The sequence below is a fragment of the Pleurodeles waltl genome, chromosome 4_1, assembly GCF_031143425.1.
Source record: "Pleurodeles waltl isolate 20211129_DDA chromosome 4_1, aPleWal1.hap1.20221129, whole genome shotgun sequence".
Lineage (NCBI taxonomy): Eukaryota > Metazoa > Chordata > Amphibia > Caudata > Salamandridae > Pleurodeles > Pleurodeles waltl.
The window spans coordinates 928,653,729-928,725,817 of record NC_090442.1 but is presented as its reverse complement, the minus strand read 5'-3'; positions in this window follow the sequence as shown (position 1 = coordinate 928,725,817).

Genomic DNA, 72,089 nt, shown 5'->3' with positions numbered 1-72,089 from the left:
CAGCAAAGCTGTAAGAGGCCAGGGACCATGCAATTGGAAAATAAAATACATATTGAACATGGCCCTAGAGTCGTCCCTAAATGTTTTGCCTTCACCCTCTTGTTTTCTGAACCCTTATTTGTTGGAATTTAGGACTTTGCACACTTTACCATTGCAAACCATTGCTAATGTGCTTCTGATCTCGCTGTAAGACATGGTGAAATAGGCTTATATTCAATTGTCACATTTTATTGACTTTTAAGTCCCTAGTAAAGTGGTTGTACATGTATCCAGGGCCGGTAAGTTAAAAGTTACTAGTGGGCCTGCAGCACTCTAAGTGACACCCACTTCAGTAGCCCTTTGAACCTGTCTCAGGCCTACCTTTGCAGCCTGTATGTGCAATTTTAAACTGCCATTTCAACCTTTCAAAGTAAACCTTATTGCAGGCCTAAACCATCCTTTTTAATACATATGTCACCTCTAGGGTATGCCCTGAAAAGCCCATAGTGTAAGATATAGTGTATTCAAAATGTAGGACAGGCATGTTTAAGTTTTACATGTCCTGGAAGTGAAAAACCTCCTCTCCTACAGGATAGCATTGGGTTACCTGATTTTATTTAAGAAGGGGTATCTTCCAAATGGGAGCAGGTAGACAGTTGAATCTGGTGTCTAAAGAATTGTAATTAAAAATCCCTCTTTAATGGTAAAGTCAGATCTTAACCACAATTCTGAAAATGCCTTTTTTAGAGAGGTGGCATTTTCTTGTCCAACCATTTGGTGCGTGCAGCCTGATCCGAGGTCACATGAATGGGTGTCACTGGCAGTTGGACTTATTCTATTGCTCCCAGTCAGTGAGGCAAATGGAAGATAGGTGTTGGCAGGATGGGCCACTCTGAGTTAACAAGTGGGAGGAGCTGTCACCTACCACACATGCACATCACAAAGGCTCTGCTTGAACACTATCACAAAGGGTTTCATACTGATCTTTTGTGACCTCAGATAAGTTGGGGCCAGGACAGGGAGGAACTGGATACCTGACACCACAGTAGGGTGTAAACCTCTAGAAGTTTCTTTTACATTAAAGTGGACAGCAGGTATAAATATTGGACATTTAAACCAAACTCTTCAGCACACTTCTGGACCTGTAGACTCTGCCAGGAAGAAGGGATGCTGTGCTGCTGAAAGGACTACCACTGTGCTGGACTACAGCCTAGAAGGACTGCTGCCCTTTCACATGAGTGAAAAGGACTGGACCAGTATCTCTAAACCCAGGACCTCAGAGTGACTCCAAAAACTAGTTTCATGGTCTCCTGATCAGAAGCCTCTTGGACAGAACAAGCTTCCTAACAACTGGACTCTGCCATCTGTGAGTCCTGCCCTCCCAAAAAGTGACAACCAAGTTCTCGACCCTTGGAAGTGGGCCTGAAGATGCTCCGCCTGAACTTGTGTAGATTTAGTTGAACCAATGCATCTCCTCCATGGTGCTGCCAACTCCAGCAGAACCAGCACATCGCCCTTGAAACCAATGCATTGCCTCTGCCTAGTGGACTTCCTCATTGTAAGGATTTTGCCTCACTCATCGCAGCCCATGGGTACTGCTGTGGCATGATTCATCTCAATGCAAGGACTTCATCTCGCCGAATGCAGCCCATCGGAATCACCATGGAGTGACACATCTCCACGTAAGAACATTGCATTGCCCAAAACAGCCAATCAAAACCACTGTGGCACATCTCAGCTCCACACAAGGACATTGCATCACATTTCATAGCTCCACAGATCCGCCTCTACACAACACATTTTGATGCATCCACAGCACGGGAGTCCACATCTCTTCACAATCAGGATTACCGTACTGTGCTGTGTGGTTATAAGTGGGTCCCTGTAGCCACCACCCCTCCATCACTCCCAGTCTCAACTTGCGACTTTCTCCCAGCAACCGTAAAACCACATTAGTGCATTGTGATTTTTGGTGCTATTTTCACTTGCTTATCTTCGGTTCTACTGATTAAATGTTTATCATTTTGGTCTCGTTTTATTTATTGAAATGTGCTCTATTTTTCTAAATTGTTTTGGGGTTTTCACTTAATTACTGTTTGAAGTGCTGCAAAAATACTTTACACATTGCCTATAAATTAAGCCTGCGTGCTCTGTGTCAAGCTATCAGAGGGTTGAGCACAGCTTAACTCGGGGTTTGCTTATAAATAACTTCACCATGGAAAGGTTTGTGGTTGTTGCTTTAGTAGGGTTAAACCCACTTCAAACAGAATCCCAATTTCTTACACTACATAAGATTAATAAAACCAAGTCCTAGAACCTTATGGAAGACCCTACACAGATGACCCCATTCTGTTATTATTAAAAATAACCCTCAAAAGAACGAAAACTATTTGCTGCTTTAGTGTGGGGGGGGGGGGAGATCAGTTTATAAATGAGTGACAAAACACAATCGAATGAATATAAATAAAAAAGAAAATAAATAGAGAATTAAATACAGGATTACACCTTTTAATTCCTGATATCTGCTCCAACCCAGACTCTTCCTTTCATTTCTCGCCACCTTCCCTTTCTCTCTAATCCCTCTTCATTTGATAAGACTCAATTCTTTTGCGTTTATGTCAGACTATCATTATCAAAAATGTTGTCTTGGACAAATACCTTCTCCTAACATCGTTTACAAAAGTATCGTTCTATTGGGTGTAGAGTGTCTCTTAATTCCAATTGGGCGATCGTTTTGGTAAACGGTATTAAGGACACAAGTCCCTGATTCCGATTTTGTTGGAATCAATGTGCTTTTTATTGCACCAGAAAAACAAAAATACTCGGGGGTACGAAATTCATGTGATGCAATAAGTAGCATCTATCACGACGTTGTGGAGAATGTTATGTTGATTTGGGTGCTTTACTGCACCAATATGCTCATAGCATAGTAAATACGACAAAAAAAATTCCCTGTTAAATCCTGTCAGGTATGACCTGCCAAAATGTAATGAAAGATGAGATATTGAATGCACCGAGTAATTAGCTGATAAAGGACACACCGCCAAACTCCTAATCCGACCCCTTCACAAGCACAGGTTTAATCTGGGATGGAAAAAAACTGACAAACTCATTACCTGGTATAAATACATATAAGTAAATAAAAAATAACTTTCATTTCTACATATATTTGGTAAATGTAGTATTGTTAAAAAATATTGTATGTTTAGACCTTATCTTCCTATTATAAGGCAAAGTTAGCTAGAGAGTAATGGAGTGGTACGTCTCGTATTAGGGGGTGGCAGGAATTTACTCCCAGAAATGTACGTTTGGAGTGGGAAAAGTCTCATGTTGTTTGGCATTGAGGTACGGATGTCAAAACTTGAAGGGGGTCCTCAGAAAGTGTGTCAGGGGAATGCATACCACTTGAAAAGAGGAGAGGTAAGCTTCCTTTTTTCATTAGACGAGTCACAGCAAATATGTCCTAAACATGGCGTGCTGGTTAAGCTGATAATTATTTCTCATCACAGACAACCTGTTAAGTAAATACGCCTGTTCTATTAACACTGTAGAGAACTATAAAGGGTCAATCAATAAAGGCCCTGTTAGTGGTCACTCAACCCCTCTTGCAATATTCAGCCTTTAATTCCAGCACCAACCACCCTGTAGACAGTGAAGGTACCTCCAGTCTACCAGCTCCACCCAGACTGCTCAGAGAAGACCATAATTAGGTTCAGTAAATACATAATCCTACCTTCTATATGCCTCCCTCTCTGCTGATTTGACCAAACCGTGAATGTATGTATTCTGACAGAGGATGCACTGGTTAGTGAGAGATGATGGGTTGAGTCAGTAGTGATCACTCCCGCTTTATAGGGGAAGTTCTTTCTTCCATGAATGGTGATGACAACATGGTGGGCAGAATGCTGGTAATGGGTACCTTTCTGATCTATGCCATATATGTGTTTGCAGCCCTAGGATGAGAGTCAGTTTCCTCTTACCCTTAACACACTTCGTGTTGCAGAAGCCGTTGATGGAGAAAGGACCAGATTTGAGACAGCAAGCACATGGGCCTTTTTTCCTCTTGGTGATGGAGTTTGTTTGGTAGCTAATGTATGTTTGTGTGGGAACCTCGTAATGTACAGAGTAGGGTGGCTTGAGTTCTTTATCCGGTTGTCAACCCATAGAGCCCTGTACATGATTCTTTGTACATTCCCACAAAACAGCCATGATTATGGATCAGCTGAGGAAGAGAGGAGCAGCACAAACAAATCTACACTTCCCAGAATAGACCCTGCATGGTAAACCACAAAAACAGAATTGGGTTGTAAAGCATGAGCAGAGTATCCAGTGTTTGGTAGTTTGTGTTGCACCACCCAGGTACGAGGAGCATGCTTGGGTTGGGTTGGGTAGCAAAGTGGGGTTCCAGGAGATAATAGCATAGGGACTCTGGATCCAAGCAGTTTTTTTCAAACAAGGTATGGAGAATCTCAGAATCAGTTTCCGACTCACATATAAAATTTGTTGAAGGCATTCAAGACATTCCTAAGATGGAACAGCATCAAAGCAGGTTGTAGAGGCATTGATCTGCATAATAAATGAGAGTGTGTAGTCTGTGCAGTGGACAACTGGCTGAGTTCTCAGAATCTTGTTCAAATCGCAAAAGCCTCTTTTCTGTTCTAGACCCCAAGGAACTTATTAGGAACTTCCTTCCTATCAATGTATCATCATTGTTATCCTCCCAATATGGTACATGGAACTGGACTAGTAATTTGTTCTTGTTTCAATTATGCAGGATAAAAAGACTGGACAGTGTGGTTGAGCAGGTAGCTAAAAAGGATGTTCATTGATTTCCCTCGTAACTTTCTGTACAAGGTGGGTGGGATACCAATACTGATTCCCCTTAGTCATTGGAAACTATTAGAATTGGGCGAACCCATAGAATCTATGCTTATGACAGAAACTAATAGGAACAACCAGTAACTCTGATTAAAACACTTTATTGGAAGACACTTAATATTTGCCATGATATAATGTCCAGGGTTATTAGAAGTCTCAAAAAGACAATAAGGGATTTTAATGCATTCCGTCATCTAGAGGTATCCTTTCTAACAGATACAAAAATGTCCACTTTTGGTATCAGAAGTGTGTGGACCTTCTCATGTCATGTAACACATTATCCATAAACTGGCTTAGGGGTAACAGCATTTATAACAGGAGTTAAAACTTTCTCAGCAACAGCCCCAGGATTACAGGCTATACAGTCACAAGAGGCAAGACAAACAGTGGTCAAACTGAAACACCTAGATGCCTTGGTACAACTCAAGGATGGCATAGCTGCTGCCAGAGTACATCTGAATATACTTTGATTTGATTTGCAAAAAGTACTTAATGGGTCATGCCCTAGAGTTTTTTAGTTTGTTTAAAAGAGTGTCTCACAATGCAGTCTGGTCTTCTAAACAATTGGACTACTACATTGCTCCACTTCTCACTGGAGGTGTGCAAAAAGAATATCAAAGAGTAAACCAATTATGAATTGATGTTAAATATTAATGTTTTACGACCTAATTTCAGTTGCAAAACTTTAATACATACCTCAGAGGAGATAAAGAAAGATATTTTAATGTGTAAAAGGGTTGACGGAGAACCGCACTGGCGGCAGTTCAGGTGAGTTAAATAACAAACAGATGAAACACCAAGACAATTGTATTACTAAATTAAGGATCAGGCTGAGAAATGGTTGCTAGCAGCCTTTAGTGCTAAAGAAGAAATATTGGACAACATATTATCACAGTATCTGCAGAGGAAGGCCTATTGAAGAGATGCATGGAAATGGAAGATATATAAACATGATTTAGTGTATATGTTACAACATTGCAGCCAGAATCCTTCTGGACGATGACTCAGGGATCTCTGCCCTGTTTCCTTTCATGACCGGTGACTGAGAGCTTACTCCCTGTCCCCCTATCACCGGCACATTCACCCTCATACAAGTTAGTAACAGAGATAGGTCCTCACTGTAGACAGTAAGCATTTGTCCCTTTCTTCCTTTTGTAGAAAATGTTTGTTTGGTAGGCACTTCACATATCAGTGGGATACTTACATTATAAAGAGAAGGATGACTTAGGTTCATTACTTTTGTGTGTTGCCCCGATAGAGCCCTGACAGAGATAAAGCATGGTAGAACTTCACAATGCTTCCCATCGCCCCCAAAATGCAATGTCCACTGAGTAGAACCACAAAGAAAATCAGCCTCTAGAAACAAGGAGCAGAGATGAGTGATGGGCTAGTGAGGGCAAGGAAACAAAAAAAACTCCTACCAGAGATCTTCTAGGAACTTTAATCGAGTATCTAGGGCCTCTTCAACAAGAGCAGAAAGGAGATAAGAGAATCAGGAACCTTATGAGTGTGGACTCAATTACATTAGTGCCAACACAAACTCTTATCTGTTCAGCACAATCTTTTATTATGAGTGCAGATCTCAGATCAGCATGCTCCCATGCACATTGCTTTCAAGACGTCCAGTATTGGAACTTAATCTACCAGAGGATTATTTTGAAATCCACACAACTGAATTTTAGAAAAAGCTTGGGAGAGGAGAAAAAAAATAACCCTTTATACCAGCAGCGACCCATCCTTAAAGGCAGAGGAGCCACACCCCGCACTTTTTCGACATAAAAAGTGTCTGTCAAGCCGAGAAAAAGTAAGCTTGACAGACATTCTTTGTTTTCAGGTCAGGCAGCCAGGAGGGAGACATCAGTTAAATGCGCAGGCTCCTGTCTGACTGAGCTGAACTTTGCTGGGCTGAGGAGGTCACAGCTCATGTGGGTGTCACCTTTTCAGCTCAGCAAAGTTCCTTGAGGCCTTACCCCTCCTGACAAGGGAGAGCGTCTGTAACAGCCCTGTACCCGAGCACTTCAGGGTACAAGGCTGAGTGACTATCACTGACAACTCGTCACAGAGTCGGTGGGGTCAGCAGTCTTTTTGAGCCCGTCCTACTCTCTGACAAGGTAGGGGCTGATTCCTCTCCTCATCGGCTGACCTCAGGTTAGCCAATGAGGGTAGGTAGCAGTCCCAACCCTCCTTGCACCACCAAGACATCCCTTCCCAAGCTGCAGTGCAGGTAAGTGTTGTTTTTTTATTGACTGTTTGGTGCGTGTGTGTATCTATGAATGTATGTGTATTTGTGAGTGAGTGTTGTGAATGAGTGTGAATGCTTCTGTCTACATTTGAATGAATGGGTGTGAGTGTGCATGTGTGTGTGCGCCTCCCCACTCCTGCCTCCCTTTCACTTGGACTTACTGGCTGCCACTGCTTTCTACTAAGCGTGTCTCTTGCACTCCATACTATGAAGATCATAAAGCCATGGTGAAACTCCAAGAAAACGCAGTTGTGAGACTCGGAAACCAGGTATGAAACATTGAGATTTCAAAGGCAACTGCAAGTCAGGCAACTCAAACAATCCTATCCCACTTAGTGGCCAGCAACAGCAGCACGGCATACAAGCCTATAGAAAAATGTTGGTCCTGGTCCCTCATCCTAGTACCTCTTATGAATCCTTTAAGACATTATACAAATCCACACATTGATATACGCAATGCAACTAGCTGATCCAGTAGTCTAATGAATATGACTGCATCAGACCTCATTCTGAAGGTTAGCCCACATGTAATTCTGAGCTGGAAGAAAGATGCAGTAGTGATAAAATCGTTTCAGGCCAAGGGAAGCAGGATCTTTACCATAATGCGTAAACTAAATTTTTCCATTTGCAGATCCTGCGAAGATCTTTGCATTAATACTCTGGCATAGATGAGAGAAAATATATTCTGGAATAATATTTTATCCTGGAAATGGTCATATTGACTAACCTGAAGAGTGTAATGAGAATAAACATATTAGAGTGGGGCAATAAAAACGATGATTTCATTGTTGTATGTATGTAGTAAAGGCAATCACCCCAACACATTGTTAAAAATAGGAAACTCAGGTAGGATACTGCATGATTGATTTTGAAACCATTGATGGTGGAGATCGTGGAGGGTTTCCAAGGGTTACTCAAAAGATCTGAAGTAGCTTTTGCCATCACGATTACTATTAAGCACCCTTTCTACTCATCACTCCATATACGCTGGTTAGACACTGTGAAATGATTCAATTTCCCATCACCTGTTCTAGAGTGTCAGAATGTGGTTCACTTTACACATAATAGAAGGCTATGGCTATGCACACCATATCCACTTTACATCAAGGCCATTGACAGAGATAGTCCTCTAGGTATGTTTTACTTATATATTAAACATGATTTGGGTCCATTCCTATGAGTAGTTTATGGTTGGAAACTGCCATTCTTAATGTTTTCCTGTTTATTCTCTAAAGCTTGAGATAGGCAGCTTCTCCCATGTGGGAGTTGTTCCCTCAATTATAGTTTAGGCAGGTCTCACAGTCTTCTATAGAGACAGGGGCCACCTTCTTTCTTCCTTCCATCTCCCAGCTGACCAAAAAAGATCTAGAGTTGGTCCCCTTGTCATTGCCCACCCATTTTGACTTGTAGGGAGAAAGAGAGCCTGCAGTCAGGGAGCTACTGGAATCTTCTGTCTTCCTCCCTGATCACTCTCTGAATTCTGTCTTATATAATTGCACGCCATGTAAAACACTGCCTTTTAATAGGCTGACTCTATTGTCATTTGCCGTGGGGTGGAGGAAAGTCTGTCCTAATAAACATATCTCATTCTGATTGGTTGTGAAGATAGAATAGTTCTGTCTGACTTGGCCTCCTGAAAGTGATGATCCCACCTTCTTTCTCTTCAGATATTTAGTCATGGCTATTGGTGAATTCGGGTGCTGAGGACTTAAGGAACACCAGCTATCATTTACTACCATGGTTGGTGGTTAGGGTGAACTCTTTCCCAACCTTTAACTATTGTTGTAATATCCATGGCAGCCTCCCAAGAATAAGCCACATTCACCATTCCCTCATAAAGGGAGTGTTCTGGTAATTGACTTAGACTGTGTCAAATTGCCTCTCTTCCTTTCTACATAGATCCTATAGGGAGGAAGCCACACAGGTTCTGTCACCCACTGAGATTTTGGCTCTCTCTCACACACTGCCACACTGATGCAGACACAAAAATACACAGAAATGAAGGTCTTGGACATGGGAGTCAATGATATGGAGAGAGACCTATACACTCCCAAATTACCATAGTACCATGGGCCTGATGTACAAATTTTCCATTCACACAAAGTGGTCACTAATTGTGCACCAACTTTTTTTCAAATGGAAAGGAACTTAGCAAACCATCCTATGCCCTAATAGGTTGGTTCACAAAACTCAGAATCATAGTGGCCCGCGTGGTCCAGCAGACTACCATCCCTGTGATTTATTTTAAATAAAGCAATCTTTTTTCATAAAGCCCATTTTCCTAACTAGGGCACTTTTACAAAAAATGAAAGTTAAACAAACCTTTTTAGGAGTTGGCAGTGATCTCATTAACCACTACCTACTCCTAAAAACATTTTGGGCAACATTGTCATTTGTGAATGGCTTACTATCAATTTTGAATTTGTATTAAAATGATATTTGTGAATGGGTTACCATCATCTTTGAATTTGTAGTAAAATTATATTTTGCAACCTGATTTCAGTCTCAAAACATTAATAAATACCTTAAGAAATCAGTATTTGGAAGAGATGCCCCTAACATGTCCCTTGCAAATAGTGATTGTTTAAGGTTTACCTAACCCACTTCACAATTCTGAAAACCTTTTCCAAAACCTTAACTGGGGTTAGAACTTTCAAAAAAAGTGTTTACGCTGTTGCAAGCCCTCAGTTTTACTGAATCTGAGGGTTTATGACTGTTAAAACTCTTTGTACATCAGGACCCACAACCCCTTACCCACTGCAAAATGCACTTTGCAAATACAAGGTTTCATGCCATAATCTGGCCTGGTCTTCTTGGGTGGCAGGACAATGAAACAGCTGAAAGGATAAGGTATATACATTCCCATCCATATTTTAGCCCAGTCCTCTGCCATGGTAACAGAAAATGTTGTTCAAACAAGCCTTTATAAACTTTATTCAGACCAAAAAGCTGGCTCCAATGAGCTACTGTTACCTAAAAAGACAGATGGCGATCACATGTAGCATACTGTATGTGCTTGGGTTCACCATCATGTTGCAGATGCTGAGTTGACAACCATTCACCCACTGTTTCAGATGTGTAGATGCACAATCTCACATTTCTGTCTGAAAGGCTAGGACAGAGTTGACAAGACTCTAAAAGCACCTATTAGTGTCTGTTCCGGCTAGCTCCTTCATGAACCCTGAGACCAGGGACTGAAAGGGCAGGACGAGGCTCACAAATGGGCAAGTCGGAAGAAGCAGCTTCTATAGAAGCCTACCCCCCCCCGAATTGGCACCCATCAACTCTGCCTTAGGTCTATATTTATTGGTGCCTTTAATCATTGTTTTTATTTGGTAATAAACAAGACATGCAATCTATTTGAAACAGCGTAAAAAAGTCTTAGCCGGCTAATGGTTGGCATTCTGTCAGCTAGTAATTAGCCATTTTATGTGAGACAAGATAATGTCACCATGATTTATAATTGTAGACATCTCCCTACATTGCAAGAAGAATCTAAGGAATGGTCATATTATGTTAATCATAAATTTAGGTCTCTCCCAACAACCAAAAATATATTTCAGTAAAACTTAATATTTAAAGACTAGCACTAATTAGCAGCAACCAACTCCTGTAAGTCATATCAACATTGTATTTTATAAATTCCCTGCAGTCATAGGCTTTGATTCACCAGGGAGTAGCAGAAGTGATGTAATGCTCCAATTTGACACCTAACAACATCCACAGGATGACACTTTGTCAGCCTCTTGTCCGGAACCATAGCATCCTTCTACTTCATACTAAAACCTAGGAGAAGGGAAAAGGGGGGAAAATATAGAAAGTGAATGAATGGGTGTTTAGAGCTGTGTTCATTTCCTGTCAGTGGTGGCTTGTAACTTGCAGAAGTGATGGAGTGAGCACAAACGCATGCACTCATTTTCACCCTTCCACAAGCACACAAACTCATACCCATCACCTCAAAAGCACACAAGTGCGCACATACACCCATCCAATCACTAACAAGCATGCTCACATATACACACCCAGACTGAAATCTCCTGCATGACTGAAATCAACCAATGAATGAAGACCAACTGCCTAAAGATGAACACCAGCAAGAAAAAGTGTGATATTTGAGAAGAACACATCTCAATGGGACTCCACCTGGTGGCCAACAGATCAAGGACCGAAACGCATCCCTACCACCCACGGCAAAAGCCCTGGGTTAATTATCAACAGCAAGCTCAACATGACTGCTCAAGTCAATGCCATAACTGGGTCATGCTTCCATACCCTGAAGATACTGAGGAAGATTGTCAAATGGTTCCCACTCAGCATGCAGAAAACCGTCATGCATGCCCTGGTCACAAGCAAGAGGAACACAGGAAAACCCTTTCTGCCGGGATCAACAAAAAACTCACCAGAAGGTTGCAGATCATTCAGGAGTAACGAGATTCACTCTCAACCTCCCACCCGGCACTCACATCTCACCACACCTAAGGGAGCTCCATTGGCTCCCCATTCACAAAAGAGCACAATTCATCAAACTCCTCACCCACACTTTCAAGGCACCTCATAGCAGTGGCCCGTCATACCTCAACAATCCCATTTGCTTTCACAAACATTTGAGACATCTCTGCTCGTCCAGACTTCTACTTGCACAAATCCTATGTGTACGGAAAACCAGATTTGGTGGTCAAGCCTTCTCTTACAGCACTCCAAAAGGGTAGAATGACCTGCTGCTACAAATAAGAGTCTCGTCCTCATGTCTTGAATTCTGCAAAAAGCTGAAGACCTAGCTTTTTGAGTAGTCCCACTAGGCCTTAGATGTGCCTAGACTCACACCTGCTTAGCAGCAGGATATCCTCCTGAGTGACAGTGTGCTGTGCAAATCTACATAACATTACATAACATAACCCATCCTGTCACAAACACACAATCGTGCGCATGCTCTCACTCACCCATCCACAAGCAGGCACACTTCACTCACCCTTTCACAGCACGTAAATGCAAATACACATGTATTCATTTATGCCACATGCATCCAAATGTTTAATAGGGCACTTACCAGGCTGTGTTGGTGATGACAAGACCAGCCGGTGGCTGGAGGTAGAAGCATGACACTGCTGGGGAGCTGAAAGCTTCTTGGGGAAAGAAGGAAACTAAAAATTCTACCCCTTCTTCTCATTAACTAAGCTTGTCAGTGGTTGGTCAATGAGAGGAGGGGATTCCCTAACTCATTACGGAGTGGGGTGGGGACAGTGATACTTGCTGATCACACCTGTGATGAGTAATTGAAGGGTGATGTGAGGTGTCACTGATAGACAGTCCACCCTGGGCACTTCAGGACTTAAACCTGAAGCGCCCAGGGTTAGCTCAATCAGTGATGCTCCCCATCGTCATGAGGGGTGGATCATTGCAGTACTTGGCTGAGTTGATGTTATGACTACCCCTAGGGCTGTGAATTCTTGGGCCTGCAAAACTTGGCTCAGGCTGCCAGGCGCATGCTCATTAGTGCATGTAAAGTACCTGGCTGCCTGGCCCTGACACAGTTAGAGTCTCACAGGGTGATCTTTCCCTTAGTCTGACAGACACTCACCAAGCCCCCTCCATCCTTAATGACCGTCCTCCTCTGTTTCCTACTTCCATCACTGCCATTGATGCCTTTGACATTGGGCTGTGTGAAGTTTTTATGAAAATGGATTAGTCTTGCTTAGTTCATGAGTACTGGCCTACCTGTAGATTGCTGAGTTTTCTGCTTTACCTCTGCCTATGTTTTTTTGGCGAGTGTTGCTTGCTGGTAACTTGTCTTGTGAGCATTGTGTATGTGACTGTACACTTTAGCTTTCCCTTGCAAGTAAATTTACAATCATCTTGCAAAGTAACTCGCAAACATTTCATTCATGAGAGGCTGACTCAATTGTCCTTTCCAGGTGAGTCTAAAACCGTCTTGGTAACTCAACATTTTGCACTCAAGTGCACTGCATAGCTTGCGTGGCTATTCATTGCTTGTGTCTCAAAACAAATTGTTGCATATGAAATGTTTGCAAAAGTCCCGATTTTCACAGAGAAGTCTTGGGTACTTAGCGTGACATTCATCGTTTTAGGGAGAATCTTGTGTACTTCCGGTGGAAAAAAATACGCAACAAAACTTCAAAGCCCCCAAAACCAGGGGTAGTGATGACGCAGAAAAGAAGGACTAACAAATATTCATATATCAAGGAACCAAAATCATATAAGGTAGTGAGATTTTAGCAAAGAAAAATAACGTACTTGGGAAATTGTGCCCATGGGGTAGTTTGCCATTCTTATAAACGAGCTTATCTAATCATGAAGAATCGACAAATGTAGTAATCCGTCATAATTGCAAATGTATTTTATGATTTCTTGTTGAAACTGTTTTAAGCTTAGCTTAAATTTAGCAGAGGCTTTGGCCTAGTTGCCTGGTCTCAAATTTAACTGCGTGGTTTTCACTTGTATTTACAAAGACATATTATTTTACTTCAAAGGTTGTATTTTTCCAGTAGAAATGACTAATACACTTATCTCAAGGTTTCTGCCAGCCTAGCTTCATCCCCTTTGAAGCAAGGTCAGTTTCTGCAGGCGCAAACAATAAAGACACTGTGATAAAATTAATTGGCAAACTTTGTTGTAACTTGTGTTCCAAGGCTCCAAGGACACCTTATGCATAAATGAGTACTAGGAGAAAGACACTATTCATTGGTCAAATTGAAGCCACCCTATGAACCCTCCAATGGAAGACCCTGAAGAATTTGAAATGTTTCTTACTTGAACCCACCGGACAAAGAGAAGTCAGCCATTTTTCTTTGATGCCATTTTGAAGCCTGATTCAAGAAGCCATCTTGAACAACCCTCCGATGCCTTTTCTCCGTCGCAGAGAAAGAGACTTTAAAGAATTCTCACCCTAGAGACTTTAACTTTAACTTTGCCCCGTCTTGCCCATGCAGTAACCTTTGCCCCATTCCCCTTGCTGCCGCAAGGGAACTTGCTTTAACTTTGCCCCTTTGAAATCTGCCCCATGCTGATCGAACCGATACCTGAAGGACGAAGACTTTTCCTTGAATGCTGATTGTATTTGGTAAATGTGAAAGGATAATTGTATTATGCATTGTGTTTTCTTTCCTAGGTACCAACTGCTATTTTGATAAGGCCCAAGCTAGAAGTTTTCTAAATTTGTGTTGACTAAATTTGTTTTGCATGAAGCCCCACATGCCAATGTTAATTAGAGGTTAGTTGAGGTATCCATTTGATGCACCATGCTAAATTGAAATCTTGTTATGCTGACCAATGTATGAAATTAGTCAAATTCAATTGCTAACACTAGTGATTTGTATTGCCATAACCGAATGCATTATAATCCAGATTTTGCGTAGATTGCGTTTCTTCCGTCGCTATGGACAACTAGTAATGTTCGTATACGTATATCATTTGATTTTGAGACTCATCTATATTGTGCTAGCTTTGTTAATATAGGGAAATAAATTCATTAACTTTTAATAAACTGGTGTGGTTATTCATGGCTGAAAGGCCATGGTGTGTCAAAATACTGATTGTTATTGATTTCTAATGTGTCGCTTGGTCTATTGATTAAGTATTGGATATTGATTACAATGTTTATTGATTATTGATTTGAGTGATCCGACTATTCTTGGATGAGGAGAGCCCAACTCGGTTAAAAGGTTCACCGACCTCCAGCGTGTCCAAGTACAAGTAATTTATGAGGGCTGGACGCACTATCAGTAGCAAGGAGAGTGCCAAACGATCCGAAGGACAAGCTGGTCTGGCACCTGCTACCCCTGGTTACACTTAATTGACATCCCTGCCTTCCGCTCCTGATACAAATGTCTGCATTTCATAGGAGGTATCTGAGCCTCGCGCGAGCGCGCCATAGACGAGCGTGGAATCATCAGCGGTTATCGGAATCTTCAATGACTCAAAGCAGACGGTACATCGTGTCACGCTCCTCCTCTCCCCACAGTTCTCTTTCTGGAAGTGATTCTGTATATGTGTGCTTCAAAATGCCATCACGAGATAAGCCTGTCCCTCTGGGGCCTGCTGTGATTGATGCCGACGTCGTTGACTCGAACTGCCAGTAATACTAAGGAATTTCACCTCCGGAACAGATGCCTTTAGATGGGGCGGCGTGGAAAAGCCTTAGCACCTGCAAATTCTCGGTCTCTATGAAAGGGAATTCCTTTTTTTTAATGCTAGCGGTGCATTTATTACTGACTCTGTAACCATGGCAACGAGAGCTCCGTCTGATAGGAACATTCTTCTCGGAAAATACTACAGCTGATGAGTGCAGTAATTATCATAGCTTCCTATGGTGCACCTAAAATAGCAGACGAGAGCCACGTTTCTAGAACATGCAGTGCGTTCCTCACAGTCTGTTCTGTGAGCGTGAAAGTTCAGCTTGTTTTCGACAGTATAGCACATCCCATTGCTCACGTTAATCTAAAATTCCACTGAGGTGATAAACTTCTACTGCTCACAAAGCGCTGGCAATTTATGTATATATCTATATATGGAGAGAATGTGAGTGTATGCATATGAGTGATGACTCACGAATAGCGAAACAATAAATATAGAATATTATACTCAGTGAATCTTACATGATTGATACCTTTTAGAGTGTCTGACCTTATTTGGCTTCTCTTAATAAATTTATAAGGGGACGCGTCAGAGGTTAGATGGACGTTTTGACTCCGCTTAGAGTAGTTCCCACCATAAGACTCAAATTTCAGTACCAATCAATAACCATAACAATCAGTAGAATTAATAATCTTTGGAGTGAGTGATTTCCACGCACCATGACCCCTTTGGTCATGAATAACCACACCTTTATGTAAAAGTTAGAATATTAATTTCCCTATATTAACAATGCTACTATCACATAACTTAGTATCAACATCAAATGATACACAAATGGAAACAATACCGGTTGACCAAATCTTCTTAAGAATCTCAATTTAACTAATGTATGTATCACTAGACATTCCAGAGTTACCGCACAAATCAATAGCAAGAACAACTACGCAATATAAATAGCATACGTTTAGATTCAGCATAGAAAGGACATCAACTGTTGTTAATTATTAGCAAGCATCTTCTGTGAGTCTCCTGGCTAACATTCTGATTCAAATAGCATGTTTGGGCTTCATGCAAAACAATTTAGTCAACACAAATTTGGAAAAACGTCTAGCTATGGCTCTATCAAAATTAGCGGTTGGTACCTAAAACAAAAGCAAATGACATTGAGATCAGTAACATTCTAATAATACCTTTCCTGGATACAGCTCAGCAAGCTGCGATAGCCTTTGTCAATTGGACATCTGTTTGGTCAGCATGGACATCAGGACTTTGCAATAAAGTTCAAGTTAGAAATGTCTCAGGAATGGGAATAATCGGAATGGCACTTCTCAGGAAAGATCTAGGAAAAAGTGAGCTTTCTCCCCTCGGTGCAGTCGGCCTAAGTTAAAGTTCCCTAGAACATCTTCCCATTTTGCCATTGGACAAAGAATCGGACGTTTACATTTAGTCCAATGAAAGTAGAACCTCAGATCTAAGCTATAACTAAACTGTCTTTCACATGTCGATGATTGGCTCCTCTTCTCCTGTTCCCGTCGTTGGGCTCGTCAGGTAACAATTTTGTATCGTCTTATACTCCAGTCAATGCATCCATTGTTAGCTCTGGGGTACATTCCTTTCACACACACTAAACTCTATATTGTAACTATAATTAATACAGCATATTCTAACAAGCAATTCTCATGGGAAAGAAAGTCAGTTACTAGCATTCGGTCAACACAATAGAAAATTTCAAATCTATTTCTCTACGCAGCCATTTTGTGTGACTTGTTTAGGCAGTGCAACTTAACATGAGGCTGTGCAACTAGGCCCAAGACCTCACTAGCTTAAGGCTTACAATTAATAAAGCAAATATATAATACATGATCATCAATGTAACAAACTACTACATTAATCTGAACATGAGCACAACATTTCATATTAATAAGCAATTAACAAGGACACTTCGTGACTTTCTGTCAGCCACTGAAGTGGGCACATTTTCAAAATCCTGTATTATTTTTCTATACTAATTCATTTTCTATGCAGATTTAACATTCAGAATACATGCCTATTTACTAGTAAAATTCAGCGTTAACAATCCCTCCTTTGATGAGTAAATATGTCATCACACCTCCATCTTCCCACACAAATGTTCGCTCAGCTAAAATTTGTCAACCATATCTCTTCTAATTTTTCGTTCCCTCTTTGAATTTTCCCTAAACAATTTTTCCATTTTAATTTCTCCTCTCCTCTGATCAGTATTTATTATCTTTAATTTGATCGCATGATACTATTTACATATTACCCATGCTCCAATTATGCATATCACAATAATAAATATCCCTTGTAATATTTTCAATACTATCCCTTTCCCAAGGGTGCCAAGCCAATTTCCCATGGAAGCAAATCTTTTGCCAACGTTTTCCCACACTCCTAGTTCTTTCTACTCTTTCAAATCAGCACTATCATTAGTCAGGTTACTATGTAAGCTTCTAATTTCTGTGCTACTATCAGATATATATGAACAACAATGCTTCAAATTCGACATTTTGCAAATTCTGCCATCTTTTGCTAAAAGAATGTCTAATGCAAGACGGTTCTGAAGAGTCATAGATCTTACAGCAGCAATTTCTGTAACCATTAGGATCATGGCTCCTGAAAAATTTGTCAGCATGTTACCCACAATAGTAGATAACTTTTGAATCTTTTTTAGAATTTAGGATAATTCCTAGTGAAGGAATTATAGCTCCAAATATATCTCCGAGTATACTAGAAGAAGACTCTCTCTTTTGTCTAGCGTGATGTAACTCAGCCATTCTCGGTAATCTTTTCAAGTCCTCAAGTTGAAATATTTTTGGTAAAACTATCCCAAAGTAACATGTGCCATTGCACTTCTAAAGCTAACCTTCCTTGTGTTTTTATTTCACTAATTGCATAATTTCCCCTTTAATGCCTATCATCTATCTGGTCTATGAAGCTCTTTTCTGTTGGTGTAAGTATGCATGTCTGTTAGATCTGACAGCCTTAGGGTGGTAACCCCCAACTTTTTGCCTGCCTCCCTCCCTCCAATTTTTGACACTGTTTTTTGCTGGTTTTTAGGACTCTGCACATTTTACCACGGCTAACCAGTGCTAAGTGCATACGCTCTCCCCCTTAAAACATGGTAACATTGGCTCATACCCAATCGGAATGTTTAAATTGCTTGTAAGTCCCTGGTATAGTGCACTACATGTGCCAAGGGCCTGTAAATTAAATGCTACTAGTGGGCCTGTAGCACTGATTATGCCACCCACATAAGTAGCCCTTAGCCATGTCTGAGGCCTGCCATGGCAAGGGCTGGGTGTGCAGTTTCACTGCTACTTCGACTTGGTATTTAAAAATATTCGCCAAACCTTAAACTCCACTATTTCTACATATCGGTCACCCCTAAGGTAGGCGGTAGGAAGCTGGCTCTGTATATACTATATCAAATAGAGATATAGGTCCGCATTAGGACCTTGGCCACAAATGCCACCTACCGTCACGGCGACGGCCGTCAACATACCGTCACAGTGGCAACCGACCGTCCGTGGCATTATGACCGTAGACGGAATTCCGCCAGAAGGCTGGCAAAATTCTGTATAAGGTCATGGCAGCAGATGGCGGTAAGGTGGCACTGCTGCCAGCAGCAGCGCCACGCCAGAAAAGCACTGCCTACCGTATCATGTTCCATGATACGCCTGGCGGTGTTTTGCTGGTGGATGCTGCTGCTGGCAGCAGCGCCGCGTCCCATCTCTTGCCGGAGGACCCCCTGCAAGCAGGTAAGTCGGGTTCTCAGACAGGAGAGGGACAGGGGGGTGTTGTGTGTGCGGTGTGTGTGACTGTATGTGAATGCATGTATGCGTGTGTAATGAGTGTGTGCATGAGTGGGTGTGAGTGTACGTGCATGTTGTGTCGTGAGATTACGTGTGTGCCTGGATGTATGTTTGTGAGTGTTGCTGTGAGTGTGTATGAATGTATGAATGCCTGTGTGTATGGGTGTGTATGTATGTGCGTATATGTGTGTAAATTTTCGGGGGGTCGGGAGAGGGAGGGGGAGGGTGGGGAGGATCCTGGCGAGTGGGAGGAGAGCGGGGGAGACGCCTCTCAGTGCCAGGGAAGGAATTCCCTGGAACTGATAGTGTCCACCGCCATGGTTTCAGTGGCGGTATAGAAACCATGGGAACCATGGCGGTGGGTGGGGTCAAAATGCAATGGGCGGCCTAGTGACGACCTCCAGGCTGGAGACTCAAGTCTCCAGCGTGAAGGTCTTTACCGCCGTGGAGGTCGGTGTGTTGACTTGGCGGTTTAGCTTTGGCCAAACCGCCAATGTCATAATAGTCGAGGCAGGTACCACCAGCCTGTTGGCGATAATACCTCCACTATACCACCGACCGCCGGGTTCGCAATGACCCCCATAGTGTGCACAGAGTCCAGGGGCTCCCCAAGAGGCTTGACAGAGGCAACAATAGATAATTCTAATGCTCTATTTGTGGTAGTGTGGTCGAGCAGTTAGGCTTATCAGAGGGTAGTGTTAAGCATTTGTTGTACAACCTCAAGCAATAAATGGGAACACACACTCAATGACTTAAATCCAGGCCAATAGGTTTTATGTAGAAACATATTCTTTTCTTAATTCATTTTAGAACCACAAGATTGAAATTGCAGGTAAGTATATTAAATGTAAGGTACTTTGCATAGGTATAGTTAGAACTTTGAACCAAAACAGTAATGTACACAGTTTTTCATAAAATGGCAATAAGCTATTTTAAAAGTGGTCACAGTGCAAAATTCAACAGTTCCTTGGGGAGTTAAGTACAGTTTGGTTAATACGGTAAGTAAACCACTTACAAGTTCAGTCTCCGGGGCATAGGTAGCGCACCATTGGGAGTTTAAGTCAACCCCAAACACCCAGCACCAGCAACACAGGGCCGGTCAGGTGCAGAGGTCAAAGAGGAGCGAAAATAACATGGGCGCCTATGGAGACAGGGGGTGCTCCGGTTCCGGTCTACTGGCAGGTAAGTACCCGCGTCCTTAGGGAGCAGACCAGGGGGGGTTTAGTAGAGCACTGGAGGGGGGGTCCCAAGTAGGAACACAAAACACACCCTCAGTGGCACAGGGGCGGCCGGGTAAAGTGGGCAAACAAGGCATCAGTTTCCAATAGGATTCAATGGAGTGACCTCTGGGTCACTCAGACGTTGCAGGCAGGGCACAGGGGGGCTTCTCGGGCCAGCCACTGACTGGGCAACGGTGAGGGCCGTCTGCTGGTCACTGCTGCACCAGTGGTCGGTTTCTCAGGGGCATGGGGGCTGCGGGTGCAGTGCTTCTCCAGGCATCGGATATCTTTGTCCCGGGCACTCGCAGTCAGGGGGGTCCTCGGGATTCCCTCTGCAGGCATTGTCGCGGTGGTGCAGAGAGGTTAGCCCAGGGTGAACACATTGTCAGACTCGCCTGGGGATCCTCTTTGGGTCGTTGGTTTCCTTGGAACCGGGCCAGGGGCATCGGGTGCAGAGTGGTGGGGACTCACGCTTCTGGAGTGAGGTGAGAGTCCCTTTAAAGATGGTTTCTTCTTTCTTTGGTTGCACAAGTCTGCTGTTCATGGGAGTTCTTTATGCTTTGTAGTTGCAGAGCAGTCTTCTGAGCCGGCAGAAGTCGCTGGGGCCGCATGATGCGTCGCTGGTGCAGGTTCTCTGAAATTGGAGACAGGCCGGTAGGGCTGGGGCCAAAGCAGTTGCTGTCTTCCTCCTTCTCTGCAGGGTTTTTCAGCTAGGCAGTCCTTCTTCTTTGTAGGTCGTCAGGAATCTGATTTCCTGGGCTCACAACTGCCCCTAAATACTAAATTTAGGGGTGTGTTAGGGCTGAAGGGCAGTAGCCAAAGGCTACTGTCCCTGAGGGTGGCTACACCCTCCTTGTGCCTCCTCCCTTTGGGGAGGGGGGCACATCCCTATTCCTAATGGGCTAAATCCGCCAAAGCAAGACAGAGGATTTTCCAAAGAGGGGGTCACTGCAGCTCTGGTCACCTTAGGGGTGGACCTGGCTGAGGGGGGGACTCCTTCTTGTTTTTCTCATTATCTCCCCAGACTTGCCGCCAAAAGTGGGGGCTGTGTCCTGGGGGAGGCATCTCCACTAGCGGGAGTGTCCTGGGGTGCTGTAACACAAGGCTTGGGCCTTTGAGGCTCACCGCCAGGTGTTACAGTTCCTGCAGGGGAAAGTGTGAAGCACCTCCACCCAGGACATACTTTGTTTCTGACCACAGAGTGCACAAAGGCACTCACCTCATGTGGTCAGAAACTCATCTGGAAGTGGCAGGCTGGCACAGATCAGTCAGTCACACACTAATGCATTTTTCAATAAATCCCACACTGGCACCAGTGTGGGATTATTGTGCTGAGAGGTTTGATACCAAAGTTCTCAGTATTCAGTGTAGCCATTATGGAACTGTGGAGTTTGTGTTTGACCAACTCCCAGACCATACACTCATTACAGTTACCTTGCACTTACAATGTTTAAGAATTGACTTAGACACTGTAGAGGCATAGTGCTCATGCAGCTATGCCCTCACCTGTGGTATAGTGCACCCTGCCTCAGGGCTGTAAGGCCTGCTACAGGGGTGACTTACCTATGCCACAGGCAGTGGTTTGTGGGCATGGCACTCTGAGGGGAGTGCCATGTCGACTTAGTCTTTTTCTCCCCACCAGCACACACAAGCTGTGAGGCAGTGTGTATGTGCTGAGTGAGGGGGTCCCCAGGGTGGGACAATACATGCTGCAGCCCTTAGAGACCTTCCCTGGCTACAGGGCCCTTGGTACCAGGGGTACCTTTTACAAGGGACTTAACGGTGTGCCAGAGCTGTGCTAATTGTGGAAACAAGGGTACAGTTTAGGGAAAGGACACTGGTGCTGGGGCCTGGTTAGCAGGGTCCCAGCACACTGTCAATCAAAGCTGGCATCAACAAAAGGCAAAATGTTAGGGGGTAACCATGCCAACAGTGGCATTTTCCTACACAACACCCCCCACCCCCAACAAAAGAGGATGAGACTAACCTTTTCCCAAGAGAGTCTTTATTATCTAAGTGGAAGAACCTGGAAAGGCCATCTGCATTGGCATGGGCAGTCCCAGGTCTGTGTTCCACTACAAAGTCCATTCCATGTAGGGATATGAACTACCTCAACAGTTTAGGGCTCTTTCCTTTCATCTGCATGAGCCATCTGAGAGGTCTGTGGTCAGTTTGAACTATGAAGTGAGTACCAATCAAGTATGGTCTCAACTTTTTCAGTGACCAAACCACAGTAAAGGCCTCCCTCTCAATGGCACTCCTATGATGCCTCCTGGGGAGTAACCTCCTGCTAATGAAAGCAAGAGGCTGGTCAAGGCCATCATCATTGGTTTGGGACAGGACTGCTCCTATCCCATGTTCAGAGGCATCTGTCTGCACAATGAATTGCTTAGAAAAATCTGGAGTTTTCCGAACTGGTGCTGAGCAAAAGGCCTTTTGACAGTCTAAGGTCCAGTTAAATTTCTTGGGCATTTTCTTGGAGGTAAGTTCTGTGAGGGGAGTCACTATGGATCCATAAGCCTCTTGTAGTATCCAGTTAAGCCAAGGAATGCCCTGACTTGAGTCTGGGTTTTTGGAGCTTCCCAGTCCAGAATTGTTTGGATCTTGGGTTGTAAGGGTTGCAATTGGCCCCTCCACCTACAAGGTAGCCCAAGTATACAACTGTTCCCTGCCCTATCTGGCATTTGGATGCCTTGATAGAGAGGCCTGCTGCTTGCAGGGTCTGCAAAACCTTCTTCAGGTGGACCAGTTGAACCTGCCAGTTGGAGCTAAAGACAGCAAAATAATCTAGATATGCTGCACTAAAAGACTCCAAGCCAGAAAGGACTTGATTCACCAACCTTTGGAAGGTGACAGGGGAATTCTTTAAGCCAAAGGGCATAACAATAAACTGATAAGGCTTATCAGGTGTTGAGAATGCTGTTTTCTCTTTTGCTACAGGTGCCATCCTAATTTGCCGGTACCCTGCAGTTAAGTCAAAGGTACTCAGAAATATGTCTGCACCTAACTCGTCAATCAGCTCATCTGCTCTGGGTATGGGGTGAGCATCTGCCTTGGTGACAGAATTGAGCCCTCTGTAGTCCACACAAAACCTCATCTCTCTCTTTCCATCTTTGGTGTGAGGTTTGGGGACCAAGACCACTGGGCTAGCCCAGGGACAGTCAGAGTGCTCAATTACCCCTAACTCCAGCATCTTGTGGACTTCCACTTTGATGCTTTCTTTGACTTGGTCAGACTGTCTGAATATTTAGTTTTTGACAGGTAAACTGTCTCCTGTGTCCACATCATGAGTACACAGATGTGTCTGACCAGGGGTCAAAGAAAAGAGCTCAGCATACTGTTGTAGGACTTGCTTACAGTAAGCTTGCTGTTAGGCAGAGAGGGTGTCTGAATAGACAACTCCATCTACTGATCCATCCCTAGGGTCAGTTGAGAAGGGGTCAGGGAGAGGTTCATTCTATGCTTCCTGATCCTCATCAGTAACCATCAACATGGTTATGTCTGCCCTGTCATTATAGAGCTTAAAGCAGTTAACATGGATCACCCTTTTGGGGGTCCTGCTAGTGCCTGGGTCCACTAGATAAGTGACGTGGCTCTTCTTCTCAAGCACTGGGTAAGGGCCACTCCATCTGTCCTGGTGAGCCCTGGGAGCCACAGGTTCCAGAACCCAGACTTTCTGCCCTGGTTGGAATTTACCCACTGCAGGCTTTTGTTGGTCATACCACAACTTCTGGAGTTGTTGGCTGGCCTTAAGGTTTTTGGATACCTTTTCCATTTACTCAGCCATCCTTGAGCGGAAGCCAAGCACATAGTCCACCACATCTTGTTTAGGCTCATAGAGAGGTCTCTCCCAGCCTTCTTTTACAAGTGCCAGTGGTCCCCTTACAGAATGTCCAAACAGAAGCTCAAAGGGGGAAAGCCTTACTCCCTTCTGTGGCACCTCTCTGTAGCTGAAAAGCAGGCATGGCAGGATTACATCCCATCACCTTTTGAGTTTTTCAGGGAGCCTCATGATCATGCCCTTCAATGTCTTGTTAAATCTTTCCACAAGACCATTAGTTTCTGGATGATAAGGTGTGGTGAACTTATAAGTCACATGTGTTTGAGGTACGCTGACATGAAGTTGGTACCTCTGTCAGAAACCACCTCCTTAGGGAAACACACTCTGGTAAAGATACCAATTAGGGCCTTGGCTACTGCAGGGGCAGTAGTTGACCTAAGAGGAATTGCATCAGGGTACCTTGTATCATGATCCACTACTACTAGTTTGTATTGGTTCCCTGAGGCTGTGGGAGATTCAAGTGGACCCACAATGTCCACACCAACCCTTTCAAATGGGACCCACACCACTGGAAGTGGAATGAGTGGGGGCTTTGGATGGCCAGCTGTCTTGTTACTTGCTTGACAGGTGACACAGGAGCTGCAAAACTCCCTTACCTTCTGAGACATATTGGACCAATAGAAAGGGTTCACTAATCTGTCCCATGTCTTGGTTTGTCCCAAATGCCCAGCTAGGGGAATATCATGGGCTAAAGTGAGGATGAACTCTCTAAACTCCTGAGGCACTACCAGTCTCCTAGTGGCACCAGGTTTGGGATCTCTTGCCTCAGTGTAAAGGAGTCCATCCTCCCAATAGACCCTGTGGGATCCACTGACATTTCCTTTCTCCTGTTCAGCTGCTTGCTGTCTCAAACCTTCAGGAGTGGGACAAGTCTTTTGTCCCTGGCATAGCTGTTCCCTTGAGGATCCCCCTGGGTCTAAGAGCTCTATCTGGTAATGCTCCAACTCCATGGACTCAGTTCCCTCATGGGATAGGACCTCTTCCTGGGAAGAGAGGTCCTGCTTCTTTTGCTGTACAGAGGCTGATCCCCCAGATCCTCTTACCTTTTCTCTTAGAAGGTTGGGACATTATTCCAGGCTCCAACACTTCTTTTTCACCCTGTGCTCTGCTCTGTGCTCTTGTCTTTACACACACCGGTTCAAGGATGTCCAGCATGGATGCATGGGTCTTGAGCTCTCCCTCAGCCCATGCTAAGGACTCCAGATCATTCCCTAGCAAACACTCTACTGGAATTGCAGAAGAGACCACTACCTGTTTCATGCCAGTAACCCCTTCCCATTCTAAAGTCACCATTGTCATGGGATGGACTTTAGTTTCATTATCAGCATTGGTGACTGGATATGTCTTTCCAGCCAGATACTGTCCTGGCAAAACCAGTTTGTTTGCAACCATGGTGACACTGGCACCTGTATCCCTCAGGGCTTCTACCTTTGTCCTATGTATCAAGAGCTGCTGCCTGTATTGTTGCATGCTAGGCTGGCAGGCAGCTAGTGTGGCTATAAACACCCCACCCTCAGAGACTAAAGTAGCTTCAGTATGAACCCTAATTTGCTCTGGGCACACAGTTGATCCCACCTGGAGACTGGCCATTCCAGTGCTAACTGGAGTAGAAGTTGTGGGACTTTTCTTGGGACAGGCCTTGTCTCCAGTTTGGTGTTCATGCTGTCTACAGGTGTGACACCAGGCCTTCTTGGGATCAAAGTCTTTACCCTTGTACCCATGTGTGGACTGTAAAGAGGCTCAGGCCCACCCTCCTGAGCTGGTCTTTGGGGCCTTTGAGAAGACTCTTTAGTTTTGTCCTTGGATGTCTCACCACCCTTCCCCTGGGGAGGCTTTGTGACCCCTTTCTTTTGATCTCTACCTGTGGAAGTCTTGGTCACCTTTGTCTTGACCCAGTGGTCTGCCTTCTTTCCCAATTCCTGGTGAGAAATTGGACCTAGGTCTACCAGATGTTGATGCAACTTGTCATTGAAGCAGTTACTTAACAGATATTCTTTCATAAATAAACTATACGGCCCATCATAGTCATTCACTGCACTGCCAGTTATCCAACCATCTGGTGTTTTAACTGAGAAGTCAACAATATTAACCTAGGACAGGCTTGAGGTTTTGTGAGCCCCCCTGAATCTAATCCTATACTCCTCAGTTGAGAATCCAAAGCCCTCAATCAGGGTAGCTTTCATGAGGTCATAGGATTCTGCATCCTTACCAGAGAGTGTGAGGAGTCTATCCCTAGACTTACCAGTGAACATTTCCCACAGAAGAGCTCCCCAGTAAGATCTATTTACTTTTTTGGCTGCACAAGCTCGATCAAAAGCTGTGAACCATTTGGTGATATCATCCCCTTCTTCATATTTTGAAACAATCCCTTTGGGGATTTTTAGGATGTCAGTATTCTCTCTGACCCTATTTACATTGCTGCCACCATGTATGGGTGCGAAGCCCATTTCTTGCCTCTCCCTTTCTATAGCTAAGAGCTGTTTCTCCAAAGCTAATATTTTGTCCATCCTTGCTAAAATGATGTCCTCCTCACTGAGGCTGCCCTCAATGTTCACAGAGGATCTGGACTCGCCTGTGGAAGAACAAGAATCTCTGAGTCTGATGTATGGAGACAGGGGTCTTGGAACCCTGGTCTCCCTAGTTAGGGTTGGAGGGGGGAGTGCTTCCTCCAGATCCCCAACTTCTTCCCCATCTGAGGGGAGGTCTTCCCCTTCAGTAGGGTGGTCCCTAGTGTACTCTGCCAAGAGCTCCTGGAGATTGACCTTGGTAGTGTTGGGCCCAGTTTAAATTTTTCTTAACTTACAGAGGGACCTTAGCTCTGTCATCCCTAGATGCAGGTAAGGGGTGAGGTTGAATTCCATCACCATCTCCTCTGAGTTACTCATTATATCGCTAAAAGTTGTGATTACTTAATAAGATACTAAAAACTATTTCTAGTACTTAAATCCTAACTTTTACATAACTTTTAAACTTAAAACAAAAAGATACTAACAGGGACTTACACAAGGCCCTAGCAGGACTTTAAAAAATTTGGAAAAATAGTCAAAATAAAAAAAAATATTTTCTAATGATAGTTTTGAAATTTAGTCGTGTGATCAGGTATTGGCTGAATAGTCCAGCAAATGCAAAGTCTCCGACCTCACCGGTAATCCACCAATGTAGGAAGCTGGCTCTGTATATACTATATCAAAATGAGATATTGGCCCTCATTATGACTTTGGCGGTAAGTCCTGCTTACCGCCATGCCTACTGCCGCCAACATACCACGACCGCAGCATAATACCGCTACCCACATTATGAACCACACATAGCAATCCATTGCTACACGGACACAAACACAAGTCTACCAGCCCAAAGCACAGTGATAAAAAGGGGGTAGCAAAACCCACACCATCAGAACTATGCCCACAGCATCATGTAACACGAATCACCGCTGCGGACATTCAACCGCGGTAAACCATTGACGGTACATACCGCCGCGCTCAAAATACACACACACATACAAGACAACACCACATTGGACAATTCAAACTACACACACGACACTCATACACACACCACACCACTATAAAACACACACCCACACCACCCACATCCCTTTACGACTCAAAGAAATTCACATCTGAGAGAGAGAGAGAGATACACCAAGAGCACCCACAGAACCAGAGCCACAGAACACCATCACCCATACACCATCCACGCACCTCACAGCACACACCCTAAACTATCACCTCACACACCCTCACACATACCACACACACTACACCCATGGCACCACAAAGACACCCCAGGTTCTCTGAGGAGGAGCTAAGGGTCATGAAGGAGGAAATCATCCGGGTAGAGCCACGGCTATTCGGATCACAGGTGCAGCAGACATCCATTGCAAGGAAGATGGACCTATGCAGGAGGATCGTGGACAGGGTCAATGTTGTGGGACAGCACCCCAGAAAACGGGATGACATCAGGAAGAGGTGGAACGACCTACGGGGGAAGGTGCTTTCCGTGATTGCAAGACACCGGATAGCAATACAGAGGACTGGCGGTGGACCCCTACCTCCTTCCCCACAACTAACAACATGGGAGGAACAAGTCTTGGCAATACTGTATCCCGAGGGCCTGGCAGGAGTAGCAGGAGGACTGGACTCTGGTAAGTTAACTCACTATTTCTATCACCCCCCTCCTGCATGCCATCAGATACCCCCACCCTAATCCTCACTCCCATCACTCCACCACCTCCCACACCCCCCTCCATCACAACCCACCCAACCCACTACCCAGCACTGCATGCACCACCAATGCATGAACACCACTCACAGCCCTGCATGGACACCCATCACCACAGCATGCACATTAGAGAGAGTCACCTAGCCCACAAAACAACTACTCACACAAGGCAAAGCTCACAGGGCACTCACTACCATACAGGGCAATACACCCATGAACAAGATGTCACACTCAGAAACAATAACACTGCATTAACATCCCCACAGGTCCCACACCCAACGTCACCGGAGAGGAGGTGCCAGCAACATCCAGTCCCCCCCCCAGAAGAGGCCCACAGTGATGACAGCAGCTCTGCTCGCCTGGATCTGGATGACCAACCTGGCCCATCAGGGACCTCCAGGCAGTCGGTTACCCAGCCACAGACCTATACCACCGCAGAGCCTCCCCCCTCAGGAAACACCAGCACAGCACTCACCCGTCAGGCCCATACGTCTGTCCCCAGAAGACGTCAATCAGCAGTGTGTCCACCACTACAGGGAACCCAGGCAACCCCACAAACACTGGATGATCAGGGACCTGGGGTCATTGGCAGTGGGCACACGGTTTAAGGGACAGAGGCACAGGACAACAGGGAAGCTGGGAGGACTGCTGTGACAGGGGGAGGACAGGCCCAGGGAACTGACTCTCCACGAGGCACTCACCTACATCCTGGGAGCATACCACCATTCCCAGGAGACAATTGGCCAGATACTGGCCAAGCTGCAGGAGACCCAGAGCCTGCTGGAGGGACAGTACCTGGGGATCAGGGAGGACCTGAGGGACAGCCACACCACCGTGGTCACCATTGCAGGGGTGCTGGCAGACATGGCCAACACCATGAGGGAGGCAGTCGCACACCAACGGACCCCTGACCCTAGCCACACCGAAGAACAGCCCTCCACCTTCCCTGACGCTAGTGGAGAGGAGGCCCCACCACAGGACCAACAGGCCACCAGCACCCCTTACCCTGCAGAAGTGGAACCACCCTGCGATCCAGGCAGAAGCCAGAGAACATTGCCAAGACCCCCGCCAGGAAATAAGACTCTCCTGAATGTCACCCTTGTGTCCTGCTCTGTCACCCTGTCCACCTTGAACTGCCATTGCTCCACTTCCTCTGCCCCCTTGGACAATGCACCTGTGATCCACATAGAATGTACTCTAACCTGGACATTCCTCCACCATCACCCCAGCCCATTGCACATCCCCATTATATTTTCAGCAAGTAAATAAACACCACTTTAAAAAATACAAGTATGTAGTATGTCAAATTATTTAAATATGTATTCCTTTTACAATCTGTAGACATTGCAAGTAGACTGTACAGTAATGTATACATATGTATGACCTGTATTGTGCTGCAGTCAATACACCAGGGTTGGGCACAAATATTTGTGAATAGACATGTCAAAGGGTACAATAAGTGGCCATAGCAGTGGGAACAGTAGCCTTCCAGTGAAAATTTACAACACAAAACTGCAATGGAAGATTAAGTTACAGTGTCTTACCTGTGTGTCACTGGAAGTACTGTTGCATGATAGATGTTCTGTTATCCACATCCTCATCCTCTGCCTCCTCTTCGTCACTGTCCATAGGCTCCACCGCTGCCACACTACCATCTCCAGCTTCATCCTCCTGCAGAAAAGGCACCTGGCGTCTCAAGGCAAGGTTGTGCAACATGCAACATGCCATGATGATCTGGCACACCTTCTTGGGTGAGTTGCACAGGGATCCACCTGTTAGATGGGGGTACCGAAACCTGGCCTTCAGGAGGCCAAAGGTTCGCTCTATAATTCGTCTTGTTCGCCTATGTGCCTCATTGTAACGTTCCTCTGCCCTTGTCCAGGGATTCCTCACTGGGGTCAGTAGCCATGAGAGGTTGGGGTAACCAGAGTCGCCTGTAAATATCGAGGGATACCTGTTAGCCAGACACACTTAGGGCCAACCCCACACCCATATACCAACATCCACTGGGTGGGGACCATAGGCTCGCCTATTAGCCACACCCGGTGCCTCTGGAGTTGAGCCATCACATATGGGATGCCGCTATTCCTCAGGATATAGACATCATGCACAGACCCAGGATACTTTGCATTCACATGGGAGATGTACTGGTCCGCCAGGCACACTATCTGCACATTTATAGAGTGAGAGCTCTTTTGATGTTTGAACACCTGTTCACTTCTCCAGGGGGGGGACAAAGGCAATATGTGTACCATCAATTGCCCCAACAATGTTGGGGATATGTCCCATTGCATAGAAGTCAGCTTTCACTGTGGTCAAATCCTCCACCTGGGGGAAAACAATGTAGCTGCGCATGTGTTTCATCAGGGCAGACAACACTCTGGTCAGCACTATTGAGAAGATTGGCTGGAACATTCCTACTGCCATGGCCACAGTCACTTGGAAGGAGCCACTCGCCAATAAATGGAGCACAGATAGGACTTGCACAAAAGGGGGGATCCCAGTGGGCTGACGGATAGCTGAGATCAGGTCTGGCTTCAATTGGGCACACAGCTCTTGGATTGTGGCCCTATCAAGTCTGTAGGTGAGGATAATGTGCCTGTCCTCCATTGTTGCCAAGTCCACCGGGAGCCTGTACACGGGGGATGTCTCCATCTCCTATTCATCCTCCGCGGTTGTACTATAGGGGGCAAAACGATGACCGTCTGGTCAGTTCTTAACATTTCCTCAATGTACAATGCATTGCATGTTGTGACAGAAACAGTATCTTTATGTTGATTCCCAAAATGTGCTTATGTCAGCTGTGACGCAGATAGGTGCCATGGCCTGCACCCCTGAAATGGCGGACGCCTGTCCTGTGTGGAGGGACAGGTGGAAATGGGGTAATACCACTGACGTTGTGTGCCGTTGCGGGAGGCGGTCAAGTACCGCCGTGCAACTCCTCAATGGTTATTATTGGGCACTATGGGTTACAGTGGCCAATGGTGATATACGCCAGCGGTGACGGTACACACCGCCGCGGACGTGACCGCCATTTTCTATCTGTTCACTCACTTGCTACCTGACCTTCAACAGGAGAGGACCTACACTGCAAGTGCTGCTGTGACCTGTGTCTTGAACCGACCATGGCTCGAGTCACTGGGGAAAGGGCCCCTGCCTTCACCTCTGCGGAGTTGGAGAAACTGGTGGATGGGGTCTTACCCCAGTACCGATTGCTTTATGGGCCTACAGACGAACAGGTGAGTACACTGTAGGCATGATGCATGGGGCATGAATGCATGGTGTGATGTGTGTGAAGGCCTAGTGTAAGGGGGGGTGGAGGGGTCCTGGGCAGCATGCAGCATGTATGGTGGGTAATGTATGTGCATGAGGGGATGGGAGGGATAGGATGGGCCATGGGTGTAAAAGGCCAGACGGTATGACTGATCCCTTTTTCCATTTTCATTTTTGTGTAGGTCAGCACCCATTAGAAAAAGGGTATATGGCGTACCATCGCCAAGGACATGCGGACCCTGGGGGTCTACGGCAGGCAGAGCCCCCACTGTCGGAAACGGTGGGAGGACCTGAGACGCTGAGCAAGGAAGATGGTGGAGGCCCAGCTGGGGATGGCCTCCCAGCTAAGAAGGGGTGCCCGTCGAACCCTGACCCCCCTGATGTTCCGGATACTGGTGGTGGCCTATCAGGAGCTGGATGGGCGCTTGAGGGCATCACAGCAGCCACAAGGGGGAGAGCACAGTTTCAAGTTCTGTAAATTGCGCATGGTGGGGTGGTCTCTGGTCAAGGATGTGGGCCTGTGAGTGCCCCTAGGCCAGGCCGGACATTGTAGGGTAGGTTCCATGTTGGGCAGGGGCTGATGCACTCCACCCTAAACATGCTAGTGGGTATCTACTAGTGGGCAGGGATCTGTGGGTCTCAGGTATGCTGCTATTGGCATTAGCTATTACTGTCCATGGCCTGGTGACTAGCATTGTGAATGGTAGTGCATTGCATAGTGCGTAGGGCTGTCCCCTGTGTGTTGTGTATGCCAACGGTGGTGGTGTTGCTGGCATTGACCAAGTGTATCCTCTGTCTCTTCCCCTCCCCTTTTTGTTTTGTCACCCTGTCCTTCTGTGCAATCAGCATCATCTAGTGGAGGAGCAGAGGCACTGGCGATGGAGGGATCTGCATCCCACATGATCCTGGAGGACAAATCCACCTACCGCGAGGGCACCAGTGGGACAGACGGCGAGAGGAGCACCAGGGCGGAGAGAGGAGGGGACAGTTCTGACAGTGATACCTCCTCCAATGGAAGCTCCCTGCTGGTGGCGGACAGCTCTGTGGCCACCCCAGGTACAGGAGCCACCCCCGTACCAGCACCGCCCTCCCAGCAGCCCCTCAGCGAGTTTCCTGTGCCCGCTCACCCAGGAGGGTGGGCATCTCCTTCGCCCCAGGCACATCAGGCCCTGCCCCAGTTAGCCCTGCTGCCCTGAGTGAGGAGGCTATTGACCTCCTACGATCCATCTCTGTTGGGCAGTCAACCATAATGAATGACATCCAGGGGTTGGCAGGGTATTTGCAACATACAAATGCATTCCTGGAGGGCATTCACTCTGGCGTGATGGCCCAACATAGATAATTTCAGGCTCTGGCCTCCTCCCTGATGGCAGCCATTGTCCCTGTCTCTAGCCTCCCTCCTCCAACATCCTCTACCCAGTCCCATTCCCCTGAACCCCATCCTATCCCAAGCACACAATCAGACCAGCATACACCCAAGACAACACACAGGAGTGGCTCAGACAAACACAAGCACCACACATCATCTCACAGGCACTCACACAAACACCATCCAGGAGCAGACACATCAACATCCACTGCCTCCACTGTGTTCCCCTCCTCCTCCTCGTCGACCTCCCTCCCAGTAGCATCTCCACTCACACCTGCATGCAGTACATCCTCATCCACTACCTCCATCACCAGCACGCCTATCATTACACACCACTCACTGACAGTCTCCACCCCCACATCCATGCACATGTCCCCTGTGTCCTCTCCTACTGTGTCTGTGCCCCCTCCTCCCAAAGTACACAAACGCAAGCACTCAGACACCCAACAGCCATCCACCTCACAACAGTATCCAGCCCATGCACCTGCACCCAAACACAGCAGACAGAAACCTCCTACAACCACTCCCTCTTCCTCCACTCCTAAACCTTCACCCTCTTCCCATCCTGGTGTCCCTAAGAAGCATTTCCTCTCCATCCCTGAACTCTTCCCTATCCCTCCCCCCATTCCTTCACTTCGGGCCAGGGTGGGCAGAACCTAGGCCAGCACCTCAGCCACCCAGTCCACGGCAACTGTAGTTTCGGCAGCTACTGCAGGTGTGAGCGGCTCCAAGGAGACACCCATCAGCACTGGCAGTGTGCCTGCACCAGCTTCCAAGGGCAAGGCCAAGGAACCACCACCAGCTGCAGAGGGCAAGAAGGGACCACCAGCTGCCAAGGGCAAGAAGGCACCACCAGCTGCCAAGGCCAAGTATGCACCACCAGCTGCCAAGGCCAAGGATGCACCACCAGCTGCCAAGGGCAAGGAGGCACGCCCAGCTGTCAAGGCCACGGATGCACCACCAGCTGCCAAGGGTAAGGGCAAAGGGACTGCCCCTGCTGGCAGGAGGGACAGGAGGCCTGATGCTGTGACAGGATCTGAGCCCCCACAACCAACCATGCTGCTTCAGCCATCCACAGCTGTAGGGGAAGGGCTGGAGCCTTCCCCCACCACTGGCAGCACCGCCACCAGCACCGCCACCAGAACTGCCAGCAGCACCACCACTGGCACCGCCACCAGCACCACTGGCAGCAGCCCTAGTGGGGAGCCGTCCAAGGCTGCAGGGGAAAGGCTGGAGCCTCCCCCCACCACTGGCAGCACCGCCAGCAGCACCGCCAGCAGCACTGTCATCGGCACCGCCACCAGCACCACTGGCAGCAGCAGCAGCCCCAGTGGGCAGCCGTCCGAAGCTGCAGGGGAAGGGCTGGAGCCTCCCCCCACCACTGGCAGCACCGCCACCAGCACCGGCACTGCCACCACTGAACAGCCGTCACCACCGGCGGGTGGACTGTACTCCTGCCTCCTTGGAGTGTCATGCATCCTGCCCACAGCAAATCTCGTGGATCTGACACCCAGGTGAGAGACAGTGACCTTGTGCTCCCCATGTGCTGTATCACAGGGCACAAGGCCCCCTCCAGAACCAGTGGAAGAAGGCATCCACTCACCCTCTACTTGCCAGGATGAAGCACACTGGGCACAAGTCCCTCCAGAACCAGTGGAAGAAGGCATCCACTCACCCCCTCCTTGCCAGGATGAAGCACACTGGGCACAAAGCCCCCTCCAGAACCAGTGGAAGAAGCCGTCCACTCACCCCATCCTTGCCAGGATGAAGCACACTGGGCACAAAGCCCCCTCCAGAACCAGTGGAAGAAGGCATCCACTCACCCCCTCCTTGACAGGATGAAGCACACTGGGCACAAGGCCCCCTGCAGAACCAGTGGTGAAGCCATCCACTAGAAATACTGTGGCCTTGCACTCCGCAGGACCGAGCAGTGGGCAAACCACCCACTTGAGAGACTGTGGCTTTGCACTCCCCAGGACCAAGCAGTGGGCAAACCACCCACTAGAGAGAATATGGCTTTGCACTCCCCAGGACCAAGCCGTGGGCAAACCATCCACTTGAGAGACTGTGACTTTGCACTCCCCAGGACCAAGCAGTAGGTAAACCACCCACTTGAGAGACTGTGGCCTTGCACTCCCCAGGCCATCGCAAAGGGCATGTAGCTCCCTCCAGGAGGAGTGGCGTCGTACCATCTTCCGGCTGAGATGCCCCGACTTCCCCTTCCCCCCGAGGTGCCTGTGTATTTTCGACCTGATGCCCCAGCAGTGGTCTCTCCGTACTGAGGCAGAAGTCAAGTGGGGCCTTGGCCTATGTGATGTGGCCCTGTGGCCCACGGACATTATGGACTGGGCAGTGTCCCTTCATTTGTATATCTGTAAATACTTTTTTGATTTTTGAGGACATATTTCTAGTACTTTATATTATTACACTCACTGTCTTCAAATCATTTTGTCCTTGCATTATTCCTGAGGGGTGCGGGGTGAATATGTAATGTTATTGCATCTGCTTGTGTGTATGGCGTTGGGGGTAGGGGTGTTGCGTGTTGCATGTGTGTGTCACTCTCTTTTTCCTCCCCCTCCCCTGTGTGCTAGGTGGCAGTACTCACTGTGGTCATCGTCGCCGACGCCGGCATTCCTGTTGTACGAGGAGGTAGACCAGCATGGGGAATACCTGCAGTTCGGGCTCCATGGCGTCATGGTTCTTCCTTGAGTCTCCAGAGGTGAGTCCTTTGCCTTCTGTGTACTGTTTCCGCTGTGCTTTTGATGGGGTTGGTACCGCCCCCGAAAAGGTGGCGGATAGGCCTGTTGTAATACAGTGGGCGGAACCTTGTCTTCCGCTTGACTGTTGGTGGTTATCGCCGCGGTGCTTGTTGCTACCGCCGTGGCGGTTAGTCTGCTAAAGTGGCTGTCTGTGTTGGCGGTTTCCGCCATGGTCATAATTCAATTTTTTTTACTGTAGGCCTGTTGCCGGTATTACCGCCAGGGTTGTAATGATGGCCATAGTGTGCACAGAGTCCAGGGGTTCCCCACGAGGCTTGACAGAGGTAATAATAGATAATACTAATGCTCTATTTGTGGTAGTGTGGTCGAGCAGTTAGGCTTACCAGAGGGTAGTGTTAAGCATTTGTTGTACACACTCAGGTGGTCATTCTGACCCTGGCGGTCTATGACCGCCAGTGTCGCGGATGACTGAAGCACTGCCAACAGGCTGGCGGTGCTTCAAAATCCATTCCGACCGCGGCGGTAAAGCCGCGGTCGGAAAACCGGGTCCGGCGATTTCCCGCCGGATTTCCCCCCGCTGGGCTAATCCTCCATAGCGGCGCTTCAAGCAGCGCCGCCATGGGGATTCCGACCCCCTTCCCGCCAGCCTGTTTCTGGCGGTTTTCACCGCCAGGAAGAGGATGGCGGGAACGGGTGTCCTGGGGCCCCTGGGGGCCCCTGCACTGCCCATGCCACTGGCATGTGCAGCGCAGGGGCCCCTAACAGGGCCCCAGCATGCTTTTCACTGTCTGCTTAGCAACTGCACCCGTCGCACACCTGCAACACCGCCGGCTCCATTCGGAGCCGGCTTCAGTGTTGCAGGCCGCCTTCCCGCCGGCCCAGCGGGAAGGTCGGAATGGCCCCAGCGGTCTTTCGACCACGGAGCGGGTATATGGCGGTTCCCGCCTGGCGGGCGGCGACCGCCGCCCGCCAGAGTTGGAATGAGGGCGGCCGGGTGCAGTGGGCAAACAAGGTGTCGGGTTTGCAATAGGATTCAATAGAGGGACTATGGGGTCACTCAGACGTAGCAGTCAGGGCACAGGGGGGCTTCTTGGGCCAGGCACCGACTGGGCAAGGATGAGGGTTGCCTGTTGGTCAATGCTGCAACGGTGATCGGTTTCTCACGGAGCTGGGGGCTGCGGGAGCAGTGCTTCTCCAGACGCCAGAAATCTTTGTCCCGGGCAGTCGCGGTCAGGGGGGTCCTCGGGATTCCCTCTGCAGGTGTTGTCGTGGGGGTGCAGAGAGGTTAGCCCAGGGTGGACACGTCATCAGAGTCACCTGAGGATCCTCTCTGGGTCATTGGTTTCTCTGTACACGAGCCAGGGGCATCAGGTGCAGAGTGGTGGGGACTCACGCTTCTGGAGTGAGGTGAGTCCCTTTAAAGATGGTTTCTTCTTTCTTTGGTTAGACAGGTCCGCTGTCCATGGGAGTTCTTGATCCTTTGTAGTTGCAGGACAGTCCTCTGAGTTGGCAAAGGTCGCTGGGCCCGCATGATGCGTCGCTGGTGCAGGTTCTCTGAAGTTGGAGGCAGGCCGGTAGGGCTGAGGCCAAAGCAGTTGCCGTCTTCCTCCTTCTCTGTGGGGTTTTTCAGCTAGGCAGTCAAAATTTAGGGGTGTGCTAGGGCTGGAGGGCAGTAGCCAATGGCTACTGTTCCTGAGGGTGGCTACACCCTCCTTGTGCCTCCTCCCTTTGGGGAGGGAGACACATCCCTATTCCTACTGGGCTAAATCCTCCAAAGCAAGATGGAGGATTTTCCAAGGAAGGGGTCACTTCAACTCTGGTCACCTTAGGGGTGGACCTGGCTGAGGGGGTGACTCCTTCTTTTTTCTCTCATTATCTCCCTGGACTTGCCACAAAAAGTGGGGGCTGTGTCCGGGGGGGGGGGGGTTGGGCATCTCCACTAGCTGGAGTGCCAGGGGGAACTGTAACACCAGGCTTGAGCATTTGAGGCTCACCGCCAGGTGTTACAGTTCGGGTAGGGGCAGGTGTAAAGCACCTGCACCCAGGACAGGCTTTGTTTCTGACCACAGAGTTCAGAAAGGCACTCACCCCATGTGGTCAGAAACTCATCTGGAAGTGGCACGGAACGGTCAGTCATACATTAACAGTGGAGCTGGCATACAGGGGGCATCTCTACGATGCCCTCTGAGTGCATTTTTCAAAAAATCCCACACTGGCATCAGTGTGGGATTATTGTGCTGAGAAGTTTGATACCAAAGTTCTCAGTATTCAGTGTAGCCATTATGGAACTGTGGAGTTCGTGTTTGACCAACTCCCAGACCATACACTCATTACGGCTACCCTGCACTTACAATGTTTAAGAATTGACTTAGACACTGTAGGAGCATAGTGCTCATGCAGCTATGCCCTCACCTGTGGTATAGTGGACACTGCCTTAGGGCTGTAAGGCCTGCTACAGGGGTGACTTACCTATGCCACAGGCAGTGGTTTGAGGGCATGGCACTCTAAGGAGAGTGCCATGTTGACTTAGTATTTTTCTCCCCACCAGCACACACAAGCTGATTAAGGGGATCCTCAGGGTGGCACAATAAATGGTGCAGCCCTTAGAGACCTTCCCTGGCCCCAGGGCCCTTGGTACCAGGGGTACCTTTTACAAGGGACTTAAGTGTGTGCCAGGGCTGTGTTAATTGTGGAAACAAGGGTACAGTTTAGGAAAAGAACACTGGTGCTGGGGCCTGGTTAGCAGGGTCCCAGCACACTTTCAATCAAAGCTGGCATCAACAAAAGGCAAAACGTTAGGGGGTAACCATGCCAACAGTGGCATTTTCCTACATAGGCCCTAGGCAATCCCAAGGGCAGGGTGCTTTGTAGGTAAAAGGCAGGACATATCTCAGTGTGTTTTATATGTCCTGGTAATGGAAAACTCCTAAATTTGTTTTCCACTGCTGTGAGGCCTGCTGCTTTCATAGGCTAATATTAGGGCTACCCTCATAAACTGTTTGAGTGGTAGATTCTGATCAGGAAGGGGTAAACAGGTCATATTTAGCATGACCAGAATGTTAATACAAAATACTGGAGATGGATTTTTTATTACTGTTTTAGAAAGTGAGCATTTCTCTGCACTTAAACCCTTCTGTGCCTTACAGCCTGTCTCCAATCCACGTCTGGTCTGGGCTGGTTTTCAGCTCCCTTGTGCATTTCACCCAGACGACCACAAACACAGGATGCTCAGTCACACCTGCACACATCTGCATACTGAATGGGTCTTCCTGGACTGAAAGGGTTGGGGTCCTGACACTTACATTTCAAAGAACAGTGGCCTGCCCTCACACAATGGATTGCCAATCCCCCTACTGGGACCCCAACAGACAGGCTTGTACTGAAAGGGGACCTTGTGCACTTCAAAACCACTCTTTGAAGTCTCCCTCACTTCAAAGGCACTTTTGGGTATATAAACTGGGTCCCTGACGCTACCAACTCAGACTCTTCCTGGGACAGACACTCTGAACCAGATCCTGCAACCTGCCAAGAGGTGCTGCCTGGCTGCCCAAAGGACTCACCTGGACTGCTTTGCTGTGAAGGACTGATGCCTTGCTGTTGCCCTGTTGCCTTGCTGGCCCCTTGCTCTGCTGAGAAGTGCTCTCCAAGGGCTTGGATTGAGCTTGCCTCCTGTTTCCTGAAGTCTTAGGGCCAAAAAGACTTCTTCTCTTCAAAGGAGCTCCTTGTGCGGCAAAAACTGATGCACAGCCTGCCGGAATTGACAAACAGTCTTCCCAGTGGAGTGGAGATCAACGATGCAGCCCGACTTCCTGCATGAGGAATCGACTCAGCACCTGCCGTGCAACAGAAACTCCGCTGTATTGCCCACTGGATCGACGCAGCATTTGTGACTTTGTCCAGCATGCCCAGGATTTCTATGCATCATCCCTGGGCATCAAAAGAACCTGCAACGCAAAAAGGATTCAAGCCTGCGCATCGGAATTTGACCCAAAGTCCTTTTCGCGCAGAAAAGAATCAACGCATCGTGTGGGTGACCCCGAAATCCGATGCACACCCTCAGTTTTCCCCACATCTCCTCCTCTGCGGTCTGCGTGCGTGTAATTTTGACGCATACCAGGTATTTTTTGCACACAAGAGATATGTGTTGCTTTTTAAAAACTAAAGACTCTTCTTATCATTGAAAAAGTGATATTTTAACTCATACTTATCAAACTTTGATTGTTTTGACCTTAATTCCATCAGATAAATATCTTGTATTTTTCTAAACCTGTGTGATGTCTTTTGGTGGTGTTCTCACTGTGTTATTGCATGATTTATTGCACAATACTTTAAACATTGCCTTCTACATTAAGCCTGACTGCTTAGTGCCAAGCTACCACAGGGTGGGCACAGGATAATTTGGATTGTGTGTGACTTACCCTGGCTAGGATTGTGGTCCCTTACTTGGACAAGGGTGTATACCTCTGCCAAATAGAGACCCCATATCTAAAAATGTCAAATTGTTTCTATGCGCACATGCGGTACCAAATGTCAATGTAGGCTCAAGAATCCTCTCACAAATTCTATAGTGTTCTCCTTAGCTACTCTACTCAGGTACTTTATTATAGGGACAAACGAAAACACAACATCATAATTGGAATAGAAATACTGAATGTACTCCTGGTTATAGAATCTTGTTAGTAACAAACTACAACTTATCCCATAAATGAGGGGCAAACTATGATAAGTAACTCCTTCCTCAACTGGTGAAGAAATTTGCGTGCAAACATAACAATCTCTCACATCCATTGTCTCAACATATTCACTCAATAAGTGATAGAAAACATTAGAAGAAATTTCTCCTTGGGCACTATCTACGTGCAGATACTTCTCATCTAAACTAAACTTCTCTACTTCTGTGAGCATAGTAGTTGTCTCTAAAGCTAAGTATGGTTGGCTTTACTCTTGTCAAGAACAGTCAAACCCACGATCAATACCAGGCACAATATCAGGCATACAATCGTCAATCCAATACTCATGTATTTACAGCACCTATTCTTCCTACCCTGCTGACTAAGGTTACTCATGATCTGCAAAGAATCAGACAGTAGAAGAGAAAATTACAACTATGCAGCAAAATTAAAACAAAATCTTCAATCTTCTTCAGCAATTATTTACAGCTTTCAGTCTTACTTCCAGGATCCTTTTTGTCAAACATCAGCAAGTTTGTCAAAAATCAGTTTAGCAGCTTGTCAAATTCAGGTTATCAAAAGTATTTTCCAGTTGATTTCATCAGTCTCTTTCTTGCGCCTTCTCAGCATTAAAGTTCCAACTGTTCAGTTCATTGATTTCCTTCAAGTGCCAAAATATTGACCTGGAATGTCTTGATCAAAACAAAAAGACAAAAATTCCCTTTCCCATTAACTTGTTGTTGCATACGCCCATTCAGGACCAGCGTACCTTCGACTTGCAATTCTATTTCTTTTCAGCCTTCGATCTCCATTTAATTCTCCATCACTCAAGTCTTCTCTCCTTGTTGCGTCCACTTCCTCCTCAGTTGTTGTCACTGTAATTGCTTCTTTTCTTTTAGCTTGTGGCTGTCGCCACTTATCTCTTTTCATTGGACCTCTCGTCAATGCTCTTTTCAGTGTCAGACTTGCAATTTCTCCTTTGTCTGCAGGGCTTTCTCTTGACGGACATGCAACTGGTTCAGGAGGAGTCAGACCACAGTGGCTTTGATCCACCTCAGCTCCTTCCCCCTCTGGGTCTGTTGTTTGCTCTGTTTGTCTCTCAAGATCCTCTGTTTCTGGGAGATCCCTCCTCTGACTAGACTCTCCTGCTATCTCAATTGAGGTTGGCTCACTTCCATCTTCCTGTGGGTCTTCTCCTTTGTGTCTCACAGGAGTGGCTGAACTGCTTTCAGTTTGCTCAGATTCAGTATCCGTTTCTCCTTCCCCCATCTCCAGCTCTGGGGTTGGTCTGGACGTTGCTGGTACTCTCAACAACTCTTCTTTATTGTCCAAAGGACATGTCACTTTCCTTGTATGGTTTGGGTGGATCCAGTTCAGAACTCCAGCGCACTTCACAACTGTAGTAGTGATCAGCACTACCTGGTAAGGGCCTTTCCACTGAGGCTCCAAACACGTCTTCCTCACGTGCTTTCTGATCACAACCCAATCACCTGCTCTCAGGTTGTGTCCTTGATCTTGAGACAGTTGCAGTGTGGTGGCTTCCACCTGATGAGAGAAAGAGCGAACCACATCAGCCTGACCTTTGCAGTAGTCCAACATCTGTTATGTTCACAAGAGCATTTGCAGGAACCGCAGGCAACCTCATTGCTCTGTCCATGAGGATCTCATGCGGTGACAGTCCTGTCTTCCTGTCGGGTGTGTTTCTCATAGTCATCAGAACTAACAGCAAAGCGTCGGGCAATTTCAGATTTGTGGACGCACACATTTTCGCCATTCTTGATTTCAAGGTGCCATTCATCTGTTCAACAAGTCTTGATGCTTCAGGGCGGTAGCTACAATGCAACTTCTGCTCGATGTTTAAGGCTGAACATAGTAATTTAATTCCTTCATTGTTGAAGTGACTTCTTCTATCTGATTCTAAAGAGATCGGAAACCCAAACGTGGTATCAGTCCCCTTAGCAGTAATTTCGTTACTGTGAGGCTGTTATTTCTTCGTGTAGGGTAAGGGTCAATCCAATGGCTAAAGATAAAGACAATCACCAAAACATATCTTAACCCTCCACATACAGGCATGTCAATAAAACCCATCTGCATTCTGTTGAATGGACCTCCTGCTTTTCCAATGTGGCTCAAATTGACCACTGTCCCTTTTCCTGGATTCCTTTGTTGGCACATGATGCAACAATGGCAAACTGCTTGGGCAACCTGTCCAAACTTTGGATTGAAGCAATTTTGTTTAAACACTCGAATCATTGCATCCCTCCTAACATGTGCCTGACCATGATAATACCTAACCATTTGTGCCAACAAGCTGTTCGGCAATACGAATTGACCCTCTTCTGAAACCTGTAGTTCATCCTCACGCTATACACATTTCATTTTGACCCATGACCTTATCTCCTCCCTTTCAACCTTATCCTGCAACGTTTTCAGTTCTTCCAATGTAGCTATAACATGTAATGCATAACTTGGGCACTACTCATTTTCCTCAGGTATCAATTCCTGTAGGAGGCTGGACTGGCTTGTAGTGAGTACCTAGGGGTACTTGCACCTTGCACCAGGCCCAGTTATCCCTTATTAGTGAATAGGGTGTCTAGCAGCATAGGCTGATAGATAATGGTAGCTTAGCAGAGCAGCTTAGGCTGAACTAGGAGACGAGTGAAGCTCCTACAGTACCACTTAGTGTCATATGCACAATATCATAAGAAAACACAATACACAGATATACTAAAAATAAAGGTACTTTATTTTTATGACAATATGCCAAAAGTATCTCAGTGAGTACCCTCAGTATGAGGATAGCAAATATACACAAGATATATGTACACAATACCAAAATATGCAGTAATAGTATTAGAAAACAGTGCAAACAATGTATAGTTACAATAGGATGCAATGGAGACACATAGGGATAGGGACAACACAAACCATATACTCCAAAAGTGGAATGCGAACCACGAATGGACCCCAAACCTATGTGACCTTGTAGAGGGTCGCTGGGACTATTAGAGAATAGTAAGGGTTAGAAAAATAGCCCACCCCAAGACCCTGAAAAGTGAGTGCAAAGTGCACTAAAGTTCCCCAAAGGACATAGAAGTCGTGATAGGGGAATTCTGCAGGAAAGACACAAACCAACAATGCAACAACGATGGATTTCCAGTCGAGGGTACCTGTGGAACAAGGGGACCAAGTCCAAAAGTCACAAGCAAGTCAGAGATGGGCAGATGCCCAGGAAATGCCAGCTGTGGGTGCAAATATGCTGCTACTGGACAGTAGAAGCGTACGTTTCTGCAAGAACGACAAGGGCTAGAGACTTCCCCTTTGGAGGACGGATCCGGTACGCTGTGGAGAGTTGCGCAGAAGTGTTTTCCCGCCAAAAGACCGCCAACAAGCCTTGCTAGTTGCAAATTGTGCGGTTAGTGTTTTTGGATGCTGCTATAGCCCAGGAGGGACCAGGATGTCGCCAATTGCGTCTGGGGACAGAGGGGGCGTCGAGCAAGACAAGGAGCCCTCTCAGCAGCAGGCAGCACCCACAGAAGAGCCAGAAACAGGCACTACAAGGATGCATGAAATGGTGCTCACCCGAAGTCGCACAAAGGAGTCCCACGTCGCCGGAGAACAACTTAGGAGGTCGTGCAATGCAGGTTAGAGTGCCGTGGACCCAGGCTGGACTGTGCACAAAGGATTTCCGCCGGAAATGCACGGAGGCCAGAGTAGCTGCAAAAGTTGCGGTTCCCAGCAATGCAGTCTGGCGTGGGGAGGCAAGGACTTACCTCCACCAAACTTGGACTGAAGAGTCACTGGACTGTAGGAGTCACTTGGACAGAGTTGTTGGATTCAAGGGACCTTGCTCGTAGTGCTGAGAGGAGACCCAAGGTACCGGTGATGCAGTTCTTTGGTGCCTGCGGTTGCAGGGTGGACGATTCCGTCGACCCACAGGAGATTTCTTCGGAGCTTCTAGTCCAGAGAGGAGGCAGACTACCCCCACAGCATGCACCACCAGGAAAACAGTCGAGAAGGCGGCAGGATCAGCGTTACAGAGTTGCAGTAGTCGTCTTTGCTACTATGTTGCAGTTTTGCAGGCTTCCAGCACGGTCAGCAGTCGATTCCTTGGCAGAAGGTGAAGAGAGAGATGCAGAGGAACTCGGATGAGCTCTTGCATTCGTTATCTAAGGAATCTCAAGAGACAGAGACCCTAAATAGCCAGAAAAGAGGGTTTGGCTACCTAGGAGAGAGGATAGGCTAGCAACACCTGAAGGAGCCTATCAGAAGGAGTCTCTGACGTCACCTGATGGCACTGGCCACTCAGAGCAGTCCAGTTTGCCAGCAGCACCTCTGTTTCCAAGATGGCAGAGGTCTGGAGCACACTGGAGGAGCTCTGGGCACCTCCCAGGGGAGGTACAGGTCAGGGGAGTGGTCACTCCCCTTCCCTTTGTCCAGTTTCGCGCCAGAGCAGGGCTAAGGGGTCCCTGAACCGGTGTAGACTGGCTTATGCAGAAATGGACACCATGTGTGCCCATGAAAGCATTTCCAGAGGCTGGGGGAGGCTACTCCTCCCCTGCCTTCACACCATTTTCCAAAGGGAGAGGGTGTAACACTCTCTCTCAGAGGAAGTCCTTTGTTCTGCCATCCTGGGCCAGGCCTGGCTGGACCCCAGGAGGGCAGATGCCTGTCTGAGGGGTTGGCAGCAGCAGCAGCTGCAGTGAAACCCCGGGAAAGGCAGTTTGGCAGTACCAGGGTCTGTGCTACAGACCACTGGGATCATGGGATTGTGCCAACTATGCCAGGATGGAAAAGAGGGGGCAATTCCATGATCATAGACATATTACATGGCCATATTCGGAGTTACCATTGTGAAGCTTCATATAGGTAGTGACCTATATGTAGTGCACGCGTGTAATGGTGTCCCCGCACTCACAAAGTCCGGGGAATTGGCCCTGAACAATGTGGGGGCACCTTGGCTAGTGCCAGGGTGCCCACACACTAAGTAACTTAACACCCAACCTTTACCAGGTAAAGGTTAGACATATAGGTGACTTATAAGTTACTAAAGTGCAGTGTAAAATGGCTGTGAAATAACGTGGACGTTATTTCACTCAGGCTGCAGTGGCAGGCCTGTGTAAGAATTGTCAGAGCTCCCTATGGGTGGCAAAAGAAATGCTGCAGCCCATAGGGATCTCCTGGAACCCCAATACCCTGGGTACCTCAGTACCATATACTAGGGAATTATAAGGGTGTTCCAGTAAGCAAATGTAAATTGGTAAAATTGGTCACTAGCCTGTTAGTGACAATTTGAAAGAAATGAGAGAGCATAACCACTGAGGTTCTGATTAGCAGAGCCTCAGTGAGACAGTTAGTCATAACACAGGTAACACATTCAGGCACACTTATGAGCACTGGGGCCCTGACTAGCAGGGTCCCAGTGACACATACAACTAAAACAACATATATACAGTGAAAAATGGGGGTAACATGCCAGGCAAGATGGTACTTTCCTACACAACCCCCCCCCCCAAACGAAGGACAATAAGACTAGCCATGACCTGATGAGTCTTCATTGTCTAAGTGGAAATATCTGGAGAGTCCATCTGCATTGGAGTGGCTACTCCCAGGTCTATGTTCCACTGTATAGTCCATTCCCTGTAGGGATATGGACCAGCTCAATAATTTAGGATTTTCACCTTTCATTTGTTTTAGCCAAAGTAGAGGTTTGTGGTCTGTCTGAACAATGAAGTGAGTGCCAAACAGGTATGGCCTCAACTTCTTCAGTGCCCAGACCACAGCAAAGGCCTCCCTCTCAATGGCAGACCAACGCTTTTCTCTAGGGGTCAACCTCCTACTAATAAAAGCAACAGGTTGAGCCTGGCCCTCAGAATTAAGTTGTGATAGGACTGCCCCTACTCCTAATTCAGATGCATCAGTTTGGACATAGAATTTTTTAGAGTAACAAGGGCTTTTCAGGACAGGTGCAGAGCACATGGCCTGCTTCAGCTCCTCAAAAGCTTTCTGACAGCTAGCTGTCCACAATACCTTTTTATGCATCTTTTTGGATGTGAGGTCATTAAGAGGGGCTGCAATGGAGCCATAGTTCTTAATGAACCTCCTGTAATACCCAGTGAGGCCTAGGAAGGCTCTCACCTGAGTCTGAGTAGTAGGGGGAACCCAATCTACAATAGTTTGGATTTTCCCCTGAAGTGGAGCAATCTGTTCCCCACCAACAAGGTGTCCCAGATAAACCACCTTCCCCTGCGCTATCTGGCACTTTCAAGCCTTGATAGTGAGGCCTGCCTTTTGCAGGGCCTCTAAAACTTTCCATAGGTGGACCAGGTGATCATCCCAACTGGAGCTAAAGACAGCTATATCGTCCAAATATGCTGCACTAAAAGCTTCCAGCCCTTGCAGGACTGTGTTCACCAACCTCTGAAAAGTGGCAGGTGCATTTTTCAACCCAAAAGGCATTACTGTGAATTGGTAATGTCCTCCAATGGTTGAAAATGCAGTTTTAGGTTTAGCATCTTCTGATAATTTGATCTGCCAATACCCTGCAGTCAAATCAAAAGTGCTTAGATACTTGGCAGATGCCAGTGTATCTATGAGCTCATCTGCCCTGGGTATAGGGTGAGCATCAGTTTTGGTTACCTGGTTGAGACCTCTATAATCTACACAAAACAGCATTTCCTTCTTTCCATCCTTGGAATGAGGTTTTGGTACAAGTACCACAGGAGAAGCCCATGGACTTTCAGAGTGCTCAACCACTCCCAGTTCTAACATTTTCTGCACCTCTTGCTTTATGCAGTCTCTGACATGGTCAGGCTGCCTATAGATCTTACTTTTGACAGGCAAGCTGTCTCCAGTATCTATAGTGTGCTCACACCAAGAAGTGGTACCTGGCACAGTAGAGAAGAGTTCAGAAAACTGACCCAGGAGATTTATGCAATGGTCTTTCTGCTCAGCAGTAAGACAATCAGCCAAAACTACACCTTCCACTAGAGCATCTTGTTCTGTGGAAGAGAAGAGATCAGGTAGAGGATCACTATCTTCTTCCTGTCCCTCATCAGTTGCCATGAGCAGGGTGAGATCAGCCCTGTCATAGTAGGGTTTCAGGCGATTGACATGGAGCACCCTAAGGGGACTCCTGGCAGTGCCTAAGTCAACTAAGTAGGTGACTTCCCCCTTCTTTTCAACAATTATGTGGGGTCCACTCCATTTATCTTGGAGTGCTCTTGGGGCCACAGGCTCCAAGACCCACACTTTCTGCCCTGGTTGGTACTGAACCAAAACAGCCTTCTGATCATGCCATTGCTTCTGGAGCTCTTGGCTGGCCTGAAGGTTTTTACTGGCCTTTTTCATATACTCAGCCATCCTAGATCTGAGGCCAAGTACATAATCCATAATATCTTGTTTTGGAGCTTTTAAAGGTTGTTCCCAACCCTCCTTGACAAGTGTTAGTGGACCCCTAACAGGGTGTCCAAAGAGGAGTTCAAAGGGGCTGAAGCCCACTCCTTTCTGGGGTACCTCCCTGTAGGCAAAAAGGAGGCATGGTAAAAGGATATCCCATCTCCTGCGGAGTTTTTCAGGGAGTCCCATAATCATGCCTTTGAGAGTTTTGTTAAATCTCTCCACCAGTCCATTTGTTTGTGGATGATAGGGTGTAGTGAACTTGTAAGTTACACCACACTCCTTCCACATGGCCTTTAAGTAAGCAGACATGAAATTGCTTCCTCTGTCTGATACTACTTCCTTTGGGAAGCCCACCCTAGAAAATATTCCCAGGAGGGCCTTTGCCACTGCAGGTGCTGTAGTGGTCCTTAAAGGAATTGCTTCAGGATATCTTGTGGCATGGTCCACTACCACCAAGATAAACCTATTGCCTGAAGCAGTAGGAGGGTCAAGAGGGCCAACTATGTCAACCCCTACCCTTTCAAAGGGAATCCCAACCACAGGCAGTGGAATAAGGGGTGCCTTTGGGGTGCCACCTGTCTTGCCACTGGCTTGACAGGTTTCACAGGACTTGCAAAACTCTTTTGTGTCCTCAGACATTCTAGGCCAATGAAACAAGGGAACAAGCCTGTCCCAAGTTTTCATTTGTCCCAGATGTCCAGCTAGGGGAATGTCGTGGGTTAGAGTTAGGAGGAACTTTCTGTACTCCTGAGGAATCACTAACCTCCTGGCAGTTCCAGGTTTAGGATCCATTGCTTCAGTGTACAAGAGGTTGTCCTCCCAGTAAACTCTGTGAGAGTCACTGACATCCCCATTAGCCTGTTTGACAACTTGCTGTCTTAGACCCTCTAGTGTGGGATAGGTATGCTGTGCCACACTCAGCTCCTCCCTGGCAGGCCCCCCTTCACCCAAAAGCTCAGCAGTGTCTGCTTCAAGCTCCTCTGGTGTAGGTTCTGCACAGGGTGGAAATTCTTCTTCCTCAGAAGTAGAATCCACTGTAGAGGGAGGGATAGTAGGAAGTGTTTTACTTCTACTAGCCCTAGCTTTAGGGAGCACTTGGTCCATTGTTCCAGGATCCAAGCTTCCCTGTCATTTTTGCTTTTTGGCCTGAGCCCTTGTTAAAGCAAAAATATGCCCTGGGATGCCCAGCATTGCTGCATGGGCCTCCAACTCCACATCTTACCAAGCTGATGTCTCCAAATCATTCCCTAATAGACAGTCTACAGGTAAATCTGAAGCTACCACAACTTTCTTTAGACCAGTAACTCCCCCCCAGTTGAGATTTACAACAGCCATGGGGTGGCTAAGTGTGTTGTTGTGAGCATTGGTTACTTGGTACTGGTGACCAAGTAGGTGTTGTTCAGGGTGGACCAGTTTCTCTATGACCATAGTCACACTGGCTCCAGTGTCCCTGTAGGCCTGAACCTCAACACCATTTATTAGGGGTAGTTGCTTGTACTTATCCATGTTAAGGGGACAAGCAACCAAGGTGGCTAAATCAATAGCCCCCTCAGAGACTAACACAGCCTCTGTGGTCTCCCTAATCAGACCAACCCCAACTAAGTTACCAAAAGTGAGCCCAGCTACTCCCTTGGATTGGCTATTATTAGGTTTGCTCCCACCACCACTGCTATTAGTAGGGACACTAGGTGTAGCAGTAGGGGTTGTAGTGGTAGGAGGCTTGGTGCTTTTCTTTGGACAACTGGGATCTGTTGTCCAATGGCCTTTTATTTTACATAAATAGCACCATGGTTTCTTTTCTTTGTTTTGATTAGAAGAGGATTTGGGCCCACCACCCCCACCAGAGTGTTTTTGTGGGCCTGATGAAGACTCATTTTTAGATTTGTGCCCACCCTTGTCAGAAGACTTACCATCCTTCTTCTTGTTGCCATCTTTGTCACCCCCTGTATGAACTTTTCTGTTCACCCTTGTTCTGACCCATTTGTCTGCCTTCTTTCCCAATTCTTGGGGAGAGGTCAGATCAGAGTCCACCAAGTACTGGTGCAACAAATCAGACACACAATTATTAAGAATATGCTCTCTCGGGATCAAGTTATACAGGCTGTCATAATCAGTAACTTTACTGCCATGTAACCACCCCTCCAAGGCCTTCACTGAATGGTCAATGAAATCAACCCAGTCTTGTGAAGACTCCTTTTTGGTCTCTCTGAACTTTATCCTGTATTGTTCAGTGGTTAAGCCATAACCATCCAGGAGTGCATTCTTAAGAACTGTAAAATTATTGGCATCACTTTCTTTCACAGTAAGGAGCCTATCCCTACCCTTTCCACTAAATGATAGCCATAGGATAGCAGCCCACTGCCTTTGAGGGACATCCTGTACAACACAGGCCCTCTCAAGTGCAGCAAACCACTTGTTAATGTCATCCCCCTCCTTATAAGGGGGAACTATCTTGTGCAGATTCCTAGAATCATCCTCTTTTGCAGGATGACTATTGGGAATACTGCTGCTGCCACCATGGGTTTATAAACCCAGTTTCTGTCTCATCTTCTCTACTTCTAAGGACTGTCTATCCAAATCCAGCTGTTGCTTCTTGAGCTTCAATCTGGTTTGTTCCACTCTCAATCTATTGAGCTCCCTCTCTAACAATCTGTCATCAGGGTGGGTGGGAGGGACATGTCTTGAAACAGAAGTATGGTGATAATGGACAGAAGGAGACCTGTCCCTTACAGAAGGCATCCTAACAGCTTGGTTAACAGAAACATCAGTTCTACTGTGGTGAGAATGAATGCTCTTGCTATGATGTGAGACAACACTATCTGTATGGTGTGACTCAACATCAGTACCAACTATGCTAGACTGTCTAGTAATGGGCAGGCTAGGAAGTTTCTTTCCTGAATCTTTTTCTAGGGGAGTCCCTGGATCAGATTGGGAACCAGTAGCTACTTTTTCAACAGATGGGGCCCTTGTGGCCTTATCTTGTTCTCTACGCATGTTAAGCAATAATTCCAAGGAAGGATTCTTCCCTACACTCAAACCTCTTTCTACACAGAGACTCCTTGCTCCTTTCCAGCTAAGGTGGTCATATGCAAGTTTGGACAGATCAACATTTTGGCCTGTGCCAGACATTTCTAGAAAGAGTTTAAGTGATAGAAAAAGTGATAAAAAAGTTTTTAGAGCTTTTAGAAAGACAGAATTTTTTTTTTTTTTAAATTTTTAAGAACTTTTAAAAGTTTAGAAGTACTTTTCAGCACTTTAGAAAAGAGTGAAAAGAGGAAATGCAAAACTTTTTAGTTATGTGTACATACACTGAACTTGTTTTGTATATTTTTCTCTTATGAAAAGTACAATGACAAGAGTGGTAAGTAGTCTCAAAGCACTTATCCCACCGCTGCACAACCAATGTAGGAGGCTGGACTGGCTTGTAGTGAGTACCTAGGGGTACTTGCACCTTGCACCAGGCCCAGTTATCCCTTATTAGTGTATAGGGTGTCTAGCAGCATAGGCTGATAGATAATGGTAGCTTAGCAGAGCAGCTTAGGCTGAACTAGGAGACGAGTGAAGCTCCTACAGTACCACTTAGTGTCATATGCACAATATCATAAGAAAACACAATACACAGATATACTAAAAATAAAGGTACTTTATTTTTATGACAATATGCCAAAAGTATCTCAGTGAGTACCCTCAGTATGAGGATAGCAAATATACACAAGATATATGTACACAATATCAAAATATGCAGTAATAGTATTAGAAAACCGTGCAAACAATGTATAGCTACAATAGGATGCAATGGAGACACATAGGGATAGGGACAACACAAACCATATACTCCAAAAGTGGAATGCGAACCACGAATGGACCCCAAACCTATGTGACCTTTTAGAGGGTCGCTGGGACTATTAGAGAATAGTAAGAGTTAGAAAAATAGCCCACCCCAAGACCCTGAAAAGTGAGTGCAAAGTGCACTAAGGTTCCCCAAAGGACATAGAAGTCGTGATAGGGGAATTCTGCAGGAAAGACACAAACCAACAATGCAACAATGATGGATTTCCAGTCGAGGGTACCTGTGGAACAAGGGGACCAAGTCCAAAAGTCACAAGCAAGTCGGAGATGGGCAGATGCCCAGGAAATGCCAGCTGTGGGTGCAAAGATGCAGCTACTGGACAGTAGAAGTGTAGGTTTCTGCAAGAACGACAAGGGCTAGAGACTTCCCCTTTGGAGGACGGATTCCTCACGCCGTGGAGAGTCGTGCTGAAGTGTTTTCTTGCCGACAGACCACCAACAAGCCTTGCTAGCTGCAAATCATGCAGTTAGTGTTTTTGGATGCTGCTATGGCCCAGGAGGAACCAGGATGTCGCCAATTGCGTCTGGGGACAGAGGGGGCATCGAGCAAGACAAGGAGCCCTATCAGCAGCAGGCAGCACCCGCAGAAGAGCCAGAAACCGGCACTACAAGGATGCGTGAAATGGTGCTCACCCGAAGTTGCACAAAGGAGTCCCACGTCGCCGGAGAACAACTTAGGAGGTCGTGCAATGCAGGTTAGAGTGCCGTGGACCCAGGCTGGACTGTGCACAAAGGATTTCCGCCGGAAGTGCACGGAGGCCGGAGTAGCTGCAAAAGTCGCGGTTCCCAGCAATGCAGTCTGGCGTGGGGAGGCAAGGACTTACCTCCACCAAACTTGGACTGATGAGTCACTGGACTGTGGGAGTCACTTGGACAGAGTTGCTGGATTCAAGGGACCTCGCTCGTCGTGCTGAGAGGAGACCCAAGGTACTGGTGATGCAGTTCTTTGGTGCCTGCGGTTGCAGGGGGACGATTCCGTCGACCCACGGGAGATTTCTTCTGAGCTTCTAGTGCAGAGAGGAGGCAGACTACCCCCACAGCATGCACCACCAGGAAAACAGTCGAGAAGGCGGCAGGATCAGCGTTACAGAGTTGCAGTAGTCGTCTTTGCTACTATGTTGCAGTTTTGCAGGCTTCCAGCACGGTTAGCAGTCGATTCCTTGGCAGAAGGTGAAGAGAGAGATGCAGAGGAACTCGTATGAGCTCTTGCATTCGTTATCTAAGGAATCTCAAGAGACAGAGACCCTAAATAGCCAGAAAAGAGGGTTTGGCTACCTAGGAGAGAGGATAGGCTAGCAACACCTGAAGGAGCCTATCAGAAGGAGTCTCTGACGTCACCTGATGGCACTGGCCACTCAGAGCAGTCCAGTGTGCCAGCAGCACCTCTGTTTCCAAGATGGCAGAGGTCTGGAGCACACTGGAGGAGCTCTGGGCACCTCCCAGGGGAGGTACAGGTCGGGGGAGTGGTCACTCCCCTTCCCTTTGTCCAGTTTCGCGCCAGAGCAGGGCTAAGGGGTCCCTGAACCGGTGTAGACTGGCTTATGCAGAAATGGGCACCATGTGTGCCCATGAAAGCATTTCCAGAGGCTGGGGGAGGCTACTCCTCCCCTGCCTTCACACCATTTTCCAAAGGGAGAGGGTGTAACACCCTCTCTCAGAGGAAGTCCTTTCTTCTGCCATCCTGGGCCAGGCCTGGCTGGACCCCAGGAGGGCAGATGCCTGTCTGAGGGGTTGGCAGCAGCAGCAGCTGCAGTGAAACCTCGGGAAAGGCAGTTTGGCAGTACCCGGGCCTGTGCTACAGACCACTGGGATCATGGGATTGTGCCAACTATGCCAGGATGGTATAGAGGGGGCAATTCCATGATCATAGACATATTACATGGCCATATTCGGAGTTACCATTGTGAAGCTACATATCGGTAGTGACCTATATGTAGTGCACGCGTGTAATGGTGTCCCCGCACTCACAAAGTCCGGGGAATTGGCCCTGAACAATGTGGGGGCACCTTGGCTAGTGCCAGGGTTCCCACACACTAAGTAACTTAGCACCCAACCTTTACCAGGTAAAGGTTAGACATATAGGTGACTTATAAGTTACTTAAGTGCAGTGTAAAATGGCTGTGAAATAACGTGGACGTTATTTCACTCAGGCTGCAGTGGCAGGCCTGTGTAAGAATTGTCAGAGCTCCCTATGGGTGGCAAAAGAAATGCTGCAGCCCATAGGGATCTCCTGGAACCCCAATACCCTGGGTACCTCAGTACCATATACTAGGGAATTATAAGGGTGTTCCAGTAAGCAAATGTAAATTGGTAAAATTGGTCACTAGCCTGTTAGTGACAATTTGAAAGAAATGAGAGAGCATAACCACTGAGGTTCTGATTAGCAGAGCCTCAGTGAGACAGTTAGTCATAACACAGGTAACACATTCAGGCACACTTATGAGCACTGGGGCCCTGACTAGCAGGTTCCCACTGACACATACAACTAAAACAACATATATACAGTGAATAATGGGGGTAACATGCCAGGCAAGATGGTACTTTCCTACAATTCCCACTTATCTTTGAATGATATACAGTTCAGTGTGCAAAACCTTGTGACTTGATCCGCATATCCATTTCCCATTGACACAAAATCTTGCGATTTCAGGTGTGCACTGCATTCTACCACAGCAATCTTCTCAGGCATTTGCATAGCTTGCAACAATTCATGAATTCTATCACCATTTCTTACTGGTGAACCAGAATAGGTCAGGAAACCTCTCTGTGACCACAACTGCCCAAAATCATGCACTATTCCAAATTCATACGGGCTGTCCGCATAGATGCTGACTTTAAGCTGCTCAGAAACATGGCATGCTCTAGTAAGGGCTACCAGTTCCGCCACTTGTGCAGAATATAGTCCTCGAAGTAATGACGCTTCAAGTAGACCAGAAATTGTGCATACAGCTTATCCTGCTCTCAATGCTCCTGTGTTGTCTCTCAAACAGGAACCATCTATAAAAATAATTTCGTCACTTTCCTCCAATAGGGTATCGCTGATATCAGGTCTCGGTTTTGTGTATAGATCAGTTACTTCGAGACAATCATGTTCAACTTCTTCCAATTTATCAATTTCAACATTTTCCTTAGATAGCAAGGTTGATGGGTTAAGCACTGTACACCTTTTCAATGACACATTTGGGGACTCCAGGATGCTCGTTTCGGAACAAATCAGCCTGGCACCTGTGAGATATTACGTTTTGGTCCCTGTTAGTAAAAGTTCAATGGAGTGAGGGACCATGATTGTCAGGGGATGTCCATCACAATGCCCTCACACTGAGTGATGCTCAGTCCAACTGCAATGACTGAATGCAGACAGTCTGGTAAAGCTGCTGCAACTGTGTCCAAAGTAGCTAAAAACAGGCTACTGGGTGGTTAACACCACCATGGACTTCACTCAAGACAGACAAAGAACATGCACCATTCTCATGACAGAACAACATGAAAGGTTTTGTGTAGTCAGGCATTCCCAAAGCCGGGGCTTTGCACAAACTTTCTCTCAACTCAGAAGATGCTTTCAAACAGGCCTGATCTAACACTAAGGGATCAGTAACTTGCTTGTGAGTCAGCTTCTCCAATGGCTTCGAAATGACTGAAAAGTTGGGAATCTACTGGTGACAGTAGCTTACCATTCCCGAAAACATCCTGGCATCTTTCTGTGTGGCTGGGGGACTCATCTGCAAAATGCCTGTAACCCTTTATCTGAACATTTTCCTAATTCCCTTCTCAATCTGGTGACCCAAATATTTCACTTCTTTCTGACAGTATTGTAACTTAGCTGGGGACACTTTATGACAATTCTTTCCTAAATGGTTCAGTAAGGCAATCATATAGTATTTGCATTCTTCCTTTGATTTGGACGCAGTCAACAAATCATCAATGTACTGTACCAATGTCGATTGGAAAGGCATTTCCAATGACTCCAGGTTATTTTTCAAGATCTGGTTGAAAATGGAAGATGACTCTGAAAACCCTTGAGGAATTCTACACCAAAAGTAGACTTGATCTAAAAATTTGCAACAGAAGAGAAACTGACTATCCTTATGAAGAGGTACAGAAAAGAATGCTTGTGACAGGTCTATTATGGTGAACCATTCTGCATTACATGGGATCTGAAACAAAATCACTGCTGGGTTTGGTACTACAGGGCAACATTTAATCACAATGTCGTGTATTTTTCTCAAATCTTGAACAATTAGAAATTTGCCACAGGGCTTCCTCAACCCCATTATTGGTAAATTACATGGACTGCTCAACACTTCTTTCAAAACTCCTTGGTTTACAAATTCTGCAATTATGGGTGCAATCCTTTCAATGGTGTCCTGTGGCATGTGATCCTGTGGAATGTGGGGAAAAATCGTGTTGGTCTTGACTGAGACCTTAACTGGCTCAACTCTTCTTATTAGACCTATCTCTTTTCGTGTTAAATCCCACACCTTCATTTTAACTATTCCCTGTAAGTCAGAAGGAAGATCTCTCACTGTGAAAACTGGAACGAAGCTAATCAAAGAGTATTCCTCATTTATTGTCTCACAATCTGTTTCTGGGCTCGGGTCATCTTCATCATCACTCTTTCTCTGAATTTCAATTCCTTCATTTGAACAAGTAATCAAGCACCTTGTTTTACACAACAAGTCCCTTCCCAGTAAGGATACCAGACTTGAGTAACAAACTATGAATTTCTGTAATCCTTTAAAGTTGCCAATTTTAACCTGAACTAGTTCGGTAATTGGGTTTGTCAAATATTGATTCGTGACTCCTACAATTTGAACTCTTTTCCCTGAAAGGGGCAGGTTCGGAACTTCTGCAGTTCTAACTGTGGAACATGTAGCTCCTGTGTCAACCAAGAATGAACAATTGTGACCCATTACCTTTCCCTTTCAATATGAACCTTTCTGATTTATTACTAGCGGAGCTGCAAGCACACATTCTTCTTTGTCCGAACTCTCACTCACCCAATCATCGTTTATTCCATTCTCACTGTGTAATGGGAATGATGTACTGTGTTATTACTCTGGTTAAACCTCTGACCAGTGACCTGTTGATGAAGCATCACCTGCTGCTGTTCCATTGCTCCAGGTATTTGAATTTGCTGTCTAGGTACCATTTGACCCTGCTATTGCATTGGCTGCGACTGTGCCATCTGCATGCATGGCATTTGCGCCTGTTGCATGGGCTGAAAACCTTGCATCTGATTCATGTTACTTTGAAAATTTGGATTATGACCTCTCATTCTCGGTCCTCTCATGTTTTGGAAAGAATTGATGTCACTTGTTTGCTTAAAGACACCTGCCTGTACTAACATTGGACACTCCTGCTTCCAATGTCCGAGCCCCCTGCAAGTGTGACATGGCAACAATCTCTTCATTCCCTGTATCTCATTCTGAATCACTACTGTACTCAAATCAGGACTACGGTTTCTGTTTCCAGTTCCTTAATGGCCTCTACCTCTTGCTGGATTTTGAAATTCTGCATTTCCCTGCTGCTGCTGCGGACAATTTCCCTGCATTCTTGTTTGTGCAGCTTTAATTTGTATCATCATTGTTTTTTCTTTCAACTTTCTCGGCTTCAACTCAATCTTGTCACTACAGTACTTTGCATACTGTAATACCTCGTCAATCGGCTTCGCTTCTCATCAAAACAAATGACTTTTAATCATCTGGCTAATTTCAGATCTCAGTCCTTCCACAAATCTGAACACAAAATGGATCATGCCTTTTGGCTCAATTGTTTCTGTACCACTGTAAAGTTTAAACGCCTGCAACAATCTCTCATAATATGCATGTATAGACTCTTTCGCTTCCTGGGCTGTCCTGACTATCCTCTGCCAGTCGATGTTCTTGGGCAAAATTCTAATTTAAAAAAATGTAATCACTTTGTGATAATATTTCATTACATCAGGGGAAGGTGCACCTGTTGCTAGATCTCACTGAGGTTCTCTTGTTGGCCATTCTACGCTCCTCCACTGGAACTACCATCTCTAACAGGGTGTTCAAATCCTCCCACAGGAATTTTGCAAGTTTTATAAACCTGTCAGTATGTTGGTACCATTCTACTGGCTTCTCTCTCAATCTGGGATAATCATGTGTGAATGACAGAATGTCGCTTCTGCTCCAATGGACATGGACAGAATTCCCTCCTGGAATCTCTCTCATTGGTAGAATTTTCACTGGGTCCTCAACCCACAGCACATTTGCAGTAAGATTCGCAGAATTCCTTTTCTTCTTGTCTCTTTTCTTCACACATCTGCCTTCCATTTGTCTAATGCTCCCCATGTTTGAATGCTCTGTATTAGTTCTCTAAGGTGTATTTTCATTCCTGGTATTCTCAGGTTCTCGAAGTCTTTCGAATCAAAATCTAATCTGTAACTCCTCTTCAAGTGTTTTGTTTTTTCCACCTCTATGTCATATTTTGTCTGCTAGGTCTGCCAATTTCTGATGCACTATTCCTGCTTTGTTAGAAATCAGTTTGCATAGATAACACAACTCATTTTCCTTGAACGTGTCAATCCTGTGTAAGCTCATGGTTCCCTCGATTAGGTCTTCTGCCTCTGGTCTAAACCTGGTCAAATTCAGGGCACTTCCTCTGCTAGAATCTTCTTGCATGCTGCTCAATTTCTCTAACCATTCAGTTAATTGCTGAGCTGTCAAACCCTGTACGGTAACGTTGTTGCGACTCACATATGACATTTGCTGTAATGTCAGATTCGGGGTTTCTGGTGTCACCACGCTTGGATTTGGACCTATGAATGATCTCGCCTCATTATTTGGAGGGGTCCTGAAGGGGCTTAAATCCATTAACTGACCTGTTCCGTCAAACATTAGTCTCATGGGAGTTGCCATTCTTTCATCCGTGTTGTATCTCTTTCTTTCTATGCTTTAGCTGAGGGATTTCTGCATACTGTTCTCATTATTTCCCTGGGAAAACAACTGTAAGACCGGACCTATGGTAATTGGTACTGACACTAAATCTAGGCTTGGTCTAAAATTGGGTTCTCGTGTGTGCACTCTTTCTATAGTCTGATTTGTAAGGGTGAACATTTATGTTTGTGATCCTTTTATAGGGGTGTATCGTGGAACTGTCTGTGTCGGTATCATGGACATCAGGTTTGGGATGGACTAAACCTGGACCAATGTTGGTTTCTGGTAAACTTGTCCTGTCTGCACTATCAAGTTTGTTGTAGTATCTACAATAGGTACATCAGGGTAAATTCTTGGAATATCTGTTTGTGGCATGGGCCTCTTAACTACTGAAGTAGTTGGAGGATCATGGCTATCTTGTATCTGGCTTTGGGGTGATCCAACTGCTATCGGGCTGTAGGACCTGCACTCGTGCTTGAACTCCTCTCATGGCAGGGGTCGATTTCTTAGTAACTGTAAAATGAATTAATCATCATCTGACTCTTCATCATATGTCAAAGACTTCCTAGATCTTGTGGATTTCTTTCTCTGTCCTCTAAAGGATAGAAATCCCTCTTTCTAGTATTCTTTCTAACTTCATTCTCACTCTCCTCTGTAATTGCAAGAAGCAACTTAATTCCCTGTAAAGTCTGAATTCTCAAAAATTTCTGATCACTGTCCCATCTAGCCTCTGCTAGTGTTTTCTCAGCGTTTCTCATTCTCCTTTCAAATTTTTGTTGCTGTTGCTGTCTAGCTAATAATTCCCAGATTACCAATGCCTCGAACTGTGCTGGTCTTGGAGGGGGTTTCAAATCATACAGCACCCTCCTCAACTCCTCTAAAACTCCTCAAATGAATGTTCCAGGGGCAGGAAATGCTAAGCTCCCATCTTTCCCTGTCACTTTGCACTCTTGTTTCAGCCAAAGACATGGGGCAGCACCCTTCTCTTCAAATACAATGTAGGCAGTTGTACCTTCTGGTGGTGTAATGTCTCCTATACTCGTAATATACGTATCTCCTCTTAGGGGACTCTTTAAAGCTTTGAAAAATGTAATTTCTGCGATTTCTATGCTATTTTCTATCAACTCAGGAAGTGACTTTAAATCCCAAAATCCTTTTCGCCTACCTTCTCAACCAATTGAGCCTCATGGTTTTCCGCCAATCCATACACGACCCTTCTCACTAACCGACCTATCCCAGCATGGCTCCAATGACATCACACTCACATGTACAGTGGCTGACAAAGTCTTGCTGCTTGTCCTCCCAACTCAGATTCACATTAAATTAATGCAAAAGTATTGAGAGCACTAAACAAAATCAAAACCCACTTTGTACGTTTACTACAGGTAGGGTAAAACATTTGTTTCAGAAACCTTACAGATTTTTCACTGACAGCCTTTCGCTCTAGCAGCTACTCTTTCTTTCTCAGTTTCCCTGTTTCGCGAGCAAAATTCAACCTGCAAATATTACTCTCCACTGCTCAATGGGTCTGTCCTAGTGCTCATAGGACTCGCCAGATCTCAGTTGAAAATTCTTTCACTCACTTTAACTGATACTCTGATATGTCGACCATGCCTGATCGACCTACTAAACAGACAAATTACAACAATAACCAAGTGTCTCATACACTTCTCAATATACTCCGGAGTCTTAGACCTCGCAGGGCCCGTATACCAACAACCACATGGACAATTTTTGAGCACAATGCACCACACACATGTGGAGTTCGTTGACTTCCCTACTCTCACACTTCGGAGTACACAAACTACTTCAACAACTTCATTTGGAGTACGCAAACTCCCTATTCCCTCTCAAACATCATAATTCACCTGCGATTTGCATAAGCTATGTGTTAGACTTTTCATCCTTGGCATGGTCTCCCTTAACATTTTGCCTCTGTTCCCCAGGTTGTTGATGTGTGCTGGACTCTGATTTTACTGTTTTTGGTACTCTGGGCACTTTACCACTGCTAACCAGTGCTAAAGTGCAAGTGCTCCTTTACAAAATGTGTATGTAATTGGTTTATCCATGATTGGCATATTTGATTTATTAGTAAGTCCCTAGTACATTGCAGTGCACTAGAGGTGCCCAGGACCTATAAATCAAATGCTACTAGTGGGCCTGCAGCACTGGTTGTGCCACCCACATAAGTAGCTCTGTAAACATGTCTCAGACCTGCCACTGCAGTGTCTGTGTGTGCAGTTTTAACTGTAAATTCAACTTGGCAAGTATACCCACTTGCCAGGCCTAAACCTTACCTTTTCTTACATGTCAGACACCCCTAAGGTAGGCCCTAGGTAGCCCCAAGGGTATGGGGCAGTGTATGGTTAAGGTAGGACATATAGTAATGTGGCTTATATGTCCTGACAGTGAAATATTGCTAAATTCGTTTTTTACTGTTGCAAGGCCTGTCCCTCTCATAGGTTAACATAGGGGCTACCTTTAAATCTGATTAAAGTGTAGATTCCCTTTGGGAGCGGATAGACATGTGGAGTTTGGGGTCTCTGAGCTCACAATTTAAAAATACATCTTTTAGTAAAGTTGATTTTGAGATTGTGTGTTTGAAAATGCCACTTTTAGAAAGTGGGCATTTTCTTGCTTCTACCATTTCTGTGACTCTGCCTGTTTGTGGATTCCCTGTCTGGGTCAGTCTGACAGTTGGGCTGGTTGCACCTCACACTAGACAGTGACACAAAGGGAGCTGGGGTGTAGCCTGCATATCCTGATGAGCCATCTGTGCTAGGAGGGAGGGGAGGAGTGGTCACTCACACCTGAAAGGGCTGTGCCTGCCCTCACACAATGCAGTCTCCAACCCCCTGGTGAGTGTCTGTGGCCTGGCCTGGGCAAGGCAGAATTTCACATTCAAAAGAGACTTTACTTTGAAGTAGGCCTACTTCAAAGGAGAAATTAAATATATAAGAAGGGCACCCGAAACCACAGACTTTAGATCACTTCTGGACATCAAGAGGAACCTCTGCCTGGAGAAGAGCTGAGGAGAAGTGCTGCCCTGCCTGTGACTGTGCTTTGTGGAGCTATCCTGCAGTTGCTGCTTCTGCCAGAGTAAGAGGGCAAAGACTGGACTTTGTGTGCCTTCCATCTTGTGAAGAAATCTCCAAGGGCTTGATTTAGAGCTTGCCTCCTGTTGTTTTGTCACAGTCGCCAGATCCTCGGGGTCTGTGCACGTTCCCAACACGTCCACCATTGAACAGCTCCAAGACTCTGATAGATAAATCACAGAGACTGAGAGAGTTCAAGAGGGGAAGAGGGGATTAGGAAGGGAACAGCTGGGAAGGAGACCTGTAGTAAGAAAAAGGTTAGAACACACAATATGAAAATTATATCTCCTGAAATCAATACTAGACTATGATTCTAAGCCTAGTCACTCTGAAAACATGAACAATCCAAGAGTTAAGTTTAAAATGACTAAGTTTCAAAATGGCCGGATACCTGTAGGGGAATCAAGATGAATTAAATGAAAACTTTCTTATTCAAGTACTTTCCTTTACATGAGAATCAGAAAAAAACATTCTGACTAAATTTTAAACCAGTCATATAAATCCTGCTTTGAGAATATATACTAGGACCATACAATATTGCATCTAGAAACTCTGGCCATCTGTGTACTCTTAAAATGTTTCAACACAAATGGTGCATATTGCAGATATATATATATATATTTATATATATATATATATATATATATATATATATATATATAGTAAACACCATAAAAGGATTGTGCACCATGAATAACACAATATGGATTCAGGAAACAAATCACATAACTTGTCAACTCGAATATTACATAATAAATATCTTAGAATAGTGGCATACAATAAACAACATGAATTAAACTTGAGGAGAGAATCGTGCGTTTTGCTAATTCAAGTGTTACCATGTAAAATACCAAGAAATGGTAGCACGCAATGAATATCAAAGTCAAATCATCATTAATCGAATCGCGCGTGATGCCGATTCGTAAAACATGATGTAAATGTCAAGGAATAACAGCTCACAATAAATAACAAGATCAAAGTACAATGAAACGAATGGCGCTTCTTTTGCCGATTCTTAAGCCACCATGTAAATGTCAAGAAATGGTAGCGCGCAATGAATAAACAAAGTTAAATGCTCATGAAACGAGTTGTGCGTCTTGCCAATTCGTAAAACATCATGTAAATGTCAAGAAATAGTAGCGCGCAATGGACAACAATGTTTAAACACCATAAAACGAATAGCGCGTCTTGCCGATTCTTAAGCCACCATGTAAATGTCAAGAAATGGTAGCACGCAATGAATAACAAAGTCAAGGCCTTATGAAATAAATCGCGCGTCTTGCCTATTTGTAAACTACCATATAAATGTCAAGAATTGGTAGCGGGCAAGTAATTTGTTACTCATTTAAGAATTAAACCAAGAATATGAAAATTCTCAATAACGGTGTCGGAACAGTTCAACCACTGTCTTACCGCCTGGAACAATGATCACCAATGAAGGATGAGGGCAGAAGACTGGAAGATCCAAATAGGCCGCCAGGACAGGGGCTCAGGAAGAAGCTGCTGCTCTGCACCGGGACCTCTGAATAGTAAGCACTGGGAGTTGGGATGGCTCTCTTTTATAGAGTCTTGGCCCAGCCCAGAACCACCCCCAGGCATGTTGCAGGGAAAGTCTCTGGAAGGCCCTGGAAAGGGGCCACACCCTAACACACTCTGAAAACCTGCAGCAATACATTGCAAAGGAACAGTATTTGTAAGCATATTAAAAATAAGTTTTCAGGATTGAACTCTGCAATGCAAAAAGTTAAACCACAACATATCAGCACAATACATAAATTACGTTGTTTTGAGAGTGCTGGGTTTTTGCCCTTTTGTCGCCAGTAGAGCACATACTGCTCTGGTGTTGACTGTACTCCCCTCTCCCAGACGCGCTCTAGGGCCTGGTTTGCTTGGATTAAGACGATGAAAGCGTCTCACAAGTACTGGAGCATGAACATCAGATGCGGAAACCCATGAGTTACTTTCAGGACCATAACCTTTCCATGAGATTAAGTACCATAGATTACGCCCTCTCAGTTTAGAATCCAACACTTTCTTGACTTCGTATTCTTCTTCCCCTTGTACTAGAACAGGAGCTGGATGAGGGTGGTCCTTTTGGACTGCCTTTTTCAAGAGGGAAGTGTGGAACACTGGATGAATCCATAAGGATCTGGGCAATTGTAGTTTATAGGTCACCGGATTGATTTGCTGAAGGACAGTATAAGGACCTATGAATTTGGGGTTAAACATGTGCTTCTTCTTGAAGTCTATATGTTTTGTGGAAAGCCACACTTTGTCACCTGGTTGATATTGCGGTCCCTCACAATGTTTCTTATCATAATGCCTTTTATATTTTTGTTTGGCTTTTTCTAAATGCTGTTGAATCAGTTTCTGGGTTTGATGTAAATGCTGAATGGTTTCTGACACAGCTGGAGTAAGGGAACTTTCTTGAGGAATTGTGATGGGCAAGGTGTCAGGATGATAGCCAAATAAACCAAAAAAGGGTGTAACGCCAATAGAAGTGTGGAATTAGTTATTGTAAGCTAACTCAGCTAACCAGAGTATAGATGTCCAAGAATGAAGTGCCTTTCCAGCGTAGGCACGTAGGTATTGTTTTAAAGTCTGATTTAGTCTCTCCGTTTGACCATCTGTTTGAGGATGGTGAATAGTAGATAGCCTAGATGTCACTTGGAGTGTTTTACACCATGTCTTCCAGAAATTGGAGGAAAATTGTGACCCTCGATCGGAGAGGATAACCTTTGGCAGTCCATGATAACGAGCCACTCTGTTCAGTAAAATAGTTGCCAATTCACTAGAAGTGGGCAATTTTTTATAGGCAATGAAATGTCCATATTTCATGAGACTATCTACTACCATCAGAATTACTGAATGCTGTTGAACCACTGGCAGACCGGTAATAAAGTCTAAAGAAATGTGCTCCCATGGACGACTTGGGGTTGGAAGTGGATGTAACAACCCTTTTGGTTTTGAATGACTTGTTTTAATGCGAGCACAAACTTCACAGTTGTTTACCATTGCTTTAAAAAATTTTGTTAGGGTAGGCCACCAAAAATAGCGTTGGATCAGTTCAAGAGTTTTAGGAGTACCTGGGTGACCTGCCGTAGGTATAACATGCAACCAATGAAACACTATCTTGCGAAGTTTGGTAGTGGGTACGAACAAACGAGCCTCATGAAAGGGTAAACCTTGCTTGATTGACCTTTTGGGATCTGCTTGGGCCCATGTTTGCCATTTTTCAACAGTGAAAGAGTTGCGAATTTCTTCACAGAAACCTTCAGTTTTTATGATACATAGAACCTTGTCAGGAGCAATGATAGCTCTGGAGGCTTGAAATACAGGCAACGTGGTAGACTCTTGACGGGACAAGGCGTCAGCCTTGCAAATATCTTTACCAGGCCGGAAGGTTACTACAAAATCAAATTCGGCAAAAAAAAGCATCCATCGTGATTGCCGAGGGGTCAAAAGTCTGGCGGAACTCATGAATTGAAGATTACGATGATCAGTATATACTGTAACAGTGTATTTGGCACCCAACAAATTATGTCTCCATTCTTTAAAGGCGTCACGAATCGCCAGAAGCTCTATTTCAGCAATGACATAGGTGGTCATTCTGACCTCGGCGGTAAAAGGCGCCTACCGCCGGTCAGAAATCCTCCATAATCCCGCCGCGGTCGCGGAAACCCGCCACGGTCATTCTGACCCGCAGAAGGCAAACCTCCGAAAATCCGACCGCCACAACAGACCGCCAGACCAGCGGTCGGCGGAAAGGTGGAGGTGACCAAACCTCCACCGCCACGCCAACAGAAATACGCCCATGCCATTACGACCCACGAATCCACGCGGCGGTCATTCAAACGCGGTATTCCATTGGCGGGACACACCGGCGCGGTCAGAATACACACAAACGAACAAAACTCACCCACATTGGACGATTTGAATCCCACACACCTGATACACATACACACAATACAATATAAAACACCCACCCACATCACCCACAAACCCCTACGCTTAAAAATTCGTAAAGAAGGCAAGAGCGAGACACCAGCATCCAAAACATAACAGCCACAGCCACTCAACACCATCACCCACACACTATCCACACACAAAACAACACACACCACCACACTCAACTCACTTAAATACACATACTCCACCCCACACATCATACACACCACCCCATGGCACCCCAAAGACAACCCCGCTTCACAGACGAAGAACTCAGGGTTATGGTGGAGGAAATCGTTCGTGTAGAGCCCCAGCTGTTCGGCACACAGATACAATACACCAGCATTGCCCGGAGGACGGAGCTATGGCAGAGGATTGTCGACAGGGTGAACGCAGTGGGACAGCACCCTAGAAATCGGGAAGACATCAGGAAGCGATGGAACGACCTACGGGGGAAGGTGCGTTCCATGGTATCCAGGCACAACATCGCCGTGCAGAAGACTGGCGGAGGACCCCCACCTCAACCCCCACAATTCACATCATGGGAGGAGGAAGTCTTGAACATCCTGCATCCTGACGGCCTCGCAGGAGTCGGCGGAGGAATGGATACTGGTAAGTTGAAGCTTCAATACTGCTTCCCCCCCACCTGCATGCCAAATCAGACCCCAACCCTCACCCCCATCCTCGAACCCCACCCTCACCCCCACCCCCATCCTCACCCCCACCCTCACCCCCACCACCATCCTCACCCCCACCACCATCCTCACCCCCACCCCCAGCACACCTATTCCCCGCCAATGTCTCACCATCACAACCCACACATCCCAAAACCTAGGCCTGCATGCGTCCACTAAGCATGGACACCCATCACCAAAGCATGCCCAATGCATATACACATCCCCCCCACAAGCCACCCTCACCAAAGCCCCCACACACGAATGCCAGCACTTGGGGACACGGGAACCCACAGATACACCCATATGCCACACATTGAAACTATAACCATACCTCTATACCCCTGCAGGACCCGACCGTCAACACACCGCGGCGGAGGGGCCAGAATTATCCACACCCCCCACCCAAGAGGCCGTCATCGATGACAGCAGCTCTGTCGATCTGGACACCGATGACCAGCCCGGACCATCGGGGACCTCTGGACAGTCGGTTCCCCTCACACAGGCACAGGCCACTATAGACCCTAACCCCTCTGGGAACACCAGCACAGCTCCCACCCAGCGGGCCCATGCCTCTGTCTCCAGGGCGCGTCAATCTGCGGTGTGTCTACCACTACAGGGCACCCAGGATAACCCACCACCCCAACAACAACAGGGACCTGGGGGCAGTGGTAGTGGGCACACCGGCCAGGGGGCAGAGGCCCAGGGAAACAGGGCAACTCGGCAGGCAGCTGTGCGACAGGGGGGGGAGGAGAGGCCCAGGGAACCCACTCTCCACGAGGTCCTCACCACCATCATGGGAGCATACAACCGCTCCCAGGAGACGATGGCGACGGTACTGGCCCGGTTCCAGGAGATCCAGGTGCTGCAGGAGGAACACTATCGGGGGTACAGGGAGGACATCAGAGCCATCAACACCACCCTGGTTACCATGGTAGGGCTGCTGCAGGACCTCGTAAACAGCAGGGCGGACACTGAACAACACCCAAGGGCCCCTGCCACTAGCCTGGACCAAGAACAGCCATCCACCTCCGCCGGCGCTAGTGGACAGGAGGCCCCCGCACAGCAGCAGCCCACCAGACCCCCACCTCCTGCAGGAGAAGAACCACCCCGCAAGAGGGCCCTGAGATCTCGCAAGACAGAGTAGGATGTCAAGACCCCCGCCAGCAATGGATACCACCTGATGTCATCCCACTGTCCCACATTGTCACCCTGTCCATCCTCGAACTGCCCATGCTCCATCTCTCCACAGGCCTCTGGACAATGCACCTGTGTGACTGTTACTCTGGACTCTGCCATGGACATTCCTTCACCATAGCCCCCACCCACTTGAAACCACCCATCCCATTTTGAGCACTTCAATAAACACCTATTTTGCACCAAAATATCAGGAGTCTGGCTGTGATTTCAATAGATTGTAATTGACATGACAGTGCAAATATGTCCTTGTACATGGTGAAGTCAACAAACAGCTGCCACAAAGCTGTAGTCCATGGGGAAACGAAGCACAGGACTCGTAGTGGGGACCCCAGATCTGAAATAGGGAGGGAAAAGCCACAACTCAGTCATCATACACTGGGGCAAATAGACAGGCAGCAGAGATGCTGCAGAGTAGTTAACATTTACTAAATTATCTTTGAAATGTTACCTGTGTCCTATTGGAAGTACTGTTCAATGATTCTGTCCCTGTTGTCTGTTTCAGCCCCGTCGTCTTCCTCCTCGTCACTCTCCTCAGGTTCCACCGCTGCCACAACACCACCGTCTCGACCATCCTCCTGCAGGAAAGGCACCTGGCGGCGCAAAGCCAGGTTGTGAAGCATGCAGCAGGCCACGATGATGTGACACACCTTCTTAGGTGAGTACATTAGGGATCCACCGGTCATATGCAGGCAGCGAAACCTGGCCTTTAGGAGGCCAAAGGTGCGTTCGATCACCCTCCTAGTACGCCCATGGGCCTCATTGTACCGTTCCTCTCCTGGTCCGGGGATTCCTTACTGGGGTCAGTAGCCACGACAGGTTGGGGTACCCAGAGTCCCCCACTAGCCATACACGGTGTCTCTGTAGCTGTTCCATCACGTAAGGGATGCTGCTATTCCTCAGGATGTAGGCGTCATGCACTGACCCTGGGAATTTGGCATTTACATGCGAGATGTACTGGTCAGCCAAACACACCACCTGGATGTTCATTGAATGGTAACTTTTTCTGTTCCTGTACACCTGCTCCCTGTCTCTTGGGGGAACCAAAGCCACATGGGTCCCATCAAAGGCACCAATTACGTTGGGAATATGTCCAAGGGCGTAGAAATCACCCTTCACTGTAGCCAATTCGCCCACCTCAGGGAAAATGATGTAGTTCCTCACGGATTTCATCAGGGCAGACAACACTCTGGATAACACCTTTGAAAACATGGGCTGAGACATCCCGGAAGCAATTCCCACGGTTGTCTGAAATGACCCACTTGCCAAGAAATGGAGTACTGACATGACCTGCACCAGAGGGGGAATCCCTGTGGGTTGGCGGATGGGGGACATCAGGTCGGGCTCCAGCCGGGCACACAGTTCATGGATAGTGGCACGGTTAAGACGGTAGGTCAGGATAATGTGGCGTTCTTCCATTGTCGACAGGTCCACCAGCGGTCGGTACACGGGAGGATTCATCCGTCTCCTCGCCCAACCCAGCGGACGGTGCCTAGGAAGGACAACATGGAGCACACAGTCAGGCAACCCACAGGTACGTACTCACAGCTAGCACAGTATACGATTCTCTATGCAGTGAATGGCGTGTCTGAGTGGCTATGCAAGGCCTAGGCCTGTGTGACGCAGTTGAAATTGAGCCATGTGGGCCCTGGAAATGGCGGCTGCCTGACCTGTGAAGTGTGACAATGGGATGTGAGGTCAATGCGCTGGCGTGGCACACCGCGGCGGGCGGCGGGCGAAGACCGCGGCGTGAAGCCGCATTGGTTAACATTGAAGCCTATGGGTTTCAGGAGCCAATGGCGAAGGGCGCCGGCGGTGGCGGGACGCACCGCCGCGGTACGCACCGCCGCGGACGTGACCGCCATTTTCTATCTACTTATCCACTTGCGACTTGAACTTTCACAGGAGAGGACCTATACTGCAAGTGTTGCTGTGACCTCGGTCTGGAAGGGACAATGGCTGCTGCGACTGGGGAAAGGGCCCCTGCCTTCACTGGAGAGGAGTTGGAGAAACTTGTGGATGGGGTCCTCCCCCAGTATGCGCTACTCTACGGTCCTCCAGACCAACAAGTGAGTTTAATTCAATCTGGATTTGGGGCCACTGGCTGGCTTGGGGGCCTGGCGGGGATGGGGGGCATGTTGGGGCTGGCGGGGGGCCTGGCGGGGGGCCTGGCGGGGGGCCTGGCGGGGATGGGGGGCATGTTGGGCCTGGCGGGGGGCCTGGCGGGGGGCCTGGCGGGGATGGGGGGCATGTTGGGCATGGCGGGGGCCTGGCGGGGGGCCTGGCGGGGATGGGGGGCATGTTGGGCCTGGCGGGGGGCCTGGCGGGGATGGGGGGCATGTTGGGCATGGCGGGGGGCCTGGCGGGGGGCCTGGCGGGGATGGGGGGCATGTTGGGGCTGGCGGGGGGCCTGGCGGGGGCCTGGCGGGGATGGGGGGCATGTTGGGCCTGGCGGGGGGCCTGGCGGGGGGCCTGGCGGGGATGGGGGGCATGTTGGGCCTGGCGGGGGGCCTGGCGGGGATGGGGGGCATGTTGGGCATGGCGGGGGGCCTGGCGGGGGGCCTGGCGGGGATGGGGGGCATGTTGGGCCTGGCGGGGGGCCTGGCGGGGATGGGGGGCGTTGGGCCACTGGAAAGGAAAATGCTGAGTAACTTGAACGTGGTATTTCTCCATCCCTGTACGTGTCACATAGGTCCGCGCCCATGAGAAGATCGGGATTTGGCGTGCCATCGCCAAGGAAGTCCGGGCCCTGGGGGTCCACCATCGACGGGGCACCCACTGCCGCAAGAGGTGGGAGGACATCCGCCGCGGGACCAAGAAGACCGCCGAGTCTCTGCTGGGGATGGCCTCCCAACGTAGGCGGGGTGCCTGCCGTCAACTGAGCCCCCTGATGTTCCGGATCCTGGCGGTGGCCTACCCTGATTTGGATGGGCGCGTGAGGGCAGCACAGCAGACACAAGGGGGTGAGTCCAAGCATTATCTACTCTGTTGTCGCGCAGTGGAGGTGTCTGGGTGGGGGAGGAGGGCTGTGGGTCCCCCTAGGCCAGGGCGATATCTGTAGGCTGGGCACCCCCGTAAGCCCCTGTGTCCCCAGCCACCACCCTCAGTAGTGTGTCAGTACAGCCATCCCTGGGCCGTGTCATCCATGGGTGCAGTTGTCAACTCTAGGCGTGTAGGGCATGTTCCACGGAATGCGTAGCGGACCCCAAGTGCGCAACTTAGTGCAGGGGGCATCTGTGTCTGTCATGTCCGCTAACTGTACCGGAGATCCATGTAATCAATATCCCTTTATTTCTCTCTCCCCCCCCCTTTTTGTTTGTCTTTCTGTGCTTGTGTGCATCAGCATCATCAGGCGGAGGAGACGTGGCATCGGGGCAGGAGGGAGCTGCATCTCACATGGCCCAGGAGGGCCATGCCACAGAGTCAGACTGGACCAGTGAGACGGAGGGCGAGGGGAGCTCCACGACGGGGACGACTGGACCCTGCAGCGACACGGACACGTCCTCGGAAGGGGGCTCCCTTGCGGGGGTGGCACCATCCGTGCCCCCCGCCATTACAGGTACAGCCGCCACCCAGCGCACCATCTCCGCCCTCCCAGCAGCCCCTCAGCGTTCGCCCCGTGCCCGCTCTGCCAGGAAGCCGGGCATCTCCTTCGCCCCAGGCACCTCAGGCCCTGCCCCTGTTACCCCCGCTGCCCTCAGTGAGGAGGTCATTGACCTCCTCCGAACGCTCATTGTTGGGCAGACTACCCTTTTGAATGCCATCCAGGGGGTGGAGAGGGAGGTTCATCGCAGCAATGCGTACCTGGAGGGCATTCATTCGGGTCAGGCTGCCCATCAGCGATCGTTCCAGGCTCTGGCCTCAGCACTGACGGCAGCCATTGTCCCTGTCTCCTGCCTGCCTCTACTAACTCCCTCCTCCCAGTCTCCTGTTCCTCTGCCTGTCCCACCCACACCATCAGACCAGCCTGCACACACCTCAACACCCAAGAGAAGCTCATCCAAACATAAGCACCACAGATCACGCAGACATTCACACACGCAACATTCCGATGCAGACATGCCAACAGTCACTACCACCTCTGTGACCCCCACCTCCTCGTCTCCCTCCTCCCTCCCTGTGACGTCTACACTCACACCTCCATTCACCTCACCATCAGCCAGTGTTTCCATCACCAGCACACCCTCCACTCCAGTCCGCACACGTGCAGTCACCACCCCCACTGCCATTTACACGTCCCCTGTGTCCTCTCCCACTGTGTCTGTCACCCCCTCTTCCACACCACACAAACGCAGCCACCCACCCACCCAACAGCCATCCACCTCACGACAGCCTATCCCTCCTGCACCTGCACCCAAAGACAGCAAACGTGACTCACCTACAACCACATCCTCTCCCTCCACTCCCATTCCCACTGTACCTACCACTCTCCATTGTCCCAAGAAGCTCTTCCTCGCCACTACTAACTTCTTTCCTGACCCTGAGCCCCCCCCTCCTTCTCGTCGGGGTAAGAAGAGCACCTCAGCCACCACCAGCCCTGCAGCCCCCTTGACAAGGGTGCAGGGGTATTGGAGCCCGCCAGCCCGCATGTCTGGATCTTCGCCCAGCAGCAAGGGGACAGCCAGCCCACCCCCTGGGAAGAGGAGCAGAAGGCGGAAGGGGCGCCGCAGGAGCCCGCCTTCT